Genomic DNA, 71610 nt, shown 5'->3' on the forward strand with positions numbered 1-71610 from the left:
TAGGTGAAGTAGCATAAGCAGGATCATATTTCATTTTATCATTCAAAGTCTTTTCTTTCAGCTTAGCTAATAGTTTCTTAAGATCACTTCTATCATTGCAGGCAAGAAAGTCTCTAGCAGTTTCTTCATCCATAGCATAACCCTCAGGAACAATGGGCAAATCATATCTAGGGGGGAATCTTCATCATCACTTTCATCAATATTATTAGTTTCAATAATTTCATTCTCCCTAGCCCTAGCAAGTTGTTCATCAAGAAATTCACCTAGTGGCACAATATTATCAAGCATAGAAGTACTTTCATCATAAGTATCATGCAAAGCAGAAGTGGCATCATCAATAACATGCGACATATCAGAATGAATAGCAGGTGTAGGTGTCGCAAGTTTACTCAAAACAGAAGGTGAATCAAGTGCAGTGCTAGATGGCAGTTCCTTACCTCCCCTCGTAGTTGAGGGAAAAATCTTGGTTCTTTGATCTTTCAAGTTCTTCATAATGATAAGCAGATATAAATCCCAAGTGACTCAAAGAATAGAGCTATGCTCCCCGGCAACGGCGCCAGAAAATGTTCTTGCTAACCCACAAGTATAGGGGATCGCAACAGTTTTTGAGGGTAGAGTATTCAACCCAAATTTATTGATTCGACACAAGGGGGGCCAAAGAATATTCTCAAGTATTAGCAGCTGAGTTGTCAATTCAACCACACCTATAAACTTAATATCTGCAGCAAAGTATTTAGTAGCAAAGTAATATGATAGTAGTGGTAACGGTGGCAAAAGGTAACGGTAGCAAAATTAATTTTTTTGGGTTTTGTAGTGATTGTAACAGTAGCAATGGAAAAGTAAATAAGTGAAGAACAATATAGGAAAAGCTCGTAGGCATTGGATCGGTGATGGAGAATTATGCCGAATGCGATCGATCATGTAACAGTCATAACCTAGGGTGACACAGAACTAGCTCCAGTTCATCAATGTAATGTAGGCATGTATTCCGAATATAGTCATACATGCTTATGGAAAAGAACTTGCATGAAATCTTTTGTCCTACCCTCCCGTGGCAGCAGGGTCCTAATGGAAACTAAGGGATATTAAGGCCTCCTTTTAATAGAGTACCGGACCAAAGCATTAACACATAGTGAATACATGAACTCCTCAAACTACGGTCATCACCGGTAAGTATCCCGATTATTGTCACTTTGGGGTTAACGGATCATAACACATAATAGGTGACTATAGACTTGCAAGATAGGATCAAGAACTCTCATATATTGATGAAAACATAATAGGTTCAGATCTGAAATCATGGCACTCGGGCCCTAGTGACAAGCATTAAGCATAGCAAAGTCATAGCAACATCAATCTCAGAACATAGTGGATACTAGGAATCAAACCCTAACAAAACTAACTCGATTACATGATAAATCTCATCCAACCCATAACCGTCCAACAAGCCTACGATGGAATTACTCACGCATGTCGGTGAGCATCATGAAATTGGTGATGGAGGAAGGTTGATGATGACGATGGCGACGGATTCCCCTCTCCGGAGCCCCGAACGGACTCCAAATCAGCCCTCCCGAGAGAGTTTAGGCCTTGGCGGCGGCTCCGTATCGTGAAACGCATTGAATCCTTCTCCCTGACTTTTTCTCCCCAAAAGTGAATACATGGAGTCAAGGTTGAGGTCGGTGGAGCGTCAGGGGGCCCACGAGGCAAGGGGCGCGCCTAGGGGGGTAGGGCGCGCCCCCACCCTCATGGACAGGTGGTGGGCCCCTGACGTGGATCTTTCTTCCAGTATTTTTTATATATTCCAAAATAATTCTCCTTTGATTTTCAGGTCATTTCGAGAACTTTTATTTCTGCACAAAAATAACACCATGGCAATTCTGCAGAAAATAGCGTCAGTCCAGGTTAGTTCCATTCAAATCATGCAAGTTAGAGTCCAAAACAAGGGCAAAAGTGTTTGAAAAAGTAGATACGACGGAGACGTATCATTTGTATCTTCCATGCTAGGCGTGTTATTCTCAAGAGGAGTGGACTCCGCTCCTCACTCACGAGAAAATGGCTGGTCACCGGGATGCCCAGTCCCATGCTCAAATCAAATCAAAATAATTGCAAACAAAACTCCCCCAGGATTGTTGTTAGTTGGAGGCACCCGTTGTTTCGGGCAAGCCATGGATTGATGCTTGTTGGTGGTGGGGGAGTATAAACTTTACCATTCTGTTTGGGAACCGCCTATAATGTGTGTAGCATGGAAGATATCGAGATCTCTTGGTTGTTATGTTGACAATGAAAGTATACCGCTCAAAAATATTATTCATCTCTATTTCAAAATTGAGCTCTAGCACCTCTACAAATCCCTGCTTCCCTCTGCGAAGGGCCTATCTATTTACTTTTATGTCGAGTCATCATCCTCTTATTAAAAAGCACCAGTTGAAGAGCACAACTGTTATTTGCATTCATTACTATGAGTTTACATTGAGTATGACTTGACTGGATCTCTTTTACCATGAATTACAATGTCTATTCAGTCCTTGATCTTTAAAGGTGCTCTGCATTTATGTTTTGCGGCCTCAGAAAGGGCTAGCGAGATACCATCTTGTTATATCATATTATGATTGTTTTGAGAAAGTGTTGTCTTCCGAGATTTATTATTATTGCTCGCTAGTTGATATTGCCATTGATATGAGTCAACATGAGACCTAAAAGTTATTGTGAATATGGTTAGTTCATAATCTTTGATGTAAACTTGAATGCTGGCTTTACGTATTTGCAACAACAAGAGCAAACAGAGTTTGTAAAAGTTTTTCTTTATCACTTTTAGTTTGTCAACTGAATTGCTTGAGGACAAGCAAAGGTTTAAGCTTGGGGGAGTTGATACATCTCCGTCGTATCTACTTTTCCAAACACTTTTGCCCTTGTTTTGGACTCTAACTTGCATGATTTGAATGGAACTAATCCGGACTGACACTGTTTTCAGCAGAATTGCCATGGTTTTATTTTTGTGCAGAAATAAAATTTCTCGGAATGACCTGAAAATCAATGGAGATTATTTTTGGAATATATAAAAAGTACTGGCGAAAGAATCAACGTTAGGGGGCCCATACCCTGTCCACGAGGGTGGGGGCACGCCTACCCCCCTGGGCGCGCCCCTGCCTCGTGGGCCCCCTGACACTCCACCAACCACAACTCCAACTCCATATATTCGTGTTCGGGGAGAAAAAAATCAGAGAGAAGGATTCATCACGTTTTACGATACGGAGCCGCCGCCAAGCCCTAAACTCTCCCGGGAGAGCTGATCTGGAGTCCGTTCGGGGCTCCGAAGAGGGGAATCCATCGCCATCATTATCATCAACCTTCCTCCATCACCAATTTCATGATGCTCACCACCGTGCGTGAGTAATTCCATCATAGACTTGTTGGACGGTGATAGGTGGGATGAGATTTATCATGTAATCGAGTTAGTTTTGTTAGGGTTTGATCCCTAGTATCCATTATGTTCTGAGATTGATGTTGCTATGACTTTGCTATGCTTAATGCTTGTCACTAGGGCCCGAGTGCCATGATTTCAGATCTGAACCTACTATGTTTTCATGAATATATGTGAGTTCTTGATCCTATCTTGCAAGTCTATAATCACCTATTATGTGTTATGAGCCGTTAACCCCGAAATGACAATAATCGGGATACTTACCGGTGATGAACGTAGTTTGAGGAGTTCATATATTCACCATGTGTTAATGCTTTGGTCCGGTACTCTATTAAAAGGAAGCCTTAATATCCCTTAGTTTCCAATAGGACCCCGCTGCCACGGGAGGGTAGGACAAAAGATGCCATGCAAGTTCTTTTCCATAAGCATGTATGACAATATTCGGAATACATGCCTACATTACATTGATGAACTGGAGCTAGTTCTGTGTCACCCTATGTTATAACTATTGCATGATTGATCGCATCTGACATAATTATCCATCATTGATCCATTGCCTATGAGTTTTTCATATATTGTTCTTCGCTTATTTACTTTTCCGTTGCTACTGTTACAATGACTATAAAACCAAAACTGCTACCGTTACTTTTGCCACCGTTACCACTACTATCATATTACTTTGCTACTAAATACCTTGCTGCAGATATTAAGTTATCCAAGTGTGGTTGAATTGACAACTCAACCGCTAATACTTGGTCTGTGGCTCCCCTTGTGTCGAATCAATAAATTTGGGTTGAATACTCTACCCTCGAAAACTATTACGATCCCCTATACTTGTGGGTTATCAGTATAGAACTTGTATTTACCACCTGAAGAACCTCTTCAGTCAGGTCATCCCCCAACATAGACCAAAATCTTTTGTAAAAAATAGCATGGAGACCACTACGCTTTTAAACCACCAATATCAAATAGGGTCTTTCGAACCTCCTCAGAAGTATAGGGGGTGACAAGAGCATTATTCATTTCATCGGTTACTTTTCGTCGGACATGAGATATAACCTCTGTGTTTGGCTGGGAAACTTCTGATGTAAAAAGGTTTGAAAAATACCCCATAATGTGATCCTTCATCTCTGTCTCATGCACCCAAACACCATTATTGTCAAGCAATTTTTTAATCTGATTTCTTTTCTTTCTAGTTGTTGCCGCATTATGGAAAAAGAAGGTGTTACGATCCCCATGCAATAGCCAGTTTGCACGACCACGTTGTAGCCAGTAAATCTCCTCTTGTTCCAATAAGTTTTCATAAGGACACAAATTTCCTTTTGTCGCGCTTGAGACTCCGCACATATAGGTCCCCTTTGGAGCTTTTCTAGTTCCTTTTTGAGTTTATTAATTCTACTTTTCGGTCCGTTTAGAATATCACGGTCCCAAATATGAATATCTATCTGCACCGCCCATGTACGCTCAGCGAGGGACGTCCCAATACCCAACATCTTCGCTTTATCCCACGCTGTACGTACAATCTCTACAACTGAGTCTCCTCTTTGAGCCATCGAGCTTCAAATTGTTTTACTCGAGCCCTTGGACGATTAAACATATTTCCATCAAAGTATTCCGTATCCAGGATAAGTGGACTATGATCAAAGTGTATATGTTCTTCATTTATGACCGCAGCCCGAGGAAATATATTCGCCCAATCCACATTGCAAACCGCACGGTCAAGTATCTCCCTAACTTCGCCTCTCCTCTAAGCGAAGAGATCACCAATACATCCCATATCCTCTAGACCGCACTCTTGCAACAATTACGAAAATCTCTCATCATAGTGTTAGGTCTCGCGTTACTGCCCTCTTTACCCACCCTCTCCACTTGACTTAGTCTTAACCGAATCTGTTCTCAGGTGTTGATTTCTTCAAAGGATCATTGGGTGGGTCCTGAGGCCAACTCCACCGCGCGACACCAAATGGACGTCCGCTTGCCCGGATTCTGTCCGTTTGGGTAGGGTAATGGGGTTGTGTCCGGGCCGTTTCTGAGATGCGGTGGCTGTGCGCCCAACGCGCAAACGCATCCCGGCCGCATCCTGTCCGCGTACTTTTTTCTTTGCAAGCCGTTAATTTTTTTTCATCATTCATTCTTGGTACATGGGAATACATCACCAAATTTTGACTAGAAAAGTAAGACCAAAGAAAACAAGAACCATAAGAATACATTTTAGAAGACATCCAACTTCCATAAATGCTCCTGTAAGTTGGACTAGTGTCTTCTTGATGCATTCTCCTGTAAGTTGGACTAGTGTCTTCTTGATGCATTCTCCTGTAAGTTGGACTAGTGTCTTCTTGATGCATTCTCCTGTAAGTTGGACTAGTGTCTTCTTGATGCATTCATTGTTGATCTGCGGAGGAACCCCCTCCATCTTGCGTGTTTCTTTCTTCTTTGAGTCTAAAGAAATAGAGGTTGCTTCTTAGCATCTAGTCTCGTGTCTAGCCTCTAATCTAGCAACAAGTGCATTTATCTCATCTACAACCTCTATGCTAGCTAAAAGTGCACAAACATCCACTAAATTGCGCTCTATCAATATATCGATGTACTCTTTTTTCCAATACCAAAACTTGCATCCATTCTACACAATAAAATTTGAAGTTAGCACAACTAGTCAAATCTAGAGCACAAATCGAAGCTAAAAATAGCACATACCCCATCGTTTAAGCACTTGATGAACATCCATCCGGAATGTTCCGGCGTTGTAGACACGCGGCGCACGACCTTCTTTAGGCAGTGGTTGCACTTAATGAGCGGCAACGGTGCGCCGACGAGCTTTTGGGCTATCACCGAGCCCGGCCGACCGCCATTCGTGTATCTGCCGGCAGACCACCGACGGTGTAGATCCGAGCGGCTAGAGGAGGAGCCACTGCCTGCATGTGGCCTTGCTGCCCTGCCAGGGCCTTCCGGCCCGGTGCACGGCCAGTCCATGGCGCGGCGCGGCCTCCCACAGCCGGGCGATTTCAAGACCGACCGATCCGCCCCAAATCCGGCCGGCGGGTAGGCAAATCAGGTGGCCGTGGTTGGGTGGCTCGGGGGCGCCGAGGGGAAGGGGCTGGGCGAGCGTGCGTCCGAGCTACACAGCTACAATGGCAGTGGCGACGGTGGCAGCGGCGAGGGAAGAGTGGAGAAGAATAGAGGGCGTGCGGCCAGAGGAAGGGAGGGGCGGATAGAAAAATGCGCCCCTGTGCCACCGGCAGGCGAGCCAGGAGAGGACACGCGCAGACGGCCCACACGTCCACATGCTGTCCGTTTCACCCAAAAAAGGGCGCAAATTTGGGCCGGAGATGGGTCGAAAACGGACAGAAAACGGACAAAAATCCGTTCACGCCCGTGCGCTAGGCCGTCTGGTTCATCCGTTTTAGACCAAACGAACGCGCACTGACAGAATGGGGTCGCGTGGTGAAGTTGGCCTGACAAATGATGCACGGGCCCACCGCTATTTGAGACCCCAGAATACCACGGATCTTAACAGACGGTGAGGGTTCCTCAAGAAAAAAAAAGACGGTGAGGATTTCCCAAATCATAAACCAGCAGGTAAACTGCGGCGCGGAGATCTGAAGGATTCTCGCATAAACGAGGGGGGAGGCAAGGGACAAAGGGGAGGGCGATCAAACTTCCCGCTCCCTCCAAACTCCCCTTTCGCGGAGATCTGAAGTATTCTCGCATAAACGAGGGGGGAAAGGCGATCAAACTTCCCGCTCCTCTCCAAACCCCCCTTTCCTCCTCTGCCAGAGCTCTTCGCGCCGCTGCCTCTAGGGTTTGGCGCGACAAAATCTCGAGATCCCTAGCCGTCTCGCCTCGCCTCCACGCCATGAAGGTGCAATGCTATTTCGCGCTTGTATTACAACTGGCTAGATCGGAATTTTGGTTGAGGGGTTGTTTCCACGTGGCGAATTAGTTTTGCGGTTCTTGGTTTCGAGGTCATTTTGGGATCTTTTTATATTCTTGGGTTTCCAACAGGGCGTGGATGTTGATCTGGCGGTATTGCACGGTCTTGAAAATTTTATCTCGGGATTCGATTAGGAATTGAGGTGCTGGTTTGTGCATGATTGACGGGCTAGATCAGATTTTTTGCGGTGTGTTTGTTCCGTGGGGCGAATTAGTTTTCCGGTTCTTGCCTTGGCGGTCAATTTTGGGCGCTTTTTATATTGAAGCATTTGTTTTGGTATTCGATTATGTCGAGGATTTATTTGGGCTTTTTGCAAATCTTGGAAGAATTTGGGTCGGGCTTCAGTTAGGTCGTGGATTTTATCTGGCTGTGTTGCACGATCTTGAAGAATTTATCTCATGGATGTTGATCTGGCGGTGTTGCACGATCAGAAGCATTTATCTTGGGGTTTGATTAGTAATTCACAATTAGGTGTTGGTCTATGTATATGGTTTAATTGGTACTTATCCTTTGTTTGTCTTAGTTGTCTAATATTGGAGGGCTTTGCGTTCTAAATTGATGATGACAATTTACAATTCCAGTTCAAGAACAAATTTAAACAGTATCTTGTCCTACTGTGTAACATTTAGTCTCTTTATTTTTCTCATAACCCTAGCACGATTTCATGAAGCAAGATTGCACACAACATTATAACATGATAAAACATAGATGAGTTTTCTGTTCTGAAATGTGAGATTCAGGTTAGTGCAGTTATTTTTTCTACAGGAATAAACGTAAATGATCAATTTGGGCTTAAAGTTGAACAACACATTAATTTTCTGGTCGGAGGCCCTTTGTTTTTGTTTGGTAACTTTGGGGCCAAAATTTTGTCACAATAATTTGCTTGTAATTTATTGAATCATTTTGTTTATCTGAAAAAGCTTATTGACTTATTGCTTTATACACACATTCTTTAGCGGAATGAACACTTTGATGAGTCACCAGAGCCAAAGCATCGGAAGATTAGCAATCAATCTGACAGTTCTGTTTTACCCCCCAGTACCGAGGTATGCTTCTGCAATTACTTTTCTACAGACATCATTGCTAAATAGAACACAAATGGTCAGTTTGGGCTTAAAGTTTCTGTTTCTGAAGTGGGTGCACCATTTGTTTTAGTTTGATACCATTGGATCCAGTGTTCTTTTATCTGAATAAAAGGTTATTAACTTGTAATCATTTGTTTTTGTTTGATACCATTGGGGCCAGTATTTTGTTATAATAATTTGCTTGTAAGCCATGTTATATTATCTGAATAAAATGATATTAACTTATTGTTCTGATATATGCATTCTTTTAGTGGGATGCAAATTTGGATGCGCCGCCAGTTCATTATCCAAAGAATAAGAAGATTGACACTGGATCTGATAGTTCACTACCAGAGCCTGCTGTTCTTTCCCATACTGAGGTATGATCCTGATATCATTTTATTTGAAGATTGATGTACTATGTACTAATTACTTTATAACTGAAATTATGTCCATTCCACAGATCCATGGGTTACTTAGCGCCTGATGTGGTTGGTCTTTGTTACTTTGTTCATAACAAGAATTACAAACTGGTGGATGTGTAGTAAGGGCGTCAAGTTAGAAACAATATTCTGTTTTTAAGTTGGTGCTCATGAGTTATTGACTCGTTAATTTCTCAAAAGATGTTATTGCCTGACTGTTATTAATTTTCAGTTTTCATCAATTATTCCAGGCTTTCACTACAGGGAATAAGCGAGGAGCTTCTAAAACTTATCAAAATGGTCCCATTCCTATCTCAGAAAGCTCTGGAACTAATGGGGATCTTCCACAAGACCCAATGGATGATTCTTATCAGATGTCAATATCAAATCAGTCTCAGGTAAGGTCCCTTTCCATACCCAGAGGTGTGCTCTGATAAAAAATAAAGATTACGTTACTATGTACTAGAAATCTGAGAGCTGAATTTGTTCTCCATTTAGCGGGTGCGGAAGTTACACCGCAGAGAACTTGTTGATTTCCTCATAAGAGATACAGAAGCTATATCCTGTCAAGAATTGATGACTTTTATTGGTGAATCACCATCGGTAGAAGTAATCACTATACCGGGTGCTGTTGCTGAGATTTATGGGAAAGACATTAAGCCTTCGGACACTCTGAAGCATGCTTCTTTGAAGCTAGCAAATTACTTCTCTGCTCTTCAACTATCAGGATGGAGCTTGTGCGGTAAGTTTAAAATTTCAGACATACTGGTCACGCCGCTTGGTGATATCCGTATGAGGACAAGCATGCTTCGGTCTTTAAGACCTCAGTCTCACCGAAGAAACAGGAAAGACTTTCGATGTCTAGCCAGAATGTTCCTGAAACTTCTAGAAGGAGTCAACAGAATTCCTGATGGTTATATTCTTTTCCTTAAGCGCTTGAAGATTTTTTCAGAGAAAGACCGTTTATTGGTCACTCATTACCCAGCTAATATGACGGAACAGGAAAGGTTATCTCTTCTTGATAAACTCTACAGGAGTTATGAGGCTCTCCCGGAAAATGATGAGAGGTTAAAGGTTATCACTGCCGGTGTTCCTTACTGTGACCCTGAGGAAAGGGGTCATTGGTTTGGCAGGGCCAGGACCAATGTCTTCTTGACAGAAGTATTGGAGTATAGAAATCCACCATGGTTAGCTCTTCCTGCAAATAATGATAAGCCCTTGTTCCCACCAACTGGTCGTGGCGTCCTCAAGCATTGTAGGAACTCAGTTCAACATGCGTTTAAGGGAATGGGCACAGAAATATTGGATCCTAAGATGGAAGAAAGGGGTGAGAATAAGGATACTAAGAAGAAAAAGAGGAGACCACCGAAGAAGCAGCGCAAGAAGCTAGGAAAGCCTGTTCGAGTCCAGAAATTCAGAGCAATTCAAGTAGATCACATGATCAGGAAGGCTTATCCTGGTCTGCTGTGCAAATTTACAGAGCTTATGAGTGATGCTGGATTGCTAGAAGAGTTGATTCAGGTGCATACTCTTTCTATGCTGACTCATTGTTATATTTAGTTATCTGTTTGAAACCTTGCTGATTTGTCTGATCAATACTTTTGCAGTTTCTAGCACTTCCAATATCAGAAGCTCCAGCTAGAGAATCAGAGCGATGAAGCTTCACTAAAACTACTGGACCTATGAAATGTTCCCAGATCCTTTCAGTAACTTGTATATTCAGGTGTATACCTTTTCCTCTATTGACTCCTTGATGTATTTAGTTATCTGTTTGAGCCCTTGCTGATGTATACATTTGTGGTCTCTATACTTGCAGATTCTGCAACTGACAGCGCCATGGAGAGTCAACTCAGCTGGTAACCTGATTCAACACCCGAAAGTTGGCCTACCTTGTAAACTAATTCTGCAATTAAGAGTTAGCTTAGTCTGTAACCTGATACTACTACTGAGAGTCAGCTCAGTTTGTAGTACTTCGTAACCAGTTTCCGCAACTGAGTCAGCTCTGGTTGTAACTTGATTGATTCCGCAGATGAGAATCAGCTAAGTTTGTAATCTGATTACGCAACTGTTAGCTCAGATTGTAACCTGTCTTTCGCAACTGTGAGTTAGCTCAGTTTTATAAAACACTAGATGACTCGTTACGCCATTGGCGCAAAGGCTGAGAGGGAGCCAAATATTGTGAGAATATTTAGACACCCAAGTCGAAAATCAAATGTGGCCAACACTCCCGCATCCTTTGTTTAGAAGCCGCCTTTTCTCACCGGATCTAACATAGATACATGATTCTTCAAGAGCAAATTTTAAAGAAAATATAAAACATGGAAGGCTTTAAGCTGTACTATTGAGACCATACCACCCTATCTTCATTTAGTTTCTTTGAAAATCTAAAGGTCTAAGAAGATGGTACATGTGAGAAGTTGTGAATCCACAACAAAAAACTAAACTAACTTCCAAAGAAACATTTCAAGGTTGTAAGCAACAAAGAAGCAGCCCAGATCTCTCGTTGTAGTGCAGGTACATGTCTTTAATCCTGCATCCACAACCCATAATTTTTCAACACCTAAATCCACGAAATCCAATCGAAGAAAATCATGGCAGAAACATGCATCGTGGCTTACGTCTCCGAGAAGGACTTCTTGGCATTCTTGTGCAGGTTGGACACAGCAATCCTCGCTGCGAGCTGCAGAAAAACCACACAGGCACCTTCCTTCACCTTGCCCTTGGGTAGGAGGGGGGCAACACTTGCAGCGCCACAACAAGGCCTCATTAGATAAACCTTTACTCTTGTAATCTACATTGGTGAATCCATTGATACCTTTCTTTACCATATGCTCATTGAACCTTCAAAACAATATAAGTGGTCGACATATCAAGACAAACCGTTTCAACTGACCAAAAAGAGAAATCAAAGCTAGCAGAAAAACAGATGATAGACATCCAAGAAAGAAACAAATTAGGTGAACGCTCACACTTATCTTACTACTTTATATTTCATCCTGACAATTAATAAAATCAAGCATCATCACTTTTATTGCTTCTTGCAGCAGGTTCATTCATCACAATGTAACACACTGTATTTGTGTCTTATTTATTTATTAAGAAACTCTTCTCTTATCAAATTCTACAATTCTTTGCTAGTAAACAACGTAGCATTTTCTTATTGCAGAAAGTACATCTCTGTTTTTGGAGCTTTGCCAACACCCATCACCCACGGTGGACCTGTGAGACACTTTCATTGCAACCACACGCTGCTTGATCCCATCATGGCCTCGTGCTTACCGTTGTAGTGTCGCATGTGCCCCGTGTTAGCCGTCGCCATGGCCGCAAAGTGGGTCAAGATCTGTGGAGCTGCGCATGGGGCGAGCATATCGGCCCACGCTGCTCAATCCTGTCTGGGCGTCGTTTGGATTGGGCGGCGGAGATGGCGAATTTTGGCGCCTCAGGTTTGGTTCCTTTGCTTCGCTTTCTGTTTCTGGTTGTCGTGGGTTTCATCGCTAGAGACGGATGAGTTCATGGGTGGATGCTAAGGAAGTATAGACGTGGGTTTGGGTATAATTCGAGACGACTCGACATTGTTTCAATATTGTTGTGTAGGTTGATGGTTTGGCGCTTTTGTGCTGCCTTGATGTAAAAACAGAGAAATTCTAATTTTGATAGTTTGGCTAATACATCATCCTTTTCTTTCCTTTTGGATGTTTGTGAATTCCGACCTGCCCAATGGGAAAACAAATGCTCAATTTAGTGACCTCACCTCAAAATCTCAAATTCAGTGTTAAGCTAACAGAATGTATTTTTATCTTCAACTTCTCATAGTTATGTACACCCTGACATCTTACATGTTGTAAAAGTCTTATTTCATTGATGAAATAGTACAGGGTGGCGAGGCTTCTATATTTCGAGAAATAAAATCTTATGGTTATGTTATAAATTGATGCTACCACGCATAACTCATAATCAACTCGTAGAATCTGTTGCTATAACGAAAAAGATAACGCCCGAATGTCTGGTACCTGGCTCCTCCTCCCAAACGCTTTACCTACCACTGGTCGTGTAGCATGTACTCCTGCCACGTCACGGAGTACCTTGGCGCACTGGTCCCCTGCCACGCCACGTTTCTCGTACGTTATGGTACGTGTCGCCCCGAACAAGTGGAGACTGCATCGGCACCTTATCCTTTCCCTGCAGGCTCGTCTGCTTCTTCTCAATCCTTCATTCCTAATCAGAGGAGAGTGAGGCGAGCTGGCCGGGCTGCTCTTCGTCGGGGACGCTACCGTTTAGTTGCCCGCGCCAACGGCCAGCTACTCGCCGGGATTCGCTGTGTGCCCATGTACATCCGCCTTCCAGAAGCCATCCGAGGGGCGGCCCGGCAACGCTCGCGCGGAGGTCCCGACTTAGGAGGTGGCGAGGCTGTGCGGCTCGCGGCTGAGCTGCTCTTCGCCGGGGTCGCCGTCTTCTCCGTGCGCCATGCTGACAGGAAGCTGGTCGCCGACTTCCCGGGGATTCGCCGCGCACCCAGGTACTCCACTGCCTCCCCAGTAGCTGTCCGAGCGGCGGACCGCGACGCGCGCGCGAGTGTCCAATGGCTCCGGTGGTCTGATGAGCGTGGCTGCCGGCCATGGCCGTGGTCGTGTGCCACTGCCTCTCCCGCTGGAAGGACGGAGGCTCGCGGCCAAGATCCGGGGAGAAGGAGCTCCGTGACGGCGAGCTCCTCTAGGAGCAGGGCGACCACGTACTCCAAGATCACGACGACGACGACAAGCTTTGAGGCTCCTTCGGGCAACCTTAACGAGGAGGAGGGTGGCATCTGGATGAGGATTAAAATCACGCTGGAGTCACTGTGCTGTCCTCTGACGACACATGTGGCGGCCCATTATCTTCAAGACGGCGGCGGCTGGACCTCCCTGCCAGCCTGCCAGGCCAAACTCCACAAGCTGCAGCTCACGGATCCAATCCAGGAAATGTCCTGCCAGCTAGTGCCATGGTTCCTCCACGGAAGGAGCAGGTGAATTACTTGCTATTACTTAGAACTGCTTTCTTCTTTCTTCATTCTCCTATTACAAATGCTACACCATATGGTTGTTTGATGATCTGTTAATTCTGAGTAAATAGCATAAAACTACTAGTTTACAGGCTTTGGTTCCAAAAAACTACCATTTTTTAATTTTTCTCAGAAAGCTACCAAACGCGCGGTCCGCTGTTTCAAAAAGCCCAAACCCGCGGTGACTAGCGATTTAGCTGTTTTTCTGACGGATTGGGCCCACATGCCAGGCCACCTGGCCACGCGCGCTCACGGCGCGGCCGTTGACGGCCGTTAGCCGACGCGGTCCGGTCGGAACCAAAGTAGGCGGTCGGGCCAGACACTCTCTCGCTCCCCCTCCTCTCCACCTCCTCTCCCCCGCAGTGACCTAGGTGGGCGATGGCGGCGGCGCAGCCAAATGTCGTCGGCGGCGAGCTATTGAGCCAAGGCGGCACCGGCCAGGAGGGCGGTGGACAGTCAGAGGTGGACAAATGGCTAGGCAGCTCGAGCTTCCCGGCGCAGCGGTCGCAGCAGCCATCACCGCCCGCGGCTCCTGTGGATCCGCTGAGCTCAGATCCGGAAGTCCGCGCGGCCAGGGAGTGGCGAAGCGCATCCACGCTGATCCAGCAGGCGGCCACCATTGGGCGTCGTCCTTTGGTGGAGTGAGGTAAACACTGTTTGTTCTTAGCATGCTACTGTATTTTTGGGTGCTTTAGTTCAAATTAGAACTAGAGATAGTAATTGTTTGTTCTTGGCATGCTGCTGTATTTTATTGGTTAAGTCAGTGTAGAAGAAAGTGCATTTGGTTAGTTCATTTGGTCAGTGCATTCACTGTAATTAGAAGAAAGTATAGTAATGTTCAGTGACTTAAAAAACGGTTGTTTGTCAATTTAATCCTACAGCTTAGATGAAGAGATTTGGGACTTGAGGCTACATTTCCAAGGAATAGATAATATGGAGAAAAAGTATTCAGTTTCCTTAGATATCAGTTATCTGACCATATTAGCATTGGTTGAGTTGGAGGGCTATGGCATGGATGCATTTCTGACATATGTAAAAGAAGAGGGAAAGGGGCTGGAGGGTGTGGAGGCCCTGGATAGTGAGGAGGCATTAGAGGAAATGCTTGACTTATCTGTTGATAATAAGGTACTGAACATCAGTGTCAGAAAAGCTATTGATCCAAGCCCAGCAGATGAGGAACAGATCCCCATTGATCATGATGGTGATCCTGTTGTTTACAGAGTTTCACAAGAAGGTGTTCTGTACCCTGCCTCTAATGCTAGTTTGCCAGCTTTAACCCCTGATGAGCCCTACATGAACACACAGCAAAGCAGCAATTTTAACAAAGGGAAAACAGTTGTGGAAGAAGAAGATGTGGAAGAAGAAGATGTAGAAGAAGCAGATGAAGAAGAAGAAGCAGATGAAGAAGAAGATATGGTGCGATCTATGATGTCTCTTACCGATTTACCGCTATCTTTTTGGGGCTATGCTTTAGAGACTGCCGCATTCACTTTAAATAGGGCTCCGTCGAAATCCGTTGAGACGACACCGTATGAATTATGGTTTGGGAAGAAACCTAAGCTGTCGTTTCTAAAAGTTTGGGGATGCGATGCTTATGTCAAGAAACTTCAACCTGAAAAGCTCGAACCCAAGTCGGAAAAATGCGTCTTCATAGGATACCCTAAAGAAACTATTGGGTATACCTTCTACCTCAGATCCGAAGACAAGATCTTTGTTGCCAACAATGGATCCTTTCTAGAGAAAGAGTTTCTCTCGAAAGAAGTAAGTGGGAGGAAAGTAGAACTTGATGAAGTATTACCTCTTGAACCGGAAAAGGGCACAACTCAAGAAAATGTTTCTGAGGTGCCTGCACCGACTAGAGAGGATGTTAATGATAATGATCAAGATACTTCTGATCAAGCTCCTACTGAAATTCGAAGGTCCACAAGGACACGTTCCGCACCAGAGTGGTACGGCAACCCTGTCTTGAAAATCATGTTGTTAGACAACGGTGAACCTTCAAACTATGAAGAAGCGATGGCGGGCCCGGATTCCAACAAATGGCTAGAAGCCATGAAATCCGAGATAGGATCCATGTATGAAAACGAAGTATGGACTTTGACTGACTTGCCAGTTGAACGGCGAGCCATAAAAAATAAATGGATCTTTAAGAAAAAGACAGACGCGGATGGTAATGTGACCATCTATAAAGCTCGGCTTGTCGCTAAGGGTTATCGACAAGTTCAAGGGGTTAACGACGATGAGACTTTCTCACCGGTAGCGAAGCTAAAGTCTGTCCGAATCATGTTAGCAATTGCCGCATTCTACGATTATGAGATATGACAAATGGACGTTAAAACGGCATTCCTTAATGGTTTCCTTAAGGAAGAATTGTATATGATGCAGCCGGAAGGTTTTGTCGATCCTAAGAATGCTGACAAGGTGTGCAAGCTCCAACGCTCGATTTATGGGCTGGTGCAAGCATCTCGGAGTTGGAACATTCGCTTTGATGAGATGATCAAAGCGTTTGGGTTTACACAGACTTATGGAGAAGCCTGCGTTTACAAGAAAGTGAGTGGGAGCTCTGTAGCATTTCTCATACTATATGTAGATGACATACTTTTGATGGGAAATGATATAGAACTCTTGGACAACATTAAGGCCTATTTGAATAAGAGTTTTTCAATGAAGGACGTTGGAGAAGCTGCTTATATATTAGGCATCAAAATCTATAGAGATAGATCGAGACGCCTCATAGGTCTTTCACAAAGCACATACCTTGATAAGATACTGAAGTTCAATATGGATCAGTCTAAGAAGGGGTTCTTACCTGTGTTACAAGGTGTGAAATTGAGCTCTGCTCAATGTCCGACCACGGCAGAAGATATAGAAGAGATGAGTGTCATTCCCTATGCCTCAGCCATAGGTTCTATTATGTATGCCATGCTGTGTACCAGACCTGATGTAAACCTTGCCGTAAGTTTGGTAGGAAGGTACCAAAGTAATCCCGGCAAGGAACACTGGACAGCGGTCAAGAATATCCTGAAGTACCTGAAAAGGACTAAGGAAATGTTTCTCGTTTATGGAGGTGACGAAGAGCTCGTCGTAAAGGGTTACGTCGACGCTAGCTTCGACACATATCTGGATGACTCTAAGTCACAAACCGGACATGCGTATATTTTGAATGGTGGGGCAGTAAGCTGGTGCAGTTGCAAGCAGAGCGTCGTGGCGGGATCTACATGTGAAGCGGAGTACATGGCAGCCTCGGAGGCAGCACATGAAGCAATTTGGGTGAAGGAGTTCATCACCGACCTAGGAGTCATACCCAATGCGTCGGGGCCAATCAAACTCTTCTGTGACAACACTGGAGCTATTGCACTTTCCAAGGAGCCCAGGTTTCACAAGAAGACAAGGCACATCAAGCGTCGCTTCAACTCCATCCGTGAAAATGTTCAAGATGGAGACATGGATATTTGTAAAGTACATACGGACCTGAATGTAGCAGATCCGTTGACTAAACCTCTCCCTAGAGCAAAACATGATCAACACCAGAATTCCATGGGTGTTCGATTCATCACAATGTAACTAGATTATTGACTCTAGTGCAAGTGGGAGACTGTTGGAAATATGCCCTACAGGCAATAATAAAAGCATTATTATTATATTTCCTTGTTCATGATAATTGTCTTTATTCATGCTATAATTGTGTTATCCAGAAATCGTAATACATGTGTGAATAATAGACACCAACATGTCCCTAGTGAGCCTCTAGTTGACTAGCTCGTTGATCAACAGATAGTCATGGTTTCCTGACTATGGACATTGGATGTCATTGATAATGAGATCACATCATTAGGAGAATGATGTGATGGACAAGACCCAATCCTAAACATAGCACAAGATCGTTTAGTTCGTTTGCTAGAGTTTTCCAATGTCAAGTATCCTTTCCTTAGACCATGAGATCGTGTAACTCCCGGATACCGTAGGAGTGCTTTGGGTGTACCAAACGTCACAACGTAACTGGGTGGCTATAAAGGTAGACTACGGGTATCTCCGAAAGTGTCTGTTGGATTGACACGGATCAAGACTGGGATTTGTCACTCCGTATGACGGAGAGGTATCACTGGGCCCACTCGGTAATGCATCATCATAATGAGCTCAAAGTGACCAAGTGTCTGGTCACGGGATCATGCATTACGGTACGAGTAAAGTGACTTGCCGGTAACGAGATTAAACGAGGTATTGGGATACCGACGATCGAATCTCGGGCAAGTAACATATCGATTGACAAAGGGAATTGCATACGGGGTTGCTTGAATCCTCGACATCGTGGTTCATCCGATGAGATCATCGTAGAGCATGTGGGAGCCAACATGGGTATCCAGATCTCGCTGTTGGTTATTGATCGGAGAGTCGTCTCCGTCATGTCTACCTGTCTCCCGAACCCGTAGGGTCTACACACTTAAGGTTCGGTGACGCTAGGGTTGTAGGGATATGTATATGCAGTAACCCGAATGTTGTTTGGAGTCCCGGATGAGATCCCGGACGTCACGAGGAGTTCCGGAATGGTTCGGAGGTAAAGAATTATATATAGGAAGTGCTGTTTCGGCCATCGGGACAAGTTTCGGGGTCACCGGTATTGTACCGGGACCACCGGAAGGGTCCCGGTCCCGGGGGCCCACCGGGTGGGTCCACCTGCCCCGGGGGCCACATGGGCTGTAAGGGGTGCGCCTTGGCCTACATGGGCCAAGGGCACCAGCCCCAAGAGGCCCATGCGCCTAGGGTTCCAAAAGGGGAAGAGTCCCACAAGTGGAAGGCACCCCCTAGGTGCCTTGGGGGGAGGGAAACCTCCCTTGGCCGCCGCCCCTAGGAGATTGGATCTCCTAGGCCGGCGCCCCCCCTTGGCCCTCCTATATATAGTGGGGGAAGGAGGGTTTTTTGATCCTTGCCTTTGGTGCCTCCCTCTCCCTCTCCAACACCTCCTCCTCCTCCATAGTGGTTGGCGAAGCCCTGCCGGAGTACTGCAGCTCCATCACCACCACGCCGTCGTGCTGCTGTTGGAGCCATCTTCCTCAACCTCTCCTTTCCCCTTGCTGGATCAAGAAGAAGGAGACGTTACGCTGACCGTACGTGTGTTGAACGCGGAGGTGCCGTCCGTTCGGTGCTAGGATCTCCGGTGATTTGGATCACGTCGAGTACGCCTTCCTCATCCCCGTTCTTTGAACGCTTCCGCGCGTGATCTACAAAGGTATGTAGATGTAATCCAATCACTCGTTGCTAGATGAACTCATAGATGGATCTTGGTGAAACCGTAGAAAATTTTTTGTTTTCTACAACGTTCCCCAACAGTGGCATCATGAGCTAGGTCTATGTGTAGTGTTTGTTGCGCGAGTAGAACACAATTTGTTATGGGCGTAGATTTGTCAACTTTCTTGCCGCTACTAGTCTTATCTTGCTTCAGCGGTATTGTGGGATGAAGCGGCCCGGACCAACCTTACACGTACGCTTACGTGAGACCGGTTCCACCGACTAACATGCACTAGTTGCATAAGGTGGCTGGCGGATGTCTGTCTCTCCCATTTTAGTTGGAGCGGATTCGATGAAAAGGGTCCTTATGAAGGGTAAATAGAAGTTGACAAATCACGTTGTGGCTTTCACGTAGGTAAGAAAACGTTCTTGCTAAAACCCTAATTCAGCCACGTAAAACTTGCAACAACAATTAGAGGACGTCTAACTTGTTTTTGCAGCAAGTGCTTTGTGATATGATATGGCCAAAGTTGTGATGAATTATGAATGATCTATATGTGATGTATGAGATGTTCATGCTATTGTAATAGGAATCACGACTTGCATGTTGATGAGTATGACAACCGGCAGGAGCCATAGGAGTTGTCTTTATTTTTTATATGACCTGCGTGTCATTGAGAAACGCCATGTAAATTACTTTACTTTATTGCTAAAGGCGTTAGCCATAGTAGTAGAAGTAATAGTTGGTGAGCAACTTCATGGAGACACGATGATGGAGATCATGATGATGGAGATCATGGTGTCAAGCCGGTGACAAGATGATCATGGAGCCCCAAGATGGAGATCAAAGGAGCTATGTGATATTGGCCATATCATGTCACGTTTATTATTTGATTGCATGTGATGTTTATCATGTTTTTGCATCTTGTTTACTTAGAACGACGACAGTAAATAAGATGATCCCTCATAATAATTTCAAGAAGTGTTCCCCCTAACTGTGCACCGTTGCGACAGTTCGTTGTTTTGAAGCACCACGTGATGATCGGGTGTGATAGATTCTAACGTTCACATACAACGGGTGTAAGACAGATTTACACATGCAAACACTTAGGTTGACTTGACGAGCCTAGCATGTACAGACATGGCCTCAGAACACAGAAGACCGAAAGGTCGAGCATGAGTCGTATAGAAGATACGATCAACATGAGGATGTTCACCGACGTTGACTAGTCCGTCTCACGTGATATCAGACACGGCCTAGTTAACTCGGATCATGTTATACTTAGATGACTAGAAGAGGGATGTCTATCTAAGTGGGAGTTCATTGAATAATTTGATTAGATGAACTTAATTATCATGAACTTAGTCTAAAATATTTACAATATGTCTTGTAGATCAAATGGCCAACGTAGTCCTCAACTTCAACGCGTTCCTAGAGAAAACCAAGCTGAAAGATGATGGCAGCAACTATACAGACTGGGTCCGGAACCTGAGGATCATCCTCATAGCTGCCAAGAAAGATTATGTCCTACAAGCACCGCTGGGTGACGCACCTGTTCTCCCTGCAGAACAAGACGTTATGAACGCTTGGCAGGCACGTACCGATGACTACTCCCTCGTTCAGTGCGGCATGCTTTACAGTTTAGAGCCGGGGCTCCAAAAGCGTTTTGAGAGACACGGAGCATATGAGATGTTCGAAGAGCTGAAAATGGTTTTCCAAGCTCATGCCCGGGTCGAGAGATATGAAGTCTCCGACAAATTCTTTAGCTGTAAGATGGAGGAAAATAGTTCTGTCAGTGAGCACATACTCACTATGTCTGGGTTACATAACCGCTTGACTCGGCTGGGAGTTAATCTCCCGGATGACGCGGTCATTGATAGAATCCTCCAGTCGCTTCCACCGAGCTACAAGAGCTTTGTGATGAACTTCAATATGCAGGGGATGGAAAAGACCATTCCTGAAGTATTTTCTATGCTGAAATCAGCAGAGGTAGAAGTCAAGAAGGAACATCAAGTGTTGATGGTCAATAAAACCACTAAGTTCAAGAAGGGCAAGGGTAAAAGGAACTTCAAGAAGGACGGCAAGGTAGTTGCCACGCCCGGCAAGCAAGCTGCCGGGAAGAAGCCAAAGAATGGACCCAAGCCCGAGACTGAGTGCTTTTTATTGCAAGGGAAGTGGTCACTGGAAGCGGAATTGCCCCAAATACTTAGCGGACAAGAAGGCCGGCAAAACAAAAGGTATATGTGATATACATGTAATTGATGTGTACCTTACCAGTACTCGTAGTAGCTCTTGGGTATTTGATACCGGTGCAGTTGCTCACATTTGTAACTCAAAGCAGGAGCTGCGGAATAAGCGGAGACTGGCGAAGGACAAGGTGACGATGCGCGTCGGGAATGGTTCCAAGGTCGATGTGATCGCCGTCGGCACGCTACCTCTTCATTTACCTACGGGATTAGTTTTAAACCTCAATAATTGTTATTTAGTGCCAGCTTTGAGCATGAACATTGTATCGGGATCTCGTTTAATTCGAGATGGCTACTCATTTAAATCCGAGAATAATGGTTGTTCTATTTATATGAGAGATATGTTTTATGGTCATGCTCCTATGGTGAATGGTTTATTTTTAATGAATCTCGAGCGTAATGCTACACATGTTCATAGTGTGAGTACCAAAAGAAGTAAGGTTGATAGTGATAGTCCCACATACTTGTGGCACTGTCGCCTTGGTCACATAGGTGTCAAACGCATGAAGAAGCTCCATGCAGATGGACTTTTAGAGTCTCTTGATTATGAATCATTTGATACGTGCGAACCATGCCTCATGGGTAAAATGACCAAGACTCCGTTCTCAGGAACAATGGAGCGAGCAACCAACTTATTGAAAATCATACATACTGATGTGTGCGGTCCAATGAGTGTTGAGGCTCGCGGTGGCTATCGTTATGTTCTCACCCTCACTGATGACTTGAGTAGATATGGGTATATCTACTTAATGAAACACAAGTCTGAAACCTTTGAAAAGTTCAAGGAATTTCAGAGTGAGGTTGAGAATCAACGTGACAGGAAAATCAAGTTTCTACGATCAGATCGTGGAGGAGAATACTTGAGTCACGAATTTGGCACACACTTAAGAAAATGTGGAATAGTTTCACAACTCACGCCGCCTGAAACACCTCAGCGTAATGGTGTGTCCCAACGTCGTAATCGCACTCTATTAGATATGGTGCGATCTATGATGTCTCTTACCGATTTACCGCTATCTTTTTGGGGCTATGCTTTAGAGACTGCCGCATTCACTTTAAATAGGGCTCCGTCGAAATCCGTTGAGACGACACCGTATGAATTATGGTTTGGGAAGAAACCTAAGCTGTCGTTTCTAAAAGTTTGGGGATGCGATGCTTATGTCAAGAAACTTCAACCTGAAAAGCTCGAACCCAAGTCGGAAAAAATGCGTCTTCATAGGATACCCTAAAGAAACTATTGGGTATACCTTCTACCTCAGATCCGAAGGCAAGATCTTTGTTGCCAAGAATGGATCCTTTCTAGAGAAAGAGTTTCTCTCGAAAGAAATAAGTGGGAGGAAAGTAGAACTTGATGAAGTATTACCTCTTGAACCGGAAAAGGGCACAACTCAAGAAAATGTTTCTGAGGTGCCTGCACCGACTAGAGAGGATGTTAATGATAATGATCAAGATACTTCTGATCAAGCTCCTACTGAAATTCGAAGGTCCACAAGGACACGTTCCGCACCAGAGTGGTACGGCAACCCTGTCTTAAAAATCATGTTGTTAGACAACGGTGAACCTTCGAACTATGAAGAAGCGATGGCGGGCCCGGATTCCAACAAATGGCTAGAAGCCATGAAATCCGAGATAGGATCCATGTATGAAAATGAAGTATGGACTTTGACTGACTTGCCAGTTGAACGGCGAGCCATAGAAGATAAATGGATCTTTAAGAAGAAGACAGACGCGGATGGTAATGTGACCATCTATAAAGCTCGGCTTGTCGCTAAGGGTTATCGACAAGTTCAAGGGGTTGACTACGATGAGACTTTCTCACCGGTAGCGAAGCTAAAGTCCGTCCGAATCATGTTAGCAATTGCCGCATTCTACGATTATGAGATATGGCAAATGGACGTTAAAACGGCATTCCTTAATGGTTTCCTTAAGGAAGAATTGTATATGATGCAGCCGGAAGGTTTTGTCGATCCTAAGAATGCTGACAAGGTGTGCAAGCTCCAACGCTCGATTTATGGGCTGGTGCAAGCATCTCGGAGTTGGAACATTCGCTTTGATGAGATGATCAAAGCGTTTGGGTTTACACAGACTTATGGAGAAGTCTGCGTTTACAAGAAAGTGAGTGGGAGCTCTGTAGCATTTCTCATACTATATGTAGATGACATACTTTTGATGGGAAATGATATAGAACTCTTGGACAGCATTAAGGCCTACTTGAATAAGAGTTTTTCAATGAAGGACCTTGGAGAAGCTGCTTATATATTAGGCATCAAAATCTATAGAGATAGATCGAGACGCCTCATAGGTCTTTCACAAAGCACATACCTTGATAAGATACTGAAGTTCAATATGGATCAGTCTAAGAAGGGGTTCTTACCTGTGTTACAAGGTGTGAAATTGAGCTCTGCTCAATGTCCGACCACGGCAGAAGATATAGAAGAGATGAGTGTCATCCCCTATGCCTCAGTCATAGGTTCTATTATGTATGCCATGCTGTGTACCAGACCTGATGTAAACCTTGCCGTAAGTTTGGTAGGAAGGTACCAAAGTAATCCTGGCAAGGAACACTGGACAGCGGTCAAGAATATCCTGAAGTACCTGAAAAGGACTAAGGAAATGTTTCTCGTTTATGGAGGTGACGAAGAGCTCGTCGTAAAGGGTTACGTCGACGCTAGCTTCGACACAGATCTGGATGACTCTAAGTCACAAACCGGATACGTGTATATTTTGAATGGTGGGGCAGTAAGCTGGTGCAGTTGCAAGCAGAGCGTCGTGGCGGGATCTACATGTGAAGCGGAGTACATGGCAGCCTCGGAGGCAGCACATGAAGCAATTTGGGTGAAGGAGTTCATCACCGACCTAGGAGTCATACCCAATGCGTCGGGGCCAATCAAACTCTTCTGTGACAACACTGGAGCTATTGCACTTGCCAAGGAGCCCAGGTTTCACAAGAAGACAAGGCACATCAAGCGTCGCTTCAACTCCATCCGTGAAAATGTTCAAGATGGAGACATAGATATTTGTAAAGTACATACGGACCTGAATGTAGCAGATCCGTTGACTAAACCTCTCCCTAGAGCAAAACATGATCAACACCAGAATTTCATGGGTGTTCGATTCATCACAATGTAACTAGATTATTGACTCTAGTGCAAGTGGGAGACTGTTGGAAATATGCCCTACAGGCAATAATAAAAGCATTATTATTATATTTCCTTGTTCATGATAATTGTCTTTATTCATGCTATAATTGTGTTATCCGGAAATCGTAATACATGTGTGAATAATAGACACCAACATGTCCCTAGTGAGCCTCTAGTTGACTAGCTCGTTGATCAACAGATAGTCATGGTTTCCTGACTATGGACATTGGATGTCATTGATAACGAGATCACATCATTAGGAGAATGATGTGATGGACAAGACCCAATCCTAAACATAGCACAAGATCGTTTAGTTCGTTTGCTAGAGTTTTCCAATGTCAAGTATCCTTTCCTTAGACCATGAGATCGTGTAACTCCCGGATACCGTAGGAGTGCTTTGGGTGTACCAAACGTCACAACGTAACTGGGTGACTATAAAGGTAGACTACGGGTATCTCCGAAAGTGTCTGTTGGGTTGACACGGATCAAGACTGGGATTTGTCACTCCGTATGACGGAGAGGTATCACTGGGCCCACTCGGTAATGCATCATCATAATGAGCTCAAAGTGACCAAGTGTCTGGTCACGGGATCATGCATTACGGTACGAGTAAAGTGACTTGCCGGTAACGAGATTGAACGAGGTATTGGGATACCGACGATCGAATCTCGGGCAAGTAACATATCGATTGACAAAGGGAATTGCATACGGGGTTGCTTGAATCCTCGACATCGTGGTTCATCCGATGAGATCATCGTGGAGCATGTGGGAGCCAACATGGGTATCCAGATCCCGCTGTTGGTTATTGACCGGAGAGTCATCTCAGTCATGTCTGCCTGTCTTCCGAACCCGTAGGGTCTACACACTTAAGGTTCGGTGACGCTAGGGTTGTAGGGATATGTATATGCAGTAACCCGAATGTTGTTCGGAGTCCCGGATGAGATCCCGGACGTCACGAGGAGTTCCGGAATGGTTCGGAGGTAAAGAATTATATATAGGAAGTGCTGTTTCGGCCATCGGGACAAGTTTCGGGGTCACCGGTATTGTACCGGGACCACCGGAAGGGTCCCGGGGGCCCACCGGGTGGGTCCACCTGCCCCGGGGGCCACATGGGCTGTAGGGGGTGCGCCTTGGCCTACATGGGCCAAGGGCACCAGCCCCAAAAGGCCCATGCGCCTAGGGTTCCAAAAGGGGAAGAGTCCCACAAGTGGAAGGCACCCCCTAGGTGCCTTGGGGGGGAGGGAAACCTCCCTTGGCCGCCGCCCCTAGGAGATTGGATCTCCTAGGCCGGCGCCCCCCCCCCTTGTCCCTCCTATATATAGTGGGGGAAGGAGGGTTTTTTGATCCTTGCCTTTGGTGCCTCCCTCTCCCTCTCCAACACCTCCTCCTCCTCCATAGTGGTTGGCGAAGCCCTGCCGGAGTACTGCAGCTCCATCACCACCACGCCATCGTGCTGCTGTTGGAGCCATCTTCCACAACCTCTCCTTTCCCCTTTTGCTGGATCAAGAAGAAGGAGACGTTACGCTGACCGTACGTGTGTTGAACGCGGAGGTGCCGTCCGTTCGGTGCTAGGATCTCCGGTGATTTGGATCACGTCGAGTACGCCTTCCTCATCCCTGTTCTTTGAACGCTTCCGCGCGTGATCTACAAAGGTATGTAGATGCAATCCAATCACTCGTTGCTAGATGAACTCATAGATGGATCTTGGTGAAACCGTAGGAAAATTTTTGTTTTCTTCAACGTTCCCCAACAATCACCGCCCGCGGCTCCTGTGGATCCGCTGAGCTCAGATCCGGAAGTCCGCGCGGCCAGGGCAGTGGCGAAGTGCATCCACGCTGATCCAGCAGGCGGCCACCATTGGGCGTCGTCCTTTGGTGGAGTGAGGTAAACACTGTTTGTTCTTAGCATGCTACTGTATTTTTGGGTGCTTTAGTTCAAATTAGAACTAGAGATAGTAATTGTTTGTTCTTGGCATGCTACTGTATTTTATTGGTTAAGTCAGTGTAGAAGAAAGTGCATTTGGTTAGTTCATTTGGTCAGTGCATTCACTGTAATTAGAAGAAAGTTCAGTAATATTCAGTGACTTAAAAAACGGTTGTTTATCAATTTAATCCTACAGCTTAGATGAAGAGATTTGGGACTTGAGGCTACATTTCCAAGGAATAGATAATATGGAGAAAAAGTATTCAGTTTCCTCAGATATCAGTTATCTGACCATATTAGCATTGGTTGAGTTGGAGGGCTATGGCATGGATGCATTTCTGACATATGTAAAGGAAGAGGGAAAGGGGCTGGAGGGTGTGGAGGCCCTGGATAGTGAGGAGGCATTAGAGGAAATGCTTGACTTATCTGTTGATAATAAGGTACTGAACATCAGTGTCAGAAAAGCTACTGATCCAAGCCCAGCAGATGAGGAACAGATCCCCATTGATCATGATGGTGATCCTGTTGTTTACAGAGTTTCACAAGAAGGTGTTCTGTACCCTGCCTCTAATGCTAGTTTGCCAGCTTTAACCCCTGATGAGCCCTACATGAACACACAGCAAAGCAGCAATTTTAACAAAGGGAAAACAATTGTGGAAGAAGAAGATGTAGAAGAAGAAGCAGATGAAGAAGAAGAAGCAGATGAATAAGAATAAGATGTACCAGAGGAAGAAGATGAAGTTGAAGATGACAAATCATCTTCAGATTTTGAGTTCTTTAGGGGTGATTACAGAGGGGAGAAAATTTCTTACAAAGCTTGGTGTAGGGGTGAAGATGAGGCTGGCACTGATACTGCAGAGCACTTTTGTGCAGCTAACTCAGAACCTTCTGAGTTTTGGGTGGAAGAACCAGTTGTTTCTGAAGATGAAATAGTAGAGGATCCTGCTGTAACTACAAAAGCAGCCAAAAAGCTTAAGCCAGTTAGAAAACCTGGCCCAACTAGCAAGTCTCACAGTGAGCCTGAGCACAGCAAGTTTGAAGATTATGTCCCTGAAGCTGATGAGTACTGTTTTCCAGGTGATTTTGGCATAAGTGATGAAGATGATGCACCAAGGCTGCCATCTGGAAGGAAGAGTAGGAAGAAGCAGAAGAAGGAGAGGATATGGTATGATCCATCAAGGCCTGATGCACATGAGCAGTTTGCAATGCATTTGTGCTTTGAAAATGTAGTTGAGTTCAGAGAAGCACTTAAAAAATTTCATGTGAGGACTCTTAGGAATTTTGAGTATCACAGAAATGAACCAACTAGGGTTATTGCTTGGTGCTCTGACAGAAAACATGGTTGTGAGTTTTACATAGTTGCCTTCAAGATAGCTCATGAGGCAACTTTCAGTATCAAGAAGATGAACCTGGATCACACTTGTGGAGCAAGTGGAGAGAACACAAAGGTGACAGTCAATTGGGTTGCTAAGGTTTGTGAGGATACAGTCAGATCCAACCCTGGAGCTGGTGTTGACACAATTATGTCATACACAAAGAAGAAGTTTGGTGTGCATGTGCCTAAAAGCTTGGCATATAGGGCAAGGAAGCAAGCAGTTGAGGTTGTGCAAGGAGATCACAAACTCCAGTATCACAGAATAAGGGACTACCTGCAGTGTGTGCTAGATACTAACCCTGGTAGTAGGTGCATAGTAACAACACATGAGGACCCACTTAACCCAGCTCCTACCCCAAGGTTTCACTATATGTTTTACTGCTTGTTTGCATGCAAGGAGGGTTTTCTGAATGGATGCAGGCCATTTATAGGTAAGTATTCAGAAATTTATATGCTTTTTAAACATTGATGTACTTAGGCACTCATGTTATCATGTTAGCAGGTATGGATGGTTGCTTCATCAAGCTAAGCACTGGTCAGCAGATATTGGCAGCTACAGGGAGGGATGGCAACAATAACATCTTCCCAATAGCTTTTGGTGTTGTTGATAAGGAAGAGACAGACAGTTGGACATGGTTTCTCACACAGTTGAGAACAGTCATTGGAACTGGCAATAAGTTTGGCAAATACACAATTATGTCTGACAGGCAAAAGGTATTGTTCTGAACCTAGTCTTTACATTTGCCTTTACATTTGCCATGAGTAAAATGTTATTTAGTAGATGAGTAACACTTAAGATTACCTTACATTGAACAGGGATTGTTGAATGCAATAGATGATGTATTCCCTGACTCTCCACAAAGGTTTTGTCTTAGACATATTTATGCCAATTTCCAATCTGCTGGTTTCAGAGGAGAGGAACTTAAGAAACATGTAGATCAGGCTGCCTATTCCTTTACCAAACATGGACATGATTTAGGCATGGAGAATTTGAAAAAAGAAAGTTTAGAAGCTTGGCAGTGGTTGTCACAGATACCAGAGCATACCTGGGCTAGGTATAAAATGGACACTGTGTGCAAAACAGACCTGGTAGTAAACAATCTTAGTGAGGTTTTCAATAGAATGATATTGGATGTTAGGAACAAGCCAATCAGGAATATGTTAGAGGGCATAAGAACAAAGCTGATGATTAAGTTTCAGAAGATCAGAGAGAAGATAGAGACATGCAGATGGGAAATCACACCTACTTATTCAGAGATTTTAGAAGAGGGGAAGAAGTGGGCTAAATATTGTGAAGCATACATGGCAGGGCCAGGGATATGGCAGGTCACAAGTAGCTCTGAAAACACATATTGTGTTAATTTGAACAATAAGACCTGTGACTGTAGGAGGTGGGACATGACAGCTATCCCCTGCAGTCATGCCATTGCTGCAATGCAGAAAGTGAAGATACACCCTGAAGACTATGTTTCTGCTTTTTTCAAGAAACCCATGTATTGTGAAACATATAAGCACACAATATTCCCTGTGCCAGGTCCTGACCATTGGCCTCATACACCTGGTGATGATATTTCTTCCCTTGTGTTTAGAGAAAAGAAAGGTAAAAAACAAACTACCAGGAGGAAAGGCCTGTTTGAGGTGCCAGCTAAAAAGGATACTTCTAGGATTGGTACAGTGACATGCAGCAACTGCAAGAAGCAAGGGCATAGGATCAACAATTGTGGTGTCCCTTTGAAACCTAAGTTCCAGATGAGGCTGAACAAGCACCAGGTATGTCCATTCATTCCATTGTTACATTCATTGCATTGTTACATTCATTTTATTTGTAGGAAAATAGTTCTAACTAATATTGTTGTGTAGGAAAATAGAGCAAACTACTCTGAGGCTGGTTCTTCAATGGCTGCAACTGCACAAAGGCCACCAAGGGTACCTGCTGCCTCTGCACCTGCACCAACTCCTCCTCCAACAACAACTGAGTCAACACAGACAGCTTTTAGGTCAAGGAAGAGGGAAGCACCAGCTACAACAGCAGCACCACCACCTCTCAAGAAGAGCAGGACCAACACCTCTTCTGCAACAGTAGTACCACCTCCCAAGAAGAAGAACACAACTATTTCTGGCAATGGATCAAGGTCTTCTCCAGCAAAGAACACCAGGTCATCAAGGTCTTCTCCAGCAAAGAACACCAGGTCATCAAGGTCTTCTCCAGCAAAGAACACCAGGTCATCAAGGTCTTCTCCAGCAAAGAACACCAGGTCAGCTGCTGCCAATAGAGCTGTGCAGGATGGGTCAAAGAGGGTCAGGAAGCCATCTAATAGGCTGAAAGATTACTTTTATGCAAGTGGTAACTAGCTGAAGTTGTTGAACTCCAAGTGCTTGATATTGTTTGATTTGGTTTGTAATAACATTGCCTCACTAAGTACTTCATACTGCACTGTTTGATTTGGTTTGTAATATGGTACTGTATGTGGATTCTGCACTTGTTTGCAACTTCATTTCATCTGTAACTTTTATCTATATGTGGATTCAACACTTGATATACACCTTACAGATAGAAACATAGATAGAAAGATAGTCTCATAGATAGAAAGATATCTATTTGACCAAGTGCATTATATGGTACTGAGAGCACTGACCAAATGCATACATTTATTCAGAAACATCCACATGTTACATAGATAGATGTCTAGATAGATAGATAGTCTCATAGATTACATAGATAGATAGTCTCATAGATTACATCCAAATCTCACAAAAACTACCAAAACTCTCTCTCAAATTGACTTACAGATAGAAAGATAGATAGCTAGATCAGTCATAGCGCTCAAAGAAACGGACCCACTTGGCCCTAGTTGCTGGATGAGGAGCCATGACTACCCTAATCCTTGCCCACCTAATTATCTCCATGAATGATCTTCCCCTGCCTCCAGTGAAAACCAGCTCTAGTTCTTCATCATTGCACTTATCCAGTACCTTGTTGGCGAGTCGGCGGTTGAACTCCTCTTGCTGCTCATCCTGGGCCGCCTCTAGGGCCCTCTGCCTGCGCCTCCTCCTCCTCCTCCTCTGTGCAGCTGCTGCTGTCCTAACCTCCACAGCCTCCCCCTCTTCCTCTGTGACATCTCCCATGTCAGTATCCATCTGTAGGGTTTCTTTTGGGTGGCGGCTGGTGGAGTGACTGCGAAAGGGTGGGGGTGGGGAGGGGTTTATATTGACAGATGGATGGGGTTGGGTTTAGTAGGCCTAGGGTTGCATTTGGTCAAAGAATAGTGGGCCACCAAGCCCAATTAACCACAGAAATAATATATGTAGGCTAACAAATAACATCTAAAAGATAGAAGATCAAGTTGAACACTTAATAGCATACAAGATCCATTTCCACAACTTAGTAGCATAAGAGATCCATTTTCCACTACATAATAGCATAAGAGATCCATTTTCCACTACATAATAGCATAAGAGATCCATTTTCCACTACATAATAGCATAGGAGATCCATTACAACACTTAATAGCATAGGTGATCCATTACAACTTAACAACATAGTAAATAAGGTTTTTACACTAGGTTAAACTTCACATTCCCCCAAAATGTACACCCATAATCACTTGCAGTCATGCCAGGCCACATCCTTATATAAAGGCCTTTGGATGTACTTACTTCACCAACATATCAAAGCCACTTCAAGAATCAAGGATGGCCTTGATTTGCTCTAACTTCTCCTTGCTGCCATACCCTTCTTTCAGCAGCTCAGCAACAACAAGCTCAAGCTTTGCCTTCTCCTTCTTAAGAACATCTCTGTCAACTTGAACATCCTTCATAGCCTTCCTGGTGTTCTTGATGATATCAGCTTGGCTCTGCAAAATGCACCTCTGCTCTTTTGCAAGTTTGAGCTTTTCCATCTGCACCTCCAACATAGCTTTCTCCTCTAGCTCCTTCTTCTTCTTCTCAAGTTCTTCCTCCTCCACTTGTTTCTGGTGCACCTTCTTGTCCACCCTACCATCCTGCCAATCAAACATCTTGGATACATCATCAACAAGCTTGGTGTACTCAATGCAAAGCTTGTCATTTTCAGCCCTAAGCTTGGCCAACTCCCTTTCATGTCCACTCTTAAGCCTGGCCAACTCCTTCTCAAACTTCTCCTTGTCCTGTACCCTTCCAAAGTTCTGCTCATGGAACATCTCCCATAGCTTGCACAAACATCTCTGAAGAACAGTTGGCCAAGGCCCATCAACCCACTCTACAACACCATAATTCACACCATTTTCCTGCATTTATAAATGTGATAAGTTATTACAAATGGACTAGGAGCTTATTTCAGTTCCATGATTAACTTGTATATACTTGATAATTTCTAACAATGAATAACATAAATGAGATGTGATAAGTTATTATAATGCCATGATTAAGTTTCCAAAGTAACAAAAATACATAGCAGAAAAATGTTTATTGGCATCATATCAAACAAAGTGCTGCATCATATCAATCATCAGTGACCATACATAGCAGAAAAGTTTATTGCCATCTAACCTGGACTGGGCAGCCATAGAAACGCCTTCCTGTTAAAGGCCCTTCAAAAGCAACACGCTTAATAGGCCTCATTTGATGCAGAATGCACTTGGGATGAGCAAGCTCAAGTTGGCCACAGAAAAGGGGCTCCACAGTGGTGTCTGGTTCCTCCTGCAACCAAAATAACCAGCAAACACTAGTTTCAATCTGCACTCAACACCAGAATATACTTGCACGCTTCATTAAACATGAACACTAAAAAAATCGCCAACTCAGCATGAACCCTAACACTGTACTGAGATGAACCCTAGCTTACATCAATCCTACAATCAAACCCCAGCCTCACTATTGAACAAGAATCCTACAACACCAACACTACACTTAGCAAGATCCATGGCCTACTCGGCCTACTAGCACCTAACCCTAACCCTAGGTGGCAAAGAACTTACCATAACTCCCATATCCATGCTGACGACCTCGCAGTCCTCCTCCGAGCTAGTTTCCTCGTCGTTCCAGGAAGGCATGGTGGCAAGGAGGTCAACGGCGAGCCACCTCAAAGACGGCGAGCGGCGGCGAGCTCGTACTGAGCAGGGGAGTGAGAGCAGGGGAGTGAGCGAGCAGGGAGAGAGTGAGTGAGCAGGAGCGACCGATCGAGGAGGTTTATTTACCCCCGTTCCGACCGGGCCGCGTCGGCTAACGGCCGTCAACGGCCGCGCCGTGAGCGCGCGTGGCCAGGTGGCCTGGCATGTGGGCCCAATCCGTCAGAAAAACGGTTAAATCGCTAGCCACCGCGGGTTTGGGTTTTTTGAAACAGCGGACCGCGCGTTTGGTAGCTTTCTGAAAAAAATCAAAAAATGATAGTTTTTTGGAACCAAAGCCTGTAGATCAGTCATAGCGCTCAATGGCAATGTGGTTCATCAATAGCCATTAGCGGTACATGCACGTGTGTTGGGTTTAATTTCAGTGATAGTTTGACTTAGTGGTCACTTGCTTTGTCGATCTTTGCCCATGGAGTTTGGAATGCTCATATGATTTCTATTCGAAAAGTTTCCGAAATAGGAGGAACTTGGCAGCCATTCCATTAGTGACCTTCAGATAAGGTGTTGTTCCATGCCTTGTGCTTATCTTGCCAAGAACAAAAGAAGTGCTTACTCTGCGTCATGTTATAATTTCTGATTCAGTAAACAAGTGGTCATGTATCTGGAGGAACGAGGAAGACGGACAGGAGGAGTTTGGTGCCAATTCTACAGGCGTAGAGGATTTTCCTTTGGACTATTATTAGGGCTGTTTGTAGTTATTAATAGAATTATTAAGGGAGAGAAAGGAGGACCATTGGATTATAACGGACGCCAGATTCTACCTGCTACAGCATCTGTACAGTAACAACTGTATAGCAGAGGAGCCCAACCCAGTGTGTCGTGTGTATAGCACTGCTGTTTTCAGACCCTCCCAGCCCTGACGTGGTCTCTCCCTTACCCATGTTGCAGCGACTGTGCTGTAGGCTATAGCATTGCCGCCGGTGTTGAACTTGACAGGTATGTGCTGCTCACTGGCAAGTTGAGCGCACGGGGCAGGTTCGTGGTGTCCGGGGACCTCCTCATCGACAGCGCAGGAGGGTGGTGTTCGAGGAATCGCACAAGTTTCTTTTCACAAAGCGTGTGCTCGAGATGGAGGACGGCATCTTTTCATACCTCATCGTTTTATGTGAGCATTGGATTGAATTTTCAGGGCATGAACTCTGAAGCTGTTCATGAGCTTCCTCCACCAATTAGACCGATGCTATGTAATTACTGGAGCTCCGAAGCTACAGTTACGGGATCCAATCTTTTTAGACCCTTGACATCACATACCTCACGCGATGTGTTAATGCTGTTCTATATATACCTGACATAGCATTTTAACCATGCTATAAAACTAAATTTACCATGCTACAAAGTAAACTTGCCATGTTAGTTCACCTAATGAATCCTTTGTGCAGGGAGTTCTAGCGACGCATTATACAAGGAGCTATGGCATGCTTGGGCTAGGCCGTTGATCACAGTGCCTCGCCAAGGTGAAAGGATTTACTACTTTCCGCATGTTTATATTGGAACAGGTATGTCTCACCGCATTGGTGTTTGCTCTTCTTGATGCCCTATAACCAATGAATAAATTTGCTAATCAACACAAACAGTAGCTATTTGTGTTATGGGACACTGCTTTGTTCTTGTGTTAAAAATGACAATATGACTTTGTTTATGCGGAATAATCATCCAGGTATTTAAAGTTCATCCACGTACATATTTAGAACCTGATATTCTCTAGTGCGACAAACATCTTTGCTAACTGATAAAAGCAACAACGTAGGTAAATAAACTCATTTTCACATGTTATGACAAAATGATTTCTTCCAGATCACAAAAAAACAAAGAAAACATAGTACTAATACATAGAGACTGTATAATTGTTAAGGCTACTTTAGGAATTAATTTGGGAATAGACTGAACATATCAGGATATACACGAGTTGACTGCAAAGAAAAGAAATCATCATCTACTAATACTGTACTAAATGAACATTATCCATTCACATCTCCAGTATTGTACTATTATACATTACAGAGAATGACTAACAGTACTCGTTCTTCTCTTAAAGCTGTCAAGAAAATACAGTCAGTAGAAAAGTTAGAAGGATTTTGAGCACTAAACTCCAGTTATCAATACACCGGACTGTCTACCGATCTCCAACCGGTTAATTTAAGAATCATCACATTTACCAATAAGGGGGCAATTGTCTGTAAGATGTGATTTGCTTGCATGCATTTCATAGATAAATATGTGCATAAAAGTTAGGACTTGCCTACATACCTGGATATTTACATTCACATAGAGACAATATATGTTCAATTCACATGTAGGACACAAGAATGTATAGTCACAAACTCACAATTCCATGGCAGCAAAAATCTTCAATAATCTGTGAACTCCATAAACAATGATATTATAGATCTCTTGTTTTGTTGATATATTGACATATAGGAGAAGGAGATGTAGTCTACAGGAGAGAAGCAACCATCAATGGTGTTAATCTCACCTCTTCATAGTACCACCGGTCCAAAGGCACTCAAGTAAAAATCAAAACACAAAAACGACAAATGGCACTGGGAGTTTGGAGCCCGCCCATCTGATTTAGATGATCTGGGAAAGAGCAATGATTTTGCCCTCTTGTGGATTTAAAATACAATTAGAAAAGTTCACTGAACTGATGAATGGGTGTTTTAAGCTAACCCAACTTCCTTAGTTTTGAAAATGAACAAATCCCTGTCAAAACATAATTTAATACATCATATTTATGCAGACATTGCCAATTCAATTTTCTGGTACGCATTTGTTAAAAAATAGGAACTTCTAGTACAACATATATATATGCAGGAGTATATATCAGAAAGTATGGTAGAGTTCTTTTGTTATTAGAATGCTCCCTCTTGTGAGTTTAATAGCAGTTTAGGATAAAATCCTGGATCGCTACACCAGTCACTAAAGTTGAGCGTTAGATGGCTTCAAAGATCCAGCTGATGGTGATAAACTGATGATGCACAGTCAGTTTCCTCCTCAGGACAAAGCTTGCACGCAGCCCGGGCCAATTGGGCTGATCAGAAAGGCAAAAGAAATCGAAACCCACCCTATTAGACTTCCTACACACAAGCACTGACACTTCAAACACACACACACACGCACGCACGCGCAATGTATAATAGGTGTGCTAATGCCTAAAGTGCCAGAACAAATCATGCTCCTATGCACATCACAACAGACATGCATAAACACATCACAAATTTCTGAAGAAAAAGGTCGGGGTGTCACAAGGCTACATGATTTTCATAGGAAAGACTTCTGGTCATGTGTCATCTAAAAGTATATGCATGCAAGGACCTTTTCTCTCTTGAACTTGGAAACATCTACCTGCCTGGAAAGATGCTAGAAGCATGATGCAGACCAGCAGCAAAGTATTTTTTTCCCTAAGAAGCTACAGAGAGAGAGCAGTGAGCCAGTGATCCTCACCTAGCTAGTGTGTGTGCGCGCACACACACACACCCACATCAAGCCAACACACCATACACGCAGCAGCAGCATGCAAGCAACAAACACGCGTGTGGCGCAGCGCACACGGAGCCAGAGACACAACCAATAAAGCGTGGAGGAGACACAACCAATAAAGCATGGAGCAGACGGTCACGCTTGCCATCGAGCCGTTCACACTAAAAGGGATCAAAGAGTAGGACATTTCTATTTGTAAACCTTATCATCGTAGGGAGTAATCATCAAACAGAGAAACAAAAGGAAAAGAAAAGCAAGAAGTTCCCTTCCTCCATCCGTTTTTTATTTTCTTTCACTTATATACATCAGACCAACACACAAGCACTTTATAAAAACATAATTCCCAATTCAAGAACAGGTTGAATATTAGAGCACCACATACTACTCTTCGTAAAGTAAAACCGGGCAAGCCAAGTCATGATTATGCTATTAGTCAGTAGGTACATTACACAGCTTGTTCATGCGAAGAACATCTGCTATTAGATTCTTATAACCACACTTCATGTTTCTATTTTACAAATAAAAATAAGTGATCTCACTACAGTAAAAAACAAACACATATATAGCTGACAGAATTACCCTGCGAAACTATCAGCAAGGTAGTAGCAAAATATTATACTATCCTAATCATATTACTAAATTACAATTGACTGACTCTAGTCTAGGTTTTAAATTTGAAAAGGGAGAACAACTCACCATGTTGTTTGATTTCTTCTTGGACCCATGTTTCCTATCACCAGTCCCCTTCATGCCGCCCGAATCCTCATTGATCTCTGCAAATCTTTGAATGAAAGCATCCAAATAATCAATATGTATATACTCCCTCCGTCCCAAAATAAGTGACTCAACTTTGTACTAACTTTGGTACAAAGTTGAGTTACTTATTTTGGGATAGAGGGAGTACAAAGTAGAAAAATCAATTTAATAAAAGATATCTAATTGATGGAAGGAACTTCATTTTATAATGGAATTCACTCCATCAGGCAAACTGTGATGTTTTGGCATCCACGGTCAAAACATCAACATAAAATTCAAATATTTAGACATCACAATAAGTCAAACACGATGTCGTAAAAAGCAGAGTTTTTCTCAATCATTCATGTGGGACAAAATACATAGTTGGTATGCTTAATAATAAGTTAACAAAGATGACACCCAAACACTAAATCTTTGGTTTCACCAAAACACATTAATATTTGCCATGTATAGTCTAGCCCTCAATACCTGACACAATGGAACTCTCTTTTCCCTAGGCAAACAGCAGTAATGTAGCAGTAGCACTTCTTTCCCATGTACTATGTTGGACAGAACAAATATTAGATGCTGAAAAATCATGTTACACATGAAGCCAAATAAGCATTTCTGCATAAACCAAAAGGATAAACTCACCCTGGGGTAGACTGCAATCATCTGATAACCACATCAATCCTGTATAATCTATTCAAACAGATTCATCGGTCAAAATATGACAAATAGCATCCATCGTGTAGCTTTATTAAGGGTACTGTTTGATGCCGGGCTGCAAAGCATAAACACTTGTTACTACATTTAAATCTATGCTGCTAAAAAAATAGGTAAGTGGTACGAATTATGAAAAATATATAACACCCTTTGCCAAGGATTCCAAAAACTAAAAAGAAAAGGATGCCCAGTATGGGCTCTTCTATATGCGCACTTTATATTTCCTATATGAAAAGGAATAAGAGATGAACCACTAACCTAGCAAGCAGTCAAGCGAACCTGATGGTACTGGTGTCTTGCCATCGAGGTCAATGCGCTTGACTTGGCCCTGCGTGCTATTGCCTTCACGCCGTAAGGCTTTCTTACTCTTGTCGTCCTCTCCCTCAAATGCAGTGTACATACACTATAGAGAAAATGTAAGGAACTGAACAGATGACATATCCTTCATCAATTCTTAATAAAAAACTAGAAAAGTTCAGTTTTTCTCATTGGCTCATAAGCCTTCTCTTCAATCCTTTCTTCTCACAGAGAGTTTTCCTCTCCCTCCAATGCAAGGAACAACAAGTGCATACACCATAGAGAGAATGTTAGCAACTGAACATATGCCATGTCCTTCATCAATTCTTACAAAAAACTGAACTGAAAATGAAGCTCTTCTCATTGGCTCATAGCCTTCTTTTTAATCCTTGCTTCTCATACAGTGTTTCCAGATTCACAAATAACCAAATAAGGAGGCAACCAACAACATATAGTAGCACATATTAGCAGCCTATAAGTAGAGTCAGGCCAAGCAGCAGCCAAGCTTGGCAGCAGCAGAACCAGCAGCAAACACATATACCAACACAAATCGAAGGGAGGTGGGGCTCTTGACCAGAATCAGACTCTTCTCACCCTCTCTTTCTTCTCCTCCTCCTCTTTCGAGGCTGCACCATCGTCGGCCAGCATGTCGATGTCAATCTTGTCAATGAGCTCGTCTTTGGTGCGGCGCCGGTAGCGGTCGGGACGGTTGGGGCCCCATCCCTGGGCGAGCGCCCGGACCCAGCTCTCGAGTCGGGCACGGTCCAGCAGCCTGACGGTGGGTTCATCGACGGCCACGCTGCCGAGGGCGGCAAGGAACTCGTGGGGAACGAAGGCGAGGCCGGTGTTGGCCCTTGCGAGGGCGTCGGCGTCGTGGGCGGCGAGGAAGGGGTTGACGGTGGTGGCGGGGGGAGGAGACAAGGGGGGAGTGGATGCGTGCGGGTGGCGGCCCTTGGTCTTAGCCCAGACCAGCTCCCCGGCGGCTAGGGTCTGGGGCCAGGGCTCGGGATCCTCGGTCGCCACCCTCCCCTGCTCCTTGCAACGGTGGCGGCATGGGAGAGAGAGAGAGGAGGAGGAGGAGGAGGAGAGGTGGCGGCGCGAAGATCTGCACCCGATCCAGAATCATGGCGCACGGCGCGTGATGCCGGTGACCTGCGCCCGACCCGGCTAGACCGACAACTGCCGCCCCCACTGCTGCACCTCAAGCGCCGGGGAGAGAAGGCAGCGTCGGCCGCCCCGTGCCAAGAAGAGGGTGGAGCCGGCGGCGCGGCGGGAGGTAAGGAAGGGATCGGGGGAGGGGAGAGCAGGGGAGAGGCACGAGATATTTTTCACCCCGGTCGATCCAGGTTTTCATCGCTCCTCTCGCTCCCAGAAACCCATCTCCACGCTGAAGAAGCAAAAAACCAGCTGATCCCTGGACCCCCACAGTTAACAAGGCCCACCTGTCATTTACCCATTGTACAAGTCATGTATGTACAAAACAACTGACGGTTTACCAGGCGCCAGCAGCCAAAAAAAGCCTGTAGCAGCTCGATCGGGTGGACCACGACGTCGCGCGCGAGCGATGCCGCTAGAATGGCGGGTACTCTAGCAGATGAAAGTTTGTTACATGAAAGCATGCAGATGCAATTATTCGAAACATGAACTCAAAGCATTGAACATTACTGGCATGAGTGCATGACGCCAACATTCACAGTGTGCCTCAGTGGTACTGGTGAGTTGCCTTTCTCCCTCAAACCATGACAGAAAAGCAGTTCAGAAACAACACGACGAATAGATGCCAGCTCCGGCGCACTTCGTGCAATCTGTTCGAGAGTCGCATAAATCTTGGTTTTATGTGTGCGGGCTTGGCGATGACCTTCCCGCTTTCGTGAACGAGCCCCCACAAAAACTGTGGTCTTGGGCTCCGCTGACCAGGCTATCGCCGGAGGCCAAGGTGCTTGCAGACACCACCGCCTGCCTGAAGAAAAGCGGACTGAGTGACGAGCGGCCACATTGTCAAGACGTGGGTGGAGCGCCGCGTCCTTCCTTTGCAGGCTTGTGCCTCCCCAATTTCCAAGTACATGAGGCTAGAGGATCCGGCGTGGGTGTCCAACTACGAGGGTGCAGTGGCGGAGCTAGCGACAGATGACTGAGGGGGCAAATGACTAAATATATTTTTTGAAGGGGTCAAAAACTACATTTCTCTCAATTTATTGCACCCAAATACAGAGTTTCTTCATAAAAAGTTCAAGAGCTGGGGGGCACCTGCAGTAATACACATAGCTCCGCCAGTGCGAGGGTGATTCCCGAAATCACTAATTAAGGAGTACTCGTTGCAAAGAACGCTTCACTTTCCTAGATCGCGATAAGTGACGCACATGCAGCGCGCCACTTGTCGCAACCTGGAAGTTTTCCTTTTTTTTCATAGATTCGTTTATTCAAAACGTTTTATCTCTTAAACCATGCGTCCAAATCTTGAACCGTTTTCATCATTGAATTCCTCGCGTCGAAATCTTCAAAACTAGATCCCATGTTGACAGGTTTTGACGAACTTTTTTTTCACAAAAAAAACCGACGAAAAAAACGGGCAAAAAGACCAAACCGGGAGCATGGTTTTTTCCCTTTCCGAAAGAGGCACGCCCGTGCCTTTCGCGAAATCACACCCGTGCCTCTCGTGAAGGCAAAACCGTGACTCTCGTGGAAGGAAAAAACAAACAGAAAACACGTTTTTTTTCGTTTCCGAGAGGCACGGCCGTGACTCTGGCGAAGGCACAACCGTGCCTCTCGCGAAAGCAAAACCGTGACTCGCGAAAGAAAAAAAACAGAAAACGCGTATTTTTTCCCTTTCCTAGAGGCATGACCGTGACTTTCGCGAAAGCATAACCGTGCCTCTCGCGGAAGCAAAATCGTGACTCTCACGAAAGAAAAAAAAACAGAAAACGCGTTTTGTTTTTCCCTTTCCTAGAGGCACGGTCGTGACTTTCGCGAAAGCACAACCGTGCCTCTCGCGGAAGCAAAATCGTGACTCTCACGAAAAAAATAATATATAAAACGCGTTTTGTTTTTCCCTTTTCCAAGAAGCACGGCCGTGACTCTCGCAAAAGCACAACCGTGCCTCTCGCAGAAGTAAAACCGTGACTCTCACGAAAGAAAAATAAATAGAAAACGCGTTTTTTTTCGTTTCCGAAAGGCACGGCCGTGACTCTCGCTAAATCACAATCGTGGCTCTCGCGGAAGAAAAAACTGTGACTTTCGCGAAAGGAAAATAAAAGAAAACGCATTTTTTTGCGCAATTTTTATTCAATTTTTTTTTGTTCGAAAAGTTAAGAAAGACCAGGGGAAAACCAAAACGTTGAAAGAACCCGGAAAAAAACCGTTTAAAAAGCCGAAAACGCGTGCGGAAAAATAAAAAAACAAAATTCGAAGGAAACATCCAGACCGCGACACGTGGCGAATGGCTGAGAAGTGCGCCAAGTGACGCTGATCGTTGCGCGGCTCCCGAAGGAGCGCTCGCTAACTAGTTACTCCCGGGTGATTCCTATTTAGCGCTTAAGCGCCTGTTCGTAAACGGGCGCCTGTAGGCGCGGCTGGTTGGGCTCGGCCCAGTTTGCCCTACTCCTTTTTCTGTTAAAAAAGAAAAAATGACCGCGCTGTAAAGGATTCAAACCTGCGACCTTCTCCTCGAGGGCTGGCTGGTGTAAACACCCTGCCCACAAGCGCAGTCGTGCTAACCTACTAACCTATTCGTCTTTCATTCGATCCTTTTTTGGTTTTCGTTTTTTTGGTTTCTGTTTTTTCTTTTTCTTCTTTTTCCATGACCGATAAATTGTTTCCAAATATGTGAAGTTTTTTGAATTCATTGGTTTTTTAAAATTGATGTTTTTTCAAAATCCATGAACTTTTTTTAATTTTTGATGAACTTTTATTTCAATTTCGATGAACTTTTTTCAAAATCGCTGAACTTTTTAAAAAATAGACGAACTCTTTTCAATTTTGATGAAATTTTTTTCAAATTCAATGAACTCTTTCAAAAAATTGATGAAATTTTAAAAAAAATCTATGAACCTTTTTCAAAGAGATGAACTTTTTTTCAAATGGATGGACTTTTTCTTTTAGATGTGTAAACCTGTTTCATGTCACATTTTTATTTCGCAAGAAATAGGAAAACCGGGTGGTTTTTCAGCAAAAAAAGGAGAAAAAAAACTGGCTGCTAGCGAGCGGCCGAGCGAGCGACGGATCTAGCGATCGAACTCAGCGACCATTTTCGTTCCCCGAGTGAGCGAGCGAGCGCGCTCGTGGGCAGGCCCATGCCAGCGAGTGTGCGAGCGCTTAACGGGTGCCTGCAGCGCTGACTAGGGGCTCCCAAGGACGAGCTGGGGTTGGAGGAGGCCGACGGAAAATCCTATGTGACGCATGTTTCGTCAGGCTGTCGAGGCTTTGCACAGTGTTCACGCGCGAGTGATGCGATCTGGGCCGGCCCGGTTAGCGTAAGTACGTGTGGGTGGTTTCTCCCAGTTTTGGGAACCTTCTAGAAGGTTCCCCCAATCGGTTTTTTTTGTTGTTTTTTGTGGCTGGTTTTCTTCTAGGTTTTTGTTTTTCGTTTATTTTCTCTTCTGTTTCTTCTTTTATTTTCATTTTGGTTTTTATCTTTCCTATTTCTTTCTTCTTTTTTTCATTTCTTTCCTTTTTCTGTTTCTTTATTAAAACATTATTCACAAATTTGAAAATACGTTCGGGGTTTTCAAAGAAATATTCAAAAATTTGAAAAAAAATGTTCGTGTTTTCAGAAAAAATTGAGATTTTCAAAAAATGTTCTAGTTATTCTAAATTTGTTCGAATGTTATGGTTCGAATTTTTCACAAATTTCCAGAAAATGTTCAGAATGTCAAAAATCGTTTTATTCACAAAATGATCGGGAATTTTTAAAAAGGTTCCCATTTTCAAAATGTGTTCACAAATGAAAAAAATATCATTTTTTTGAAAATTTGTTTGCAAAATAAAAATATGCTCGAGGCATTTAAAATATGTTATCATTTCTATTTTTTGTTTCATAAATTCGAAAATGTTCTGTAATTTCAAAAAATGTTCCAGAGTTTTCAATTTTGTTCACCTATTCAAAAAATGTGCATGTTTTCTGAATTTTCGAAAAAATTGCGTTTTGAACAAATTGTTTCATAATGTCAAAAAATGTTCATGTTTAGATTTTTTTCATGATTTTAAAAAATATCTCTGTTTTTTTCCGAAAATATATAGTCTTTAAAAAAATGTTCACAAATTTGGAAAGTGTTTTTGTTTCACAGAATAGTCCATTTTTCGAAAAAATCCTTTCGAAATCCCTTAACTAATTCGGATCTGCGCAGTGTGTGTGGTTCTTTACGTTTGATGCTACGATATAATCGTATACGACTGCTAGGACTGTTGGTAGGAACACATCATCTAGATTACTCGATCATGTGTTTAAATCCCTGCGATTGCAATTATTATTTTTGAGCAATGTGCGCATTGTGACCCAGCTAGTTGACGAAGCCTGCAAATGAACTGCCCTGTGCGAAACAACAGCTAGTTGATGCAGAATGCGTCACATAGGACCTCCCGAGGTCGATGACCACCTTGGCTTCTTGGTTGGACCTAAGGTGATTACGGGTGTAACGCCCAATATGCGACTATACTCCATACGTGTCGAGGCATGACTTGAGGTATAAGCATATATTGGTATGGTCGCAAGAGTGGTTATATCTTTGCTCATCTCATGTGCTGAATAGATAGAATATGAGCTTTGGCTTACAATCGCCACAATGTCACACAATATCATCAAGTTATACAATCATTCAAGATAAACACAAAGTCCGACTACAAACGAAATCAAACGAATAAAAGACAACCACCCATGCTAAGTCCCGATCGACCCTACTGGGCACCACTAATGATCGTCCGGAAAAGAAACATAGTAATGGTCACGGTCCTCGTCGAACTCCCACTTGAGTTCAGTGGCATCACCTGCATTAGACTCGTCGGTACCTGCAACTGTATTTGTAGTAACTGTGAGCTACGAGGACTCAACAATCTCAAAACCCGCGATATCAAGACTATTTAAGCTTAAAGGTAAGATGTGGTTATATGGTGGAGTGGTAGCAAGCACTAAACAAATATGGTGGCTAACATACGAGTACAAGAGTAAGATGTGAAACTACGCAACGGACGAAAGCTAGAAGTGATCAAGAAGTGATCCTGAGCTACTTACGTTCAATCATAACCCCGCCATGTTCACTTTCTGAACCTCGTCGAAAAGAGACCATCATGGTTACACATGCGGTTGGTGCATTTTAATTAAGTCAAGTGTCAAGTTCTCTACAACCGGATATTAACAAATTCCCATCTGCCACATAACCGCGGGCACTGCTCTCGAAAGTTTAAACCCTGTAGGGGTGTCCCAACTTAGCCCATGACAAGCTCACGATCCGCGGAGACAATCCTCCATCACGGGACCCTCCGACCAGACTCGGAATCCCGGTGCACAAGACATTTCGACAATGGTAAAACAAGTCCAGCAAGACGTCCCGGCATGTCGACACCCTGATAGTAGCCGCGCATATATCGTCCCAGGCCACGTCCGGATGGGAAAGCCTACGAGTAAAACCAGATCCTTGGGTGGCCTCGTGGTGGCTCCGCAGTCTTCCCATTTTGGACCAACACTCATGAGGAGCATTGGCCCGGGTTGTTGATTAAGAAACCTTGGGTTAATTACTCTCGATGTAAATTTTAGTTGTTATTATGCAAATGGTAAAAACAATGTTGGTCCTTGCTGGAAGAGTTTTATTCAAAACGAACTGTCAAGAGGGGCCTATAAACCCTCACCGTGTTAGGGACGCAAAATCAAGGAACATAACACCGGTATGACGGAAACTAAGGTGTCAAGAGTGGAACAAAACACGGAGCAAAAGGCCATGTCTTCCACCCTTTGCCAAGTATATAGATGCATTAATTAAATAAGAGATATTGTGATATCCCAACATATCCATGTTCCAACATGGAACAACCTGCACTGCGCCTGCAACTAGCAACACTATAAGAGGGGCTGAGAAAAAGCGGTAACATAGCCAAACAACGGTTTGCTAGGAAGTTGGGTTAGAGGCTTGACATGGTAATAAGGGAGGCTTGATAAACAAGTGGTAGGTAGCGCGACATAGCGATAGAACGAACAATAGCAAGCAAAGATAGAAGTGACATCGGGGGTAATGATCATCCTACCTGCAATGTTTTCAGGGGTGTCGAAAGCTTACTCCTCGTGAATGTACTCGACAAGGTCCTCATACTCAAACTCGTCTCCCGGAACTACCCAAAGAAAAGACAAGCATACAATGAACAACCACTCATGGCAAGAACAAGTTCTATATGCAAGACTATCTAGGATGCATAGCAAGGACGGTATGCACGGAGTTACGGACCTATCGAAACGAAGGGGACGGACAACGAGAACGAACGGTGGAGTCATGAAAGATATGGGCCTAATCTTGGTTACCCAAGCATGCCACTGGAAAGATTGAGAGATTTCGGTTGAAATCGATATGAAGATCACCGGAAACGGATGCACGGTTTGCAAATGACGAGCAAAACGAGATGCAATGCAATATGCTTATAACAGCAACATGGCAACTTGGATGCAAAGTGTAAATATGCCACATCGCCCAAACATGAAAACAAAATACATGGCAGTGAAGTACAGGTGAAGCTCTACAAATCATGAACACTGAGCTACTGCTATAACTCACTAGAACATGTTTAAAACGGCATGGCAAAGATGCAAATGACAACAGTTTAACAGACTAAGCAAAAATTCACTGATCATGACAAAAACAACACCAGGTTGCAATATTTAGAGCTAGAAAACTACATGTTACAACAATCTATCATGGCAAAATTGAGCATGGCATGCTATTACTAAATGCAATTAACAAAACTCCCTTACTGAACTTGTCCCAAAGATCCACAGAAAAGATGATAGCTTCAAAGCAAACATGACAAGTGATATGAATAGATTTCAGACTTCGCAAAATATGCATGGCATGACAAAACAGATTCATGTAGGCATGTTTACAAGCTTGTGGCACTCAATATAAAGCATGTCATGGCATGAAATAAAATCTAGCATGAAGTAGACATGAAAATGAAGCTATCCATGTGCAAAACAAGCACATAGCATATTTGAATTTAATCACATGAAAATGACAAAATAGTAAGATAATGTAAAATGCCATGTTCATGAACTTTCTCAAATGCAAAAACTAAGGCCACCACTGGATTGATGGGATTTTTCTACCCCAAAAACATATATGATATGTTGGGGTTGTTGTAGAAAAATCTTCACAAATGCTCTAAGTTGAAACCTGCCAAAATGGAAGTAAGCAGATTTGGCAATTTCCATAATTGGAATGTCCAGAACTAGACTTGCCCGAATCAGAATAAGGCATGTTTCCAAAAATGGAAAGCGCTGGATTAAATGAAAGAAAAATAAATAAGAGAAGGAGGGGGTGAGGATGACATGTGGGGTCTTCCTGTCAGTGACTTGAATAACCCAAAAAATGGGGGGTTTAGGGGCTGTTTGGTTCTAGGACTAGCATGGCCACACTTCGCCACACATTTTTGCCAAACTTGCCTAAGGTTAGTTCATCAAAATGAGAGCCACAAGTTGGAAAGCCTAAGGGAATCTTGCCACACTTTTGGTGTGTATTCATGTGGGGCCCAAGTGTGGCTTGCCTAAGGTGTGGTTTGAACCAAACACTCACCGAAGTTGGTCAAACTTGCCTAACCTTAGGTGTGGCAATCTTTGGTAAAGTTAGTCACAAACCAAACATCCCCTTAATCTGCGCCCGCGGGGGATCAAACCCGGGTCGCCTGGGTGGAGACGTGGCGCGGGAACCAGTCGGGCTATGCGTGTGTTCGTGATAGGTAGGGAGCTCGCTCCTTTTGGGGTGAGCTCTCCTGGTACAGGTTCCTCTCCTAGGCAGAAGAGAGAAACGCCGACGGCACTGGCGAGCAACGGTGGCGACGGCGGGGCTCAGGAGGTGGCGGCGGGGGTGCGAGATCAGTAGGGCAGTGTGCGTGCGGTGCTGGAAGGGAACATGCGCACATGTGTGGGTGTGCGTGTGGGCAGGAGCTCGCCGAGCTTGCGGCCATGGCGACGAACACGGTGAGGCAGGGCTACAGCAGCGCTGCGTGAGGCGTGAGCGGACGCGGTGTGGGATGCTGCACTGCAGGGCGTGCTTGCGCTCAGGGAAACACAAGAGGAAAAACGAACGGAGCGCGGGGACGCACGAGCATGCTACAACGGATATGGCTACTACACAAAAACTCAGACTTTCCGGAGCGTTGAGAGAACGAAAACGACCCGGATCGGCCGACTGAAGGAAATATGCCCTAGAGGCAATAATAAAGTTATTATTTATTTCCTTATATCATGATAAATGTTTATTATTCATGCTAGAATTGTATTAACCGGAAACATAATACATGTGTGAATACATAGACAAACAGAGTGTCACTAGTATGCCTCTACTTGACTAGCTCGTTAATCAAAGATGGTTATGTTTCCTAACCATGGACAAAGGAGTTGTTATTTGATTAAAGGGATCACATCATTAGTTGAATGATCTGATTGACATGACCCATTCCATTAGCTTAGCACCCGATCGTTTAGTATGTTGCTATTGCTTTCTTCATGACTTATACATGTTCCTATGACTATGAGATTATGCAACTCCCGTTTGCCGGAGGAACACTTTGGGTGCTACCAAACATCACAACATAACTGGGTGATTATAAAGGAGCATTACAGGTGTCTCCAAAGGTAGATGTTGGGTTGGCGTATTTCGAGATTAGGATTTGTCACTCCGGTTGTCGGAGAGGTATCTCTAGGCCCTCTCGGTAATGCACATCACATAAGCCTTGCAAGCATTACAACTAATATGTTAGTTGTGAGATGATGTATTACGGAACGAGTAAAGAGACTTGCCGGTAACGAGATTGAACTAGGTATTGGATACCGACGATCGAATCTCGGGCAAGTAACATACCGATGACAAAGGGAACAACGTATGTTGTTATGCGGTCTGACCGATAAAGATCTTCGTAGAATATGTAGGAGCCAATATGGGCATCCAGGTCCCGCTATTGGTTATTGACCAGAGACGTGTCTCGGTCATGTCTACATTGTTCTCGAACCGTAGGGTCCGCACGCTTAAGGTTTCGATGACAGATATATTATGAGTTTTTGAGTTTTGATGTACCGAAGGAGTTCGGAGTCCTGGATGAGATCGGGGACATGACGAGGAGTCTCGAAATGGTCGAGACGTAAAGATCGATATATTAGACGACTATATTCGGACGTCGGAAAGGTTCCGAGTGATTCGGGTATTTTTCGGAGTACCGGGTAGTTATGGGAGAAGCAATGGGCCTTGATGGGCTTTAGTGGGAAGAGGAGAAAGGGCCAAGGGGCTGCTGCGCCCCCCCTCCCCTTTGGTCCGAATTGGACTAGGGAAAAGGGGGCCGGCCACCTCTCCTTCTCCTCCACTTCCTTCTCCCTTCCTCCCCTCTTGATGGACTCCTACTAGGACTTAGAGTCCTAGTAGGACTCCCATCCTGGCCGCACCAATTGGCTTGGCCGGCCTCCTCCTCCTCCATCCTTTATATACTAAGGCAAGGGGCACCCCTAGGACACACAATTGATCCTCGTGATCGTTCCTTAGCCGTGTGCGGTGCCCCCTGCCACCATATTCCACCTCGGTCATATCGTTGTAGTGCTTAGGCGAAGCCCTGCGTCGGTAGAACATCATCATCGTCACCACGCCGTTGTGCTGACGGAACTCATCCCCGAAGCTTTGCTGGATCGGAGCCCGGGGAGCGTCATCGAGCTGTACGTGTGCTAAGAACTCGGAGGTGCCGGAGTAACGGTGCTTGGATCGGTCGGATCGGGAAGAAGACGTACGACTACTTCCACTACATTGTGTCAACGCTTCCATTGCGATCTACAAGGGTACGTAGATCATAATCTCCCCTCTCGTTGCTATGCATCACCATGATCTTGCGTGTGCGTAGGAATTTTTTTGAAATTACTACGTTCCCCAATAGTGGCATCCGAGCCTAGGTTTTCTGGTTTGATGTTATTTGCACGAGTAGAAGACAATTGAGTTGTGGGCGATATAAGTCATACTGCCTACCAGCATGTCATACTTTGGTTCGGCGGTACCGTTGGATGAGACGACCCGGACCAACATTACGCGTACGCTTACGCGAGACCGGTTCTCCCGACGTGCTTTGCACATAGGTGGCTTGCGGGCGACTGTCTCTCCAACTTTAGTTGAACCAAGTGTGGCTACGCCCGGTCCTTGCGAAGGTTAAAACGGAGTCAAATTGACAAACTATCGTTGTGGTTTTGATGCGTAGGTGAGATTGGTTCTTGCTTAAGCCCGTAGCAGCCACGTAAAACTTGCCACAACAAAGTAGAGGACGTATAACTTGTTTTTGCAGGGCATGTTGTGATGTGATATGGTCAAGACATGATGCTAAATTTTATTGTATGAGATGATCATGTTTTGTAACCGAGTTATCGGCAACTGGCAGGAGCCATATGGTTGTCGCTTTATTATATGCAATGCAATCGCGATGTAATGCTTTACTTTATCACTAAGCGGTAGCGATAGTCGTGGAAGCATAAGATTGGCGAGACGACAACGATGCTACGATGGAGATCAAGGTGTCGCGCCGGTGACGATGGTGATCATGACGGTGCTTCGGAGATGGAGATCACAGGCACAAGATGATGATGGCCATATCATATCACTGATATTGATTGCATGTGATGTTTATCCTTTATGCATCTTATCTTGCTTTGATTGACGGTAGCATTATAAGATGATCTCTAACTAATTATCAAGAAGTGTTCTCCCTGAGTATGCACCGTTGCGAAAGTTCTTCGTGCTGAGACACCACGTGATGATCGGGTGTGATAGGCTCTACGTTCAAATACAACGGGTGCAAAACAGTTGCACACGCGGAATACTCAGGTTATACTTGACGAGCCAAGCATATACAGATATGGCCTCGGAACACGGAGACCGAAAGGTCGAGCGTGAATCATATAGTAGATATGATCAACATAATGATGTTCACCAATGCAACTACTCCATCTCACGTGATGATCGGACATGGTTTAGTTGATTTGGATCACGTGATCACTTAGAGGATTAGAGGGATGTCTATCTAAGTGGGAGTTCTTAAGTAATATGATTAATTGAACTTAAATTTATCATGAACTTAGTCCTGGTAGTATTAGCATATCTATGTTGTAGATCAATAGCTCGCGTTGTTGCTTTCACATGTTTATTTTGATATGTTCCTAGAGAAAATTGTGTTGAAAGATGTTAGTAGCAATGATGCGGATTGGATCCGTGATCTGAGGTTTATCCTCATTGCTGCACAGAAGAATTATGTCCTTGATGCACCGCTAGGTGACAGACCTATTGCAGGAGCAGATGCAGACGTTATGAACGTTTGGCTAGCTCAATATGATGACTACTTGATAGTTTAAGTGCACCATGCTTAACGGCTTAGAATCGGGACTTCAAAGACGTTTTGAACGTCATGGACCATATGAGATGTTCCAGGAGTTGAAGTTAATATTTCAAGCAAATACCCGAGTTGAGATATATGAAGTCTCCAACAAGTTCTATAGCTAAAAGATGGAGGAGAATCGCTCAACTAGTGAGCATGTGCTCAGATTGTCTGGGTACTATAATCGCTTGAATCAAGTGGGAGTTAATCTTCCAGATAAGATAGTGATTGACAGAATTCTCTAGTCACCATCACCAAGTTAGTAGAACTTCGTGATGAACTATAATATGCAAGGAATAACGGAAACAACTCCCAAGCTCTTCGTGATGCTGAAATCAACGAAGGTAGAAATCAAGAAAAACATCAAGTGATTGATGGTTGACAAGATCACTAGTTTCAAGAAAAGGGCAGAGGGAAGAAGGGGAACTTCAAGAAGAACAGCAAGCAAGTTGTTGCTCAAGAGAAGAACCCAAGTCTGGACCTAAGCCTGAAACTGAGTGCTTCTACTGCAAGCAGACTGGTCACTGGAAGCGGAACTGCCCCAAGTATTTGGCGGATAAGAAGGATGGCAAGGTGAACAAAGGTATATGTGATATACATGTTATTGATGTGTACTTTACTAGTGTTTATAGCAAACCCTCAGTATTTGATACTAGTTCAGTTGCTAAGATTAGTAACTCGAAATGGGAGTTGCAGAATAAACAGAGACTAGTTAAGGGTGAAGTGACGATGTGTGTTGGAAATGGTTCCAAGATTGATATGATCATCATCGCACACTCCCTATAATTTCGGGATTAGTGTTGAACCTAAATAAGTGTTATTTGGTGTTTGCGTTGAGCATGAATATGATTTGATCATGTTTATTGTAATACAGTTATTCATTTAAGTAAGAGAATAAATTGTTGTTCTGTTTACATGAATAAAACCTTATATGGTTACACACCCAATGAAAATAGTTCGTTGGATCTCGATCGTAGTGATACACATAATCATAATATTGAAACCAAAAGATGCAAAGTTAATAATGATAGTGCAACTTATTTGTAGCACTGCCGTTTAGGTCATATTGGTGTAAAGCGCATGAAGAAACTCCATGCTGATGGGCTTTTGGAATCACTTGATTATGAATCAGTTGATGCTTGCGAACCATGCCTCATGGGCAAGATGACTAAAACTCTGTTCTTCGGAACAATGGAGCGAGCAACAGATTTGTTGGAAATCATACATACTGATGTATGTGGTCCGATGAATATTGAGGCTCGCGACAGGTATCATTATTTTCTGATCTTCACAGATGATTTGAGCAGATATGAGTATATCTACTTGATGAAACACAAGTCTGAAACATTTGAAAGGTTCAAAGAATTTCAGAGTGAAGTGGAGAATCATCGTAACAAGAAAATAAAAGTTTCTACGATATAATCGCAGAGGTAAAATATTTGAGTTACGAGTTTGGCCTTCAGTTAAAACAATGTGACATAGTTTCACTACTCATGCCACCTGGAACACCACAGTGTAATGGTGTGTCCGAACATCGTAACCGTACTTTATTAGATGTGGTGCAATCTATGATGTCTCTTGCCGATTTACCACTATTGTTTTGGGGTTATGCATTAGAGACAACTGCATTCACGTTAAATTGGGCACCATCAAAATCCGTTGAGACGACGCCTTATGAACTGTGGTTTGGCAAGAAACCAAAGTTGTTGTTTCTGAAAGTTTGGGGCTGCGATGCTTATGTGAAAAAGCTTCAACCTGATAAGCTCGAACCCAAATCGGAGAAATGTGTCTTTATAGGATATCCAAAAGAAACTATTGGATACACCTTCTATCACAAGACCGAAGGCAAGACTTTTGTTGCTAAATTCGGAAACTTTCTAGAGAAGGAGTTTCTCTCGAAAGAAGTGAGTGGGAGGACAGTAGAACTTGATGAGGTAACTGTACCTCCTCCCTTATTGGAAAGTAGTACATCATAGAAATCGGTTTCTGTAACACCTACACCAATTAGTGAGGAAGCTAATGATGATGATCATGAAACTTCAGATCAAGTTACTATCGAATCTCGTAGATAAACCAGAGTGAGATCCGCACCAGAGTGGTACGGTAATCCTGTTCTGGAAGTCATGTTACTAGACCATGACGAACTTGCGAACTATGAGGAAGCGATGATGAGCCCAGATTCCGCAAAATGGTTTGAGGCCATGAAATCTGAGATATGATCCATGTATGAGAACAAAGTATGGACTTTGATGGATTTGCCCGATGATCGGCAAGCCATAGAAAATAAATGGATCTTCAAGAGGAAGACGGACGCTGATAGTAGTGTTACTATCTACAAAGCTAGAATTGTCGCAAATGGTTTTCGACAAGTTCAAGATGTTGACTACGATGAGAGTTTCTCACTCGTATCTATGCTTAAGTCTGTTCGAATCATGTTAGCAATTGCCACATTTTATGAAATCTGGCAAATGGATAAACAAAACTGCATTCCTTAATGGATTTATTAAAGAAGAGTTGTATACGATGCAACTAGAAGGTTTTGTCGATCCTAAAGGTGTTAACAAAATATACAAGCATCTCGGAGTTGGAATATACGCTTTGATGAGTTGATCAAAGCATATAGTTTTATACAGACTTGCGGTGAAGCCTGTATTTACAAGAAAGCGAGTGGGAGCACTACAGCATTTCTGATAAAGTATATGTGAATGACATATTGTTGATCGGAAATAATGTAGAATTATTCTGTAAAGCATAAAGGAGTGTTTGAAAGGAGTTTTTTTAAGAAAGACTTCGGTGAAGCTGCTTACATATTGAGCATCAAGATCTATAGAGATAGATCAAGACGCTTGATAAGTTTTTTTTCAACAAGTAACATACCTTGACAAGATTTTGAAGTAGTTCAAAATGGAGCAGTCAAAGAAAGAGTTCTTGCCTGTATTACAAGGTGTGAAGTTGAGTAAGACTCAAAGCCCGACCACGGCAGAAGATAGAAAGAGAATGAAAGTCATTCCCTGTGCCTCAGCCATAGGTTCTATAAAGTATGTCATGCTGTATACCAGATCTATTGTATACCCTGCACTAGTTTGGCAAGGGAGTACAATAGTGATCTAGGAGTAGATCACTGGACAGCGGTCAAAGTTATCCTTAGTGGAATAAGGATATGTTTCTCGATTATGGAGGTGACAAAAAGGTTCGCCGTAAAGGGTTACGTTGATGCAAGTTTTGACACTGATCTGGATGACTCTAAGTCTCGATCTAGATACATATTGAAAGTGGGAGCAATTAGCTAGAGTAGCTCCGTGCAGAGCATTGTAGACATAGAAAATTGCAAAATACATAACGGATCTGAATGTGAAAGACCGTTGACTAAGATTCTCTCACAAGCAAAACATGATCACACCTTAGTACTCTTTGGGTGTTAATCGCATAGTGATGTGAACTAGATTACCGAAGTAAACCCTTTGGGTGTTGGTCACATGGCGATGTGAACTATGGGTGTTAATCACATGATGATGTGAACTATCGATGTTAATCACATGGTGATGTGATCTAGATTATTGACTCTAGTGCAAGTGGGAGACTGAAGGAAATATGCCCTAGAGGCAATAATAAAGTTATTATTTTTTTCCTTATATCATGATAAATGTTTATTATTCATGCTAGAATTGTATTAACCGGAAACATAATACATGTGTGAATACATAGACAAACAGAGTGTCACTAGTATGCCTCTACTTGACTAGCTCGTTAATCAAAGATGGTTATGTTTCCTAACCATGGACAAAGGAGTTGTTATTTGATTAACGGGATCACATCATTAGTTGAATGATCTGATTGACATGACCCATTCCATTAGCTTAGCACCCGATCGTTTAGTATGTTGCTATTGCTTTCTTCATGACTTATACATGTTCCTATGACTATGAGATTATGCAACTCCCGTTTGCCGGAGGAACACTTTGGGTGCTACCAAACGTCACAACGTAACTGGGTGATTATAAAGGAGCATTATAGGTGTCTCCAAAGGTAGATGTTGGGTTGGCGTATTTCGAGATTAGGATTTGTCACTCCGATTGTCGGAGAGGTATCTCTGGGCCCTCTCGGTAATGCACATCACATAAGCCTTGCAAGCATTACAACTAATATGTTAGTTGTGAGATGATGTATTACGGAACGAGTAAAGAGACTTGCCGGTAACGAGATTGAACTAGGTATTGGATACCGACGATCGAATCTCGGGCAAGTAACATACCGATGACAAAGGGAACAACGTATGTTGTTATGCGGTCTGACCGATAAAGATCTTCGTAGAATATGTAGGAGCCAATATGGGCATCTAGGTCCCGCTATTGGTTATTGACCAGAGACGTGTCTCGGTCATGTCTACATTGTTCTCGAACCGTAGGGTCCGCACGCTTAAGGTTTCGATGACAGATGTATTATGAGTTTTTGAGTTTTGATGTACCGAAGGAGTTCAGAGATCCCGGATGAGATCGGGGACATGACGAGGAGCCTCTAAATGGTCGAGACGTAAAGATCGATATATTGGACGACTATATTCGGACGTCGGAAAGGTTCCGAGTGATTCGGGTATTTTTCGGAGTACCGGGTAGTTACGGGAGAAGCAATGGGCCTTGATGGGCTTTAGTGGGAAGAGGAGAAAGGGCCAAGGGGCTGCCGCCCCCCCTCCCCTTTGGTCTGAATTGGACTAGGGAAAAGGGGGCCGGCCACCTCTCCTTCTCCTCCACTTCCTTCTCCCTTCCTCCCCTCTTGATGGACTCCTACTAGGACTTGGAGTCCTAGTAGGACTCCCATCCTGGCCGCACCAATTGGCTTGGCCGGCCTCCTCCTCCTCCATCCTTTATATACTGAGGCAAGGGGCACCCCTAGGACACACAATTGATCCTCGTGATCGTTCCTTAGCCGTGTGCGGTGCCCCTTGCCACCATATTCCACCTCGGTCATATCGTTGTAGTGCTTAGGCGAAGCCCTGCGTCAGTATAACATCATCATCGTCACCACGCCATTGTGCTGACGGAACTCATCCCTGAAGCTTTGCTGGATCGGAGCCCGGGGAGCGTCATCGAGCTGTACGTGTGCTAAGAACTCGGAGGTGCCGGAGTAACGGTGCTTGGATCGGTTAGATCGGGAAGAAGACGTACGACTACTTCCACTACATTGTGTCAACGCTTCCGTTGTGATCTACAAGGGTACGTAGATCATAATCTCCCCTCTCGTTGCTATGCATCACCATGATCTTGCGTGTGCGTAGGAATTTTTTTGAAATTACTACGTTCCCCAACACCGACTCCTACGGGGTCCTACACGACATGGGGAGAAATGAAGAGGGAGGTGCGTTACCCAGCTCACCCTAGGACACGATGATGTTGACGGAGACGCGGTGGAGGCGAGGGGACGGAGCTCTGAACTTGGTGGGTTTCTGACCGGGAAGAAGAGGAAGAAGACAACGTCGTGGAGGTCGAACCCGAGGTCGTGTGGTCGCGTGCGTCATGGAAGGAGGCGTAGGGGAACTTGGCGGGCCCTCCCATGGCGGCCGGAGAGGTTGGACGCGGTTGGAGAGGCTACCCTGAGCTTGAGCTCAAGCTCGGTCGGGGCATGGTGACAGGGCGATGACGAGCGTGTGTGCCCCTTACCTAGGCGACGGCGAGGCAGGTGGAGAAGGGGGATCGGTCGAGGGAGGTTAGGGTTAGGTCTAGGACATGCTATATAGGGGCTAGGGACGCCGAACGGCCGTCAAATCACGCCCATGTCCGACATGGACACGCTGGATGCACTGCCGTGCAGGAGGACGAAGCTACTGTACTCGTGGGTTAGCTGGGCTGCGGTTGCGGGAAGCTGGTTGGGCCGCTGGCTGCTAGGCTGCAGGAAAGCCAGGAGGAGGCTCAGGTAAGACCTTTTTCTTTTCCTTTATTTTCTGTTTAATTAAATAAACAGCTGCAAGAAAATAAAAAGGCCAGGGGGCTAGGAGAGGAGTTTGACATAGATGAAAAATATGCTCAAGCTCCTGGAATTATGCTCTATTTAGTAAAAATGGTTTGGACAATTTTAGAGGTCAAAAAATAAAATAAGTTTGAATAAAATTCAAACTTGGCCCATTTTTGAACCCAACCAAATCAACTCCAAATAGAATGAAATTTGACAGAGAGGTTTGGGACATGGTGCTAGAATTCTGGGGAAAAGTTGGACATTAATGGAGAAGGGAATGTGGCACTTGCCAAAAGAAGGAAGTAGAGGGAAGGAGAAGGTGATGATGCATAGAACAACATTATGAGCACCTCAAGGCATATGTTGAGCATGTAAAAGGCAAGAGGCAAAACAACCACACAATGACCATGATGCCATGACATAGTAAGAATAAAATGCAATATGACAAGGATGGCATGAGATGAATATGCACTATATGATGATGACATGGCAACCAACAATAATGCTAGAAAGAAAACAACAAAATGACCCAAAATAAAGGAGCCCAAAATGGAATTGATCATGTTCAAAGTTGGATATATTTCCAAAATGGGAAGTTTTACATCTGGGGTGTTACAACGGGCTCCAAGAAGGAGGTTGTGAAGCCCTTCAGAGGCGATCTCCCACCGATCAACGTAAGTGCTGAAACCTCCATGGTTTTTCTCTCCTAAAGCTCGAAGTTTGATTTTTCTTGTGCATTCTATTCTAGTGATGTAGGAGTTTGCGACCTTCGCTTCCTACCACTCCGATCCTCCGCTGCCAGGGCAGGCAGTGAATGTGGCTTTGGCTGCGGTTATGACGCCTGCCCCTCCTGAGTCCGTGAGACGTAGGAAGACCACCAGGGGGGTCTCAGAAAAGGAGGATCTGGAGGTGGAGGCTTCTGGTGACACTGATACCGTTGAGCTCCTTGATGAGGAAGAGATGATGAAGCCACAACCTCTGTGTATGATGAGCGCAGGAGCGACGACGATGAAGACAATGACTAAGAGGGTGGTATCGACGAGGATGAAGTTCAACATGAGCCAGAGGACGAGGAGATCGCCAAGGAGGCACTCAGGAGGCCAGAGATGGGGAGGCCATGGCCGCAACTCAAGAGACTGTGCCATGGTCAACGCGAGGAGTGTTGTGAAACGGAGTAGAAAACAAAAAAAATCATCCTACAGTCAACTAAGAACACTATGAAGATGCAATAACGGTTTAGATCGGATCATTACCAACTCCGAGTTACAAGGAAGAATATGAGTTTGTCTAGATCGTACTTGCGCCCCCTCGAACCATTCACGAATGATCCCTCGAACGAAATACCGAAAGCACGACCTCTCCATAGTTTGCAAGCGTACGGTCTTCACGATTCGGCGGTGCTTCGCCGCCCAGAGCTAATCACCGCGGGAGAATTAGAGGAAGAAGATTGGAACCAAACTGGGCTTATAATTATGAGGATTAGAGAGGATCCAAATCTAGCTCTAATTGTCTCAACTAGAACTAGAGAACTAGAGGAGGCTTCAAAACTAGTGTGTTCAAAAGTGCCCAAAACCTCTAGTATATATATGTTGGAGGGAGGAGAGGGAAGGAAGCGCCACAAGGGGGGGGGGGGGAAGGAAACCTCCCCCTTGGCCGGCCAAGAGGGGAACTGTGACGCCCGGATAGTTAAGCTACAATAATTCCTTGCTAATGATGCCACATCATCACGGTTACTGTTGTCGATCTCGCGATGGTTCCAAACGATCCAAATTCAACTTTGAATTAAAGTCAAACAGTTAAAGTTTTCAAACTTAAAACAAAAATGTTCGGTTTGTGACAGTAATGCATATGTAATTATGGTGGATAAGCCGCATTTTTATAAACTAATTAAATGCACTAAGGTATTTAAAGCAGTAGCTAAAAACAATAATGAGATGCCTTTTATAGTTGCCCAAACTTATGTGGTAGTAATATATTTATTTAGACCAAATTAGGGACTACCTTTATAATCTATAAAACTAAAATACAAGAGAACTAGAAATAAAACAGAAAAAGGAAAATACAAAACAAATAAAAAATAAAAATAAAGAAAAGGGGCAAAGCCTCCCCCTCTCTCACTGGGCCGAATGGCCCATCTGGCCATCTAGGCCACCAGGCCGGCCCACTCCCCGACCTCCTTATCCCCCACTCCGCGAAACCCTAACCCTCTCACCCACTCACTCCCATTCCCTCCCCCCGATCCAGATTGGATCGAGGCTCGCACTCCCGACGCCGCTCGCCCCCGAGACTGTCGCTGGACCGCCCGACCGCAGCACCGACGGAGCCCCGTCCTCACCTCCTCCCCGACCAGACGCCTAGTGCTCAGCGCCACGGTTTCCTCGCTGCCGCGTGCAGCTTTCCGAGCGCTGATGCGTCCTGCTGCTACTCGCCGCTTCCCACGTGCTTCGCCGCCCGCGCGTGCCAGGCCACGGCCGTTCGCTCGGCGCCCTGCGCCCGCTCCCCTTCGCGCTGCCCGTCGGCCCGCCTCCACCACAGCTGCCGCCTCCGCGCACGCATGCCCTCGCTCCCCTCGCCCCGCTTGCGTCTCTGCTCACCTCCGTCGCCCACTGCTCCCCTGCAGGCGCGCCGCCCTGCCTGCGCCCCGGCCTCGCCTCGTCCGCCCCGACGCACTGTCTCGGTGCCCCGGCACGTACCACCCGCATCGCCACAACCTCGTCCCGTCGTGGCCTCGCCACCGCCATGCCGACGCCGCGCCGACGTCCCCTCTCGCCATGGCCCCGACTGGCCACGCCCAGTCCGGGCGCCTGCACCCGCGCGCCCATTAGCGCCCGCTCCAGTGGCATCCTGGGCCACTAGCATATGGGCCTCGCCCCTAGAATGATAAAAAAAGAGAAAAAATGTTAGAATTAATTAATTAATTAATGAGTTAATTAAGTTTATTAATCATGTTTATAACTAATCTAATTAAAATAAATTAGCCTAATCACTTAGTTAGTCTAATTAATCCGGTTTAGTTAACCTGAGACTATGACGAGTGGGACCCACGTGTCAGTTTGATCGGTCAACGGTCAGAGTTGACCGCTGACGTCAGGCTGACATCATGTTGACGTCATAATTGTATTTTTAAAAATTAATTAATTCTGTAAATCCTAAAAATGATTTAAATCTTTAAAAATTAATATAAAATAATCCGTAGCTCGGATGCAAATACTTTGTACATGAAAGTTGCTCAGAACGACAAGATGAATCTAAATACGTAGTCCATTTACCAACCACACTCTCTAGCACAACGAACATGCAACTTTCCCCTCCGCTTCATCTACCCAAAAACGCGAAACTTTAGGGAAACTTTCTCGGATGTTTCCTCCTTCGCCGGTATCACCACCTACTGCGTTAGGGCACACCTAGCACCGTTACTGATCATGTCATGCATCGATATGCATCTACTTGCATTGTATTCATTGTTTCTTCCCCCTCTGCTCTCTGGTGGACTACGAGACTGACGCCGCTGCTGGTGCCCCGATCGACTACGCTGTTGACGACCCCTACTTGCCAGAGCAACCAGGCAAGCCCTCCCCTTGATCACCAGATATCGCCTATTCTTATCTCTACTGCTTGCGTTAGAGTAGTGTAGCATCTTACTGCTTTCCGTTAATCCTATTCTGATGCATAGCCTGTCCTTGCTACTACTGTTGTTACCTTTACCCGCAATCCTAAATGCTTAGTATAGGATGCTAGTATTCCATTTGTGGCCCTACATTCTTGTCCGTCTGCCATGCTATACTATCGGGCCGTGATCACTCGGGAGGTGATCACGGGGATATACTATATACTTTATACATGATACATGTGGTGACTAAAGTCGGGTTGGCTCGTGGAGTACCCGCGAGTGATTCACGGATTGGGTCCGAAAGGACGTTTGTCCTGACGGTCCTCCGAGTGAACCTTTGTGGTGGAGCGACAAGGTAGGTTAAGACCACCTAGGAGAGAGGTGGGCCTGGCCCTAGTCGTCGTCCGTGGTTATTTCAAAATAACATGCTTAATGAGATCTTGGTATTTGATCCGAGTCTGGCCACTGGTCTATACGCACTAACCAACTACGCGGGAACAGTTATGGGCACTCAACGTCGTGGTATCAGCCAAAGCCTTCATGACATCAGCGACTGAGCGGCGCGCGCCGGATTGGACCATAATCCTGCTCTTGTATTAAGGGGGCTAGGTCTGCTTCCGGCTACCCACGCAACATGCAGGTGTGCAATGGGCGAAGGGCCCAGACCCCTGCACCATAGGATTTAGACCGGCGTGCTGACCTCTCTGTTGTGCCTAGGTGGGCTGCGACGTGTTGATCTTCTAAGGCCGGGCATGACCCAGGAAAGTGTGTCCGGCCAAAGGGGATCGAGCATGTTGAGGAAATGTGGTGCACCCCTGCAGGGAAGTTTATCTATTCGAATAGCCATGTCCCTTGGTAAAAGGACGACCAAGAGTTGTACCTTGACCTCATGAAAATTAGAACTGGATACTTAATAAAACACACCCTTCCAAGTGCCATATACAACCCGGTGATCGCTCTCTAACAGGGCGACGAGGGGAGGATCGCCGGGTAGGATTATGCTATGCGATGATACTTGGTGAACTTAGCATCTACTCTCTTCTACATGCTGCAAGATGGAGGTTGCCAGAAGAATAGTCTTCGACAGGACTAGCTACCCCCTCTTATTCTGGCATTCTGCAGTTCAGTCCACATATACTACCCCTTTCATTTGATACCAATGCATATGTAGTGTAGCTCCTTGCTTGCGAGTACTTTGGATGGGTACTCATGGTTGCTTTGCTCCCCCCTTTTTCCTCTTTCTATACCCGATTGTTGTGACCAGACGATGGAGTCCAGGAGCCAGACGCCACCGTCGACGATGTCTCCCACTACACTGGAGGTGCCTACTACTACGTGCAGGCCGCTGACGACCAGGAGCAATTTAGGAGGATCCCAGGGAGGAGGCCTGCGCCTATTTCCTGTATCCTCAGTTTGTGCTAGCCTTCTTAAGGCAAACTTGTTTACCTATGCCTGTACTCAGATATTGTTGCTTCTGCTGACTCGTCTATGATCGAGCTCTTGTATTCGAGCCCTCGAGGCCCATGGCTTGTAATATGATACTTGTATGACTTATTTTATTTGTAGAGTTGTGTTGTGATATCTTTCCGTGAGTCCCTGATCTTGATCGTACACATTTGCGTGTATGATTAGTGTATGATTGAATCGGGGGCGTCACAAGTTGGTATCAGAGCTGACTGCCTATAGGAATCCCCCTTCCACACTCCTTGGCCGAAGTCGAGTCTAGACATTGCAAAACTTTTTACTAACATGGTTGTGTGTCTTACGGGCCCACGTCGCCATTTGGGTGGTATTAGCACTACAAAAAAATATACTTCCGTGATGATAGGTGTTTGTCACAGTAGGTCGCATTTTCTGTCATGCATGTACATCCATGACAATTTTATGACAGAATCAAGATAGTCATACCTGTGCTGTCGTAGAAGTGTTCCATGACATTACCAAAATTATCATCACGGAAGTGTCCACTTCCATGACGATAAATCGCGCGTCACAGAAGTGCTTTCGTCAAGGGTGACCGACACGTGGCATCCACCGTAACGGAATGCCGTTAAGCTATCGGGTCGGGTTTTGGATCCGATAACCCGTTAACAGCCCCGACCAATGGGGATTTTCCACATGTAAAATCATCATTGGTTGGAGGAAACACGTGTCGGCTCATCGTTGGGACAGATGTCAACCACTCATTGGACGGAAGGCGCCTATGAAACGTCGACACGTGGCACGGCCCAACAGAGGCCCATTCCTGTGAAAAGGCCGGCCCGTTTGACTTGGTCAAAAGCTGGCGGGCAGGCCCATGGAAATCCTATTAATGGCCTGTTCGAATATAGCCCATTTACAACCCGCTAACCCAAGGCCCGTTACGCCCTATCCGAATTAGGCTGAGTAGCGTCATCTGGGCCATCCAATATGATTCCAGCCCGTTTTCACTTCTGGCCCTTGTATGGCCCATGACGTCTTTCGGCCCATATGTGGCCCTATGTAACTCTTGGCCTACTAACGGCCCGTGGTGAAACTGGACCGTAATAAACAGTGTATCACTTTACACCCATTAACGGCCCGTGGTGAAACTGGCCCGTAATGAACAGTGTATCACTTTATACGTATTAACGGCCCGTTATTCCGTTGCGCCATTTCCAGCCCATGTTATCTTTCGGCCTTCTCAGAGCCCATTTATTCTTGGGCTCGTTTCCAGCATTCGTTTACTTACGGCCCGTTACTGTCATTTTCTGCTTGTGGGCCAAATTCAGCCTGTGGTTACAGTCGGCCCGTTTGTGGTCCGTTGATACGTTGGGCCGATTTCATAGCGTCATCAAATACGGCCTATTAACAATGGGCCGTTATGGTCGGCCCATGAACGGACGATTCCAACTCTAGCCCGTTTATGGTCATAATGCGGTCTGTTTGGCCCATGTTTGGCCAATCGATTATACGGCCCGTATAAGGCCCATTGATAATACGGCCCGCAGAAGGCCCATTGTTTCTACGGCCCGTAGAAGGCCCACTGTTTATACGGCCAGTAGGAGGCCCAGTGTCACTACAGTAAATATTAGCCCATGGTTATTGTGGCCTAGTTTTAAAAAATAGTTATTGCATCCACTAGCTAACCGCGGAAAAAGAACTGCAATGACTACAAGCAAACAAATAAACAAGACAACAAGGAAATAAATAAGCAAACAACTAACGCTAGGCTATCACGGCTATTACACATATTACATCCACTGGGCATCAAAGTTCGCCACCAGTGCAAATATAGGGAACAAAACATCATAACATATACACTGGTTGTCAAAGTTGGCGACCAGCGCAAATAAACACCGCAGCAAAACAAATCCAGAACTGAAACCACTTCAGAAGATCTCAAGAAACAATATCCTGGGTACCCATAATGCTGGCAAGATGCTTAGCAAGCTTATTAACTTTCTCTTGTTTGGTGCTTAAATCCTCCAGCGCTTGCTGTTGCACCAGAAAATATGCATCTGAATTCTGCAGGGACTTCCTCAGTCCTTTAGCTTCCTGTCGCAGCACAACTGGTCGATGTCTTTCAACTTGAAGTTGAGACTCAAGAAGACGAACTGATTCAGGCAGCGAGTTCAAAGAGCTTGTGCCAGCAGTAGTGGCCAGTAACTCGAACACTACATCAAGACATGACTTTTGGGTTCCCTCACTGTCGTCAAGATAGTTTTTATCAGCTTTCTTGGAGACCAACAGGGATGTCTCACTATCTTGAACCTTATCTGCATTACTTCCTTTACCGTTGGATAACACGGTACTGTTCTCCAATATTTTGTCCGCATTCTAAAAGAGAAACAAGCAGACACATCACATGTTTACCATGTTGTATATGAAACTCATTTTGGTAAATGAGTTCAGTAGTAAAGTGGACAGGATAACAGCATGAAACAAACATATATCTATGTACCATGGTCACTTTATGGTCTATATCATTCTAGTTTTTGTTGCCAAATCAAGATAGAGACACAGTTCAAATAATATTTGTTCAAGACAAAGCAGAATAGACAGAATATAAGTGTGGGTAACTATAGAGCAATAACAACACTTGTAATGTGCATGACATGAGAACATAACTGTTTATTCAATTGAAACTGAAATCAACATAGGGCAGGTTACAACAGCAAACTAGTTAAAGAAACAGGTTTAAAACATACCTGTTGCGCCATTGGAGTTTCAATTCCATCCTTCAAATTTGAAAATAGTTGGTATGAGTAAATACAGTCATGCAAGAGCAAAGGAGTATGAACCATAGCTACAGAACCTGACCTGAGAACAAATCTTCTTCTCCTTTAAGCGTTGAGTTGGGATTCGGAGTGGTGGTCCTCGTGCTTTGGGCACTGCAGTTCCCTTACTAACTGCTCGTGTTTGGGTGCTCTGTGGTGGAGACGGTGCTATGTCAACTGGAACTGGGTTACTATCTGCCGGGGTTGGGGTTAGAAGGGGTGTAGTTGGTTCTCTGTCCAACTGGGTAGGGGTACAATCTGCGAGAGTCTGGGTTATGTGTGGTGGATCTGGTCCTTGGGAAAGTACAACCGTGGTTCTATCTGCATCAACTGGTAGCACTATCTTTTCTGAAGACCGTGTTGTTACTCCCTTAGATACTGCCATCACGCTCTCCAATTCAAATGGCTGATAAACAAGAAAAGTAATTGAAAGTATAGACATTGTATGATAGACAGGTGCAATGGATAGTGGGGAATAAAAGAGGGCATGAAATAATTCATATTTATGCTGTCTAACCAAACAGGATAGCATGACACAATTTCACATATATGATGGCTAACTAAACAGGATAGCATGACACAATTTCACATTATGATGGCTAACTAAAAAAGATGGAAAGACATAGTTCAAAATATGAGACTATGTAAACAGGATGACATGACATAACTATATAATGTGTTTATTAAATAGGTTGGCATGCCATAATTCACATACATTCACAGATAGAATGCCATAATTCAAAATATGATGACTGTAAACACTAAACAGGATGAGATGATATAACTATATGATGTCTTTATTAAATGGGTTGCCATGCCATAATTCAGATAGATGATGTGTATGTACTATGTAAACATGATGGCATGATATAATTCAAATATATGATTTATATAGTAAGCAAGTAAGCAGATGGCAATCCATATATGATGTAAAAACTAAGCAATGCAAGACAACATGCATGACATGGGTAATATAACCCTGCCAAGTTTGAGCATAGACCTTAGGGGGAAAATATGACTGGTCATCAGTCTCTGAATCCTCCTCTGAGGAGCTCTCTGTAACCAGCAAGATGTGTGCTTCAGTAGGTAGCATTGTCTGCTCTGAATACCTTGTTTTCACTCCAGATACTTCCATCACCGCTTCAAATGGCTGATGCACAGGAAGAGTAGTTGAATATACAAACGTTGTCAACAAATGGAACACGTAATACAAAAAAATGATAGCATGATATAATTCACATACATGATGATTGGCTAAACAACATGGCATTGCATAATTCACATATATAATGCCTTTGCAACAAGATAGCATTATATGATTCACATATATAATGTCTTGCAACAAGATGGCAATGCATAATTCACATATATGGTAATTAGACACTGAACAGGTGGCATTCACACAAAGCATGTCTAAACTAATCACATGACATAGCAATGCGAGAGACCATACGCACCATATGAGCAACATAACCCTGCCAAGTTAGATCATACACCTCGGGGGGGGGGATAAGACTGGTCATCTGTCTCTGAATCCTCCTCTGAGGAGCTATCCATAACCAGCGAGATATGCGCTTCGTCAAATAGCATAGTCTGCTCTTAAGACCTTGTTTTCACTCCAGAATTTGCCATCACCGTGTCAAATGGCTGATGCACACGAAGAGCAGTTGAATGTAATAACATTGTTGACAAATGTAATATGTAACGAAAAAAGGATGGCCTGACATAATTTACATATAAGATGACTGGCTAAGCAGGATGGCATTGCAAAATTCACATATATGATGCCTGGCTAAACAAGATGGCGTTGCATAATTCACATAAACGATGAATAAACTAAACAGATGGCATTCACACAAAGGATGTCTAAACTATGCAGATGACATATTTGACATATAAAGTAAGCAATGCAAGACACCATATGCATGATATAACCAACATCAGCATGCCAAGTTAGAGCGAAGACCTCAGGGGGTAAATAGGAGTTGTCTTCTCCTTCTGAATCCCCCTCAGAACAGATATCTTCCTCTCGATTACAATCCGAAATGCATGGAGGGGGGCTGCCTTTGCGCCTACCATGGAGCGACGTCTGCATGAAATTTTATTGCCACACAAGGCTCGTCCCTTTTGCTCTACATGTTCAGTTCCATTGTTTACAATAACTGTCATGCATAGGAATAAAACATAGTGAGATTATGTAAGGAGTGCATGCAGAAATCCAGAGTAATGGTAGCAACTTGTGGATAGACCCAAAACCAATAATAGCAGGCAGATAATGGCTTTAGTTAAAAAATACAGATAATGGCTTCTTTACTGTTTGTTTCCCACCCAACATGAAACTCATAGTAGACACCAGAGATTAACCAGATAGTAGATAGATACTATTGATAGCGGCCCCGATATGTACCCCACAACCATTTAAAAACTCAAGTTTGACCATTAGTTTGGAGCTGACTTAGAGTCTAATCGGTGAACAGGACGATAAAGTAGCATGTAATATTAAGCGATGCATAACGTAAGCAGACATGAAAGAGTGTGACCTCTCTTACGGACCCGTGTAGTCCTCGAGGTCATCTGCTCGGTTGATGATGGTAGTGCAGTTTTCATGGCTGCCAGCAGAGGGGAAGAAGATCTGAGGCGGTGAAAGACAGTCTGGAGGCCGGATCCCTGCTGTGCTGGACCCTTCTGTCATTGGAGCAGCTGAGCTGGGGTGGACGACGACTCAACAGGAGCGGGACAAACCACGCAAGGTTTTCTTTGACAACTATCTGTAAGAGAAGTAATTCTGTAAGGGCTCGTTTGAATTGGAGGATTCCAACAATGCAGGGATAGGAAATAGACATGAATAGGGTAGGAATGCACGTGCAAAATAGAGAATTTAAAAACACAGGATTTCTGCCAATTTGGGTGTTTGATTCACAACAATTGGAAGATCACATGATGCAAAGAAGCATGGTGAGATTAAGTCAAACCACAAGAAAATGTACGTTTATAATGCTATTATGCTACTATCTCTTAGTCTTGTGCTTCATGAATAGGAATTTGAAAAGGAGGACAAGTGAAAATTAAAATTCCTACGTTTTTTCTTTCAAGGAGACACTAAAGGAACAAATCCGTGTGCTCAGTGGACAATATATATAACATGTAGAGTAAAAAAGAGATGCAACAGGTGTACAACCTCTTTGGCGAAGCCATGTCGATCTCAGCGTGATTGGGTTGGCCGGTGAGGATGCTCCGGCTGACTTGGCTGTCGGAGGAGGGGAAGAAGATCTTAGGCATCTGGAGATGGAGCCAGACGTACTGCTCCGCTGTGATGGAGGGTTTTGTCGTTGGAGCAGCTCCGGTGAGTTGTACGACGCCGAGGCTGAAGCAGGACAAGAGAGACAATGAACAACGTTAACCTGAGTGGAATTCTAATAGCATCTCCAATACATGACGTAAAATACATAACCACAAAGTGCTAGATGTAAAATACATCAGCCGCTCATCTCTGAACTTAACTATCGAAACTGAATTTAGCTGTCGAAACTGAACTTAACTGTCGAAACTGAACTTAACTGTCGAAACTGAATTTTGCTGTCGAAATTGAATTTTACTGTCGAAACTGAACGCACTAGCAAGGTGAGGCTACACGTCGGTCGACTGACTTTTTCATCTCTGGTCAGTCAATTTTGCAACCGTTGGATACGAAATCAAGGGCCTGCGATTCATCTTCAACCTCCACCCCCTGAGCCGGCCAAATAGCAGCCCCCGTCGCCCGCGGCCGGTGGTGCGCCGCCCCGCCCGCCCCGAAAACACTCCCCACCGCCGGTTCGCCGCCGCCCCGGCCATCCCTTTAGGCCCCCCCGTGCCGAGCTTTTTCTCCGGCGATCCCCACGTCACCGCCCCGCCAACGCCCCGCCACCGCCGGCGACCACCACCCCATCCTGAACCCTAAGATAGATAGTGGGGTACCTCTCCGGCGAGCCCCCCTCCCCACTGCGGCTGGTTCTTCCTTCACCCCGGCGGCATCTGAGTGAAGTGTAGCTAAATCGGAGCAGCATCGCAAGAAAGAGCAAGAGCGAGAGCAGCAGCGCGAGCAATAGCAATAGCAAAAGCAGACCAGGCAGGGGACCGAGAGCAAGAGCAGAGCAGCAGCGTGAGCGAGAGCTAAAGCAGCAGCAGGTCCTACTGATGTGGACGTCGCCGTCGAGGGAGCGACACCGTGGAGGCAGTGGCCGGCGACGCCGCCGTGGATGGAGCCGCACCGTGTTGGCTCGGGACCGAGCGCCGACAGCACCGTGAGATCGAATCAAGAAGAAAATGCGGCGATTAGTGTACAACCTCTTTGGCGGCACCAATTAGGCCACAACTTCGTCCAAGGAAACGGTGATGATGATGCTCTTCCGGTGGTGCAGGTGAAGACGGCGGTGTGGGAATGGAGGTGGTGCGAAAGACGAGGGGAACATCGGGGCAGCTCCTTGGAGGTGGAGGACGGGGTGGCTGAACCGGCGGGACGATGAGATCGACAACGGATCCTCATCCGGTACGATGGATGAGGGACGTCGAGGTGTTGCTGTGGACGACGTCGTCGGGGAAGAGGCTCCGGCTGGGTGGCGGACGGAGCAGGGTGTGGGGTTTCGTCGCGGGTTTTTGCGGCCTCGGTGTACGAATGGGTGGGCGGATGGGATGGCAGTGGGGAACCATGGCTTAGAGACGCGCTTGTCCGAAATGTGGGGTAAGTTACGAAAGTACCCCCACTGATTTGAGGCGGTTCTTTCGGTTCAGGGGTACCACGGGCATTTCGCGTGTCGGGATTTCACAGGAGGTGGGAGTTTTCGCACGCGTTGTAATTTCGGAATAGCAAGGCGCGGGTTGAGATGGAGGGAGTTGTCAGAGCACAACTAGACAAAGATATATCTTAAATATTTCAGGCTATCAAGGCGCGGGTTGAAATTTCCGGACAAGCCTAACGTGTACTGTACCAAATCAATGCGCCCTACAAATGTCATTCAAAACTTTGAATTCATGTTATGTTCAATTAAAATACTTCGCTACGTGTATAATGCATGCAACCTACTACTCAAATGAACGTTTTAGTGCATTCCAAATGTATATACTACCGCTTCAATATGAACTAAATTTGAATTTGTTTCTCTTTTTGAATAAGATCTACAGTAATGATTGTTGTGAAGTCAAAGCATTTGAATTCGTTTCTCTGTTTTAATAAGATCTACAATCATCATTATTGTCAAGTTAAACCATCGTTTGTGTACTATCTTCACAGCACACCACATGATTAGTCTCGAGTTACATATGAACTATGTGTACTATATGAACTCGAACAAGATTTTTTGAATCCACTTTATTTTGATTTCAAATCACATTACATTTCTAGCTCTAGCTAGATCTTCATAATCTAAACCATGTCTCATATGTATAATGTGTTTATCACATTATGTATGGTGCCCCGCCCCCTACGCCTACAAGTATTTAGATGTGAGTTGCAAACACCACACATTACCACAAATTCAAATAAAATGTGAGAATGTTCGATATATAGTATTGTTTAGATTGTTCGATATTTAGTTGTAAGCTGCAAACGCCACACATTATCACAAATTCAAATAAAATGTGAGATTGTTTGATGTATAGTATGGTTTAGATTGTTCGGCATTTAGCCGTGAGTTGCAAACGCCATGCATTATCACATTATGGTATAACATGTGCACAAACGTGTATCACCGCTATATTCATGCATGCAATGTTTAAAACACTATGATCTCCTATTCAAATATATGAATCCGCTTTCATATCAAATTATGATCTTTGTTAGTCTCTTACACCCACAGAATCCTCTAACCTTTGTAGCTACCACTAACTTTCTCTCGTGCATGCACACGCCCTCCTCGCCCTCACCCTCCCTCGGCATTCTATCCACCGGGCACATTCATTTTTTTCTTTAGGTCGTTCTCCCAGAGTCTCCACAACTCCTTTCCAACACACACCGATCGATAAACCTCTCCAGCGATGCCTGCCTACAACATACAAACACACCTTCAATCTCCTCCTTTATGTGTCCTTCCCTCGTGTCTCTCATACGGTCAGACACACGTGTAAACTCTCGCCCCTCTTTTCATCGCTCTCACAACCGCATACTCCTCCCCCTATCTAGCTAGTAGTTGGGCCTCTCGCACCACCTCCTAGCTCCATTCTCTCTGTCTATCCGTCTCGCTAGGACTTATTTGCCTCTAACAAATGGACGTACACTGACCGATCTCTCGCTATACATATAGCTAGCTAGGTCCTTATAACTCGTTTTTACCCACACGTCAATCGATCTACCTCATTAATTGTGTCTCTCCCTTCCTCCGACAAACAACAATTGATCTACCGATCTAGTTAGGTTTGCTTACCAAACACATGGTTCCCCTTCATCATCCATGGATGCGCCTGACAGATCTATCACGCACAGGCACACACAGAAACACATCCCCACTCTTATTGATAACATTGCAGTTCCACCCTCAGTTTGTCTAGTAGGCCTCTCCCACCATCTTCGAGAAGCAACTCCATCACCCATCTAGCACTCTACCCCTCTCCCTCCCTCTCTCTCTCCTCTCTCTCTCCCATCATATTTCCCGTCCTTCAGTTATGTATGGATGTCGACCGATCTCCCTCAAGACATAGCTGGGTCTCTCCTTCTCAACACATATACGAGTCGTTCTACCTCTATAGTTAGGCCTCTGCCTACCCCTCCCACCACCCCCTCCCCCACACACACCGATACATCGAGCGCTCTAGTCATGTCTCCCTGCCACACACAAACTTGACGTGTGCCCTCTAACATTTCGGTAGGCCAGTCCTATATCTTTGACTTGTACACACACACAATTTCGATGGCTCTCTTCATCGATCTCGCACCCACCCACTTGATCCTCTCTTCGACTCTATCGATAGCTATGACCCCTCCCTCTCTTCTTGTGGATTACCCGACCCTCTATGTATGATATGGATAGGCCTCCATTTCACACACATTGCATGCAAAATTTTGTTTGAGATGTCATCAACACATATTCCCACAAATAATTCATGAAATCAACCCCCACCCCAAAACAA

At 44.6% G+C, this 71610-nt stretch overlaps 5 protein-coding genes across 8 annotated transcripts; 4 read left to right on the plus strand and 1 right to left on the minus strand.

Annotated features, from left to right (window-relative positions):
* The first annotated feature begins 6959 nt into the window (after positions 1–6959).
* On the plus strand, positions 6960–10997 carry LOC125544583 (uncharacterized). The gene is made up of 7 exons (XM_048708316.2): positions 6960–7283; positions 8312–8401; positions 8692–8799; positions 9093–9239; positions 9340–10362; positions 10449–10564; positions 10658–10997. Exons 1-6 carry the CDS (start codon positions 7278–7280, stop codon positions 10497–10499), a joined length of 1425 nt encoding a protein of 474 aa, XP_048564273.1. The 5' UTR covers positions 6960–7277; the 3' UTR covers positions 10500–10564; positions 10658–10997.
* Positions 10998–12955: 1958 nt separating this feature from the next.
* LOC147980241 (uncharacterized) lies at positions 12956–21759 on the plus strand. The gene is made up of 3 exons (XM_087547443.1): positions 12956–13843; positions 14761–21343; positions 21448–21759. Exons 1-2 carry the CDS (start codon positions 13167–13169, stop codon positions 16199–16201), a joined length of 2118 nt encoding a protein of 705 aa, XP_087403569.1. The 5' UTR covers positions 12956–13166; the 3' UTR covers positions 16202–21343; positions 21448–21759.
* A 4706-nt stretch (positions 21760–26465) lies between these two features.
* Positions 26466–28407, plus strand: LOC147980242 (uncharacterized). The gene is given in 2 exon segments (XM_087515529.1): positions 26466–26473; positions 26612–28407. Coding segments are annotated over 2 exon segments (1656 nt in total). The 3' UTR covers positions 28260–28407.
* Positions 28293–30301, plus strand: LOC147980243 (uncharacterized). The gene is made up of 3 exons (XM_087547444.1): positions 28293–28504; positions 28607–29560; positions 29651–30301. Exons 1-3 carry the CDS (start codon positions 28295–28297, stop codon positions 30140–30142), a joined length of 1656 nt encoding a protein of 551 aa, XP_087403570.1. The 5' UTR covers positions 28293–28294; the 3' UTR covers positions 30143–30301.
* A 987-nt stretch (positions 30302–31288) lies between these two features.
* Positions 31289–39526, minus strand: LOC147980244 (uncharacterized). 4 transcript variants are annotated; one of them, XM_087547448.1, is made up of 7 exons: positions 38092–39526; positions 37762–37891; positions 37597–37667; positions 37069–37153; positions 32746–35251; positions 32318–32467; positions 31289–32055 (listed from the first exon to the last, which is right to left on the minus strand). In XM_087547448.1, exons 5-7 carry the CDS (start codon positions 32818–32820, stop codon positions 31471–31473), a joined length of 810 nt encoding a protein of 269 aa, XP_087403574.1. In that variant the 5' UTR covers positions 32821–35251; positions 37069–37153; positions 37597–37667; positions 37762–37891; positions 38092–39526; the 3' UTR covers positions 31289–31470. The 4 variants fall into 4 exon arrangements, with proteins under 4 accessions (XP_087403574.1, XP_087403573.1, XP_087403572.1 ...); XM_087547447.1 differs by having other exon boundaries at positions 32746–35329; positions 38092–39525; XM_087547446.1 differs by having other exon boundaries at positions 32746–35595; positions 38092–39525.
* Positions 39527–71610: the final 32084 nt, after the last annotated feature.

The sequence above is a fragment of the Triticum urartu genome, chromosome 3A (genome assembly GCF_056163025.1).
Source record: "Triticum urartu cultivar PI428250 chromosome 3A, HENAU_Tu73, whole genome shotgun sequence".
In the NCBI taxonomy this organism is placed as follows: domain Eukaryota; kingdom Viridiplantae; phylum Streptophyta; class Magnoliopsida; order Poales; family Poaceae; genus Triticum; species Triticum urartu.

Bases quoted from the DNA above. Each gene is read 5' to 3' on its own strand.
- LOC125544583 (XM_048708316.2), top strand. The intron at 9,240-9,339 runs GTAAGGTCCCTT...TTCTCCATTTAG, and splicing joins CAATATCAAATCAGTCTCAG to CGGGTGCGGAAGTTACACCG. The intron at 10,363-10,448 runs GTGCATACTCTT...ATACTTTTGCAG, and splicing joins TGCTAGAAGAGTTGATTCAG to TTTCTAGCACTTCCAATATC.
- LOC147980241 (XM_087547443.1), top strand. From the start codon at position 13,167: ATGTACATCCGCCTTCCAGAAGCCATCCGAGGGGCGGCCCGGCAACGC. The intron at 13,844-14,760 runs GTGAATTACTTG...TTAATCCTACAG, and splicing joins TTCCTCCACGGAAGGAGCAG to CTTAGATGAAGAGATTTGGG.
- LOC147980243 (XM_087547444.1), top strand. From the start codon at position 28,295: ATGGATGGTTGCTTCATCAAGCTAAGCACTGGTCAGCAGATATTGGCA. The intron at 28,505-28,606 runs GTATTGTTCTGA...TACATTGAACAG, and splicing joins TTATGTCTGACAGGCAAAAG to GGATTGTTGAATGCAATAGA. The intron at 29,561-29,650 runs GTATGTCCATTC...ATTGTTGTGTAG, and splicing joins TGAGGCTGAACAAGCACCAG to GAAAATAGAGCAAACTACTC.
- LOC147980244 (XM_087547448.1), bottom strand. From the start codon at position 32,820: ATGCCTTCCTGGAACGACGAGGAAACTAGCTCGGAGGAGGACTGCGAG. The intron at 32,468-32,745 runs GTAAGTTCTTTG...TTTTGGTTGCAG, and splicing joins GCATGGATATGGGAGTTATG to GAGGAACCAGACACCACTGT. The intron at 32,056-32,317 runs GTTAGATGGCAA...TTATAAATGCAG, and splicing joins TCTATGGCTGCCCAGTCCAG to GAAAATGGTGTGAATTATGG.